General features: G+C 41.2%; 1 protein-coding gene across 1 annotated transcript; it reads right to left on the bottom strand.

Annotated features, from left to right (window-relative positions):
• Positions 1-42,118: 42,118 nt before the first annotated feature.
• On the bottom strand, positions 42,119-65,203 carry LOC138193793 (uncharacterized). The gene is given in 4 exon segments (XM_069142014.1): positions 42,119-42,875; positions 42,877-42,898; positions 64,108-64,238; positions 65,097-65,203. Coding segments are annotated over 4 exon segments (1,017 nt in total).
• Between the last annotated feature and the right edge of the window lie 6,886 nt (positions 65,204-72,089).

The following is a 72,089-nucleotide window of genomic DNA, read 5'->3' as shown; positions in this document are numbered from 1 at the left end:
ATGGAGGAGAACTGAGGAGGAGTGTGAGTGACTGAAAGAGGAGCTGTAGGCAAAGACATAATTCAATTTCTGGAGTTAGTTGCTCTAGAAAATAATGTTTTATAGATTTTTCAAATAATAGAGCACTGGATTATCCCAGAACCAGCTGGACTGCTTTGACTTTTTTGGAGACCGAGGCCTCGTGGAGCTGAGTGGATCCCTGGAGCAGGTGGACCGAGCTGAAATTGTTCAACTCCCTCTTGGACCTGTGTGGCTGCTGCTGAGGACCTCCCTGGCTTTGGTTGGGTGTAAGACAACTCTCCTTTTAAAGAAACTCTCCAGGCTTCTCCCTGTCCTTCCTTGCCTCACCCCTCCAGCTTTCACCCTCATCTTCCTGGACACTCGAACCCCACCTATAACGCATATATATACACACCTATACCAGACACAAACACTCTGAATCAAACTTATTTTTCAACAGAGACTGGAGTCCTAAATTAATCTTTCCTTTAAGAGACATTTGCTGTTGTCTGATCTGGACTCTGATTTTGATTCATGATTGTTATGCCTTCGTGGACATTTAAGGTATATTTTAGTTGTGTGATGTTTGTGCTTATTTAGAAATTATGACCATTTCATTTGATGACTGTTTTGTTTAAATATAATGAATATTTAATGATGAAAATTATGGTTTGTGTTATGTTTCCTTTCAGCCTTTTGTAGTGAGGTTTTAAAGCTATCTGGGCTATCTCCCTTAAGGAATTATACACCCGATTCTTAAATTGACAGGGTAGAAAATTTATTAGTTTCCTGTCTGGCGACCAACTATTATTCTGGAGATAAAACTACACTACACTACCGACCCAAGAAATAAATAAATATTTAATCTGCCTACCTTGTTTTAATTTCTTGTTTTCACATTAACTGCACAAATGTAAAAAAAAAAAAAAAAGACAAGGTCTGTGTACTTTACTTGGATGACCTTAGAAGGCGGTGATACAGCAGATTGTGATTTTGTGATGAGCTGCCAAAAGAAGGCAATGTCTATCTCAACACTGCAGCCTGTTAAATTAGAACATGTCTCCCTCTTCACATTCTTTTTCACACTTATATCCACAAAAGGAACCTTGGTTCTGCCCGCTTCTCTTTGATCTCCTCTGAATTACACGTGTGGGAGGAAGCTTGGCGATACCGCATATACAGGCATTGGTGATGTTAATATATTCTCTCAATCCTGCTAAATTCAAATAAATTGGATCTCCCTTTTTTAATGAACTGCACCATCTGAGAGGTGGTGTTGCATGGGGGCCTCTGGGGCAGCTGGTTGTTGCCACAAGAACCCTCAGATTGACCCTGGCTTGGCCTGCTGGAGAGGTCACAGACCCAATGGTAGATCCGGCTGAGGACAAAATCATTAACCATGAAATTGCCTTTATACTCAAACACACCCTAGGCAAGGATCCTTTCACTTATTGTGGCATGCATCTATCAATTTGCCTATGCAGCATTTTGCAGAGTTGCCAGGCAGTGGTCTGGTTGTCAATAAAATAAACATAGGCATCGGCTGACATTACTGCATAGTATAGTAAGCTGGTGTAATTTAAGAAGAACAAATATGCGACAAAATTACATCATAGCAGGCAAATAATTCATCTATGAGGTGAGTATTTTGTGTCTTCATCTACAAATAGCTTTTATTCTCTCTCCGTACAGAACTGCTCATTGTAATTAAAATGTTCTCTCCTCCATCCCCTTGATTCACACCATTCATTAATATTCTGGTACAAAGCAGGTTTCCCCAAAAGCCAGTGTCTATTATCTTGTTAACAAGATCAGTCTCCTGATCCTCTGCTGTTGGAATAATTTCTGGCTGAAGAATACTTTAAGTCAGTGAAAGATATGGAAGTGTTACCTCAAAATGGAATTTAACTGATAGGCAGTTGATGTTAATGAGATTTTACAGTAAGGAATCTATACAGAGGAAGTAAAGAAGGTGTTATATTTCTGCAAACTATAGAGCAGCGCAGTAAGGACTGAGTAAAATGTGCAGTGTTAACAGGTTCGATAGAGTTTTAATAGTGCTCAGCCTCCTAGGCTAGCATGTCATAGCTGATAGACAACAACTGGTACACTGCCAAAAGTTGCGGGTGGAACTCGAACTGTAGATTTTTATTTTTTGTGGGTCAAGTATGTTGACATAAAGACACTTCTGAAAGCAAATGTTTGGCCACAGAACGGTAAACACTATTTGTTTAAGAAATTAGGATTCTTGTATTGTAGGATTAATTTGGCACAGGGTAGGTACACATGGAGGTATAACCAGTTAGGTTGCTGAGGTGCTTGGCTGCTGGCATAGACAAGGGGAGAGTGGAATAAAAGAGCAGGGAGAGAAGAGTGGAAACAATAAACCAGCTATGTTAGAAGGAGAGAGGAAAGTACGGTGGCACTGAGATGCAAAACACAAAAACAAAAAGACAACACTGCCACAAAAATGAGCAGCTCTGAAGTGCAAAACACAAATACAAAAAAAAAAAAAAAAAAAATACACACAGCACTTCAAGACTGTAAGTTTTGGAATGACTAAATGTACTGTTCGATCCCTTGTGTCAACATCAAGCTACCTGAGCTCAGGATATGATTGGTTGGTAAAGTTTTACGAGCTAATATGAGCAATTTTAAAAACTGTCACTAACGCCAATGTGTGTGTCCTAGGGCATCACATATTTTTTTCAACGCCGTTGGCTTCAAAGGATGCACAAGATGCCATCATATGTCTTATGACATGTTGGACCTGACGGGTCAGCCTGACCTTTTAATACTGAATAGAATTCGGAGTAGCATCACTTTTAGCAAAAAATGCAAAGTGCTAATGACTTTGTGCTCATGTAATAATGGCAGCAAAGATGGTAACAGACTAACCTGCACTTGACCAATGTATAGATAGTTTGACATCAAACAGCCCCGTGATAACAGCCCTCTCTGCTTTCTTCACAGCCTTTTGACAAAAGCCAGATTTTAGAAAATCTTCAGTCCTGCAGTGTTTATTAGAAATAAGAGACAATCAAAATCCTATGTCATAACAGTTGCTGTTAATCAGTGTACATTGTTTCTCACCTGGGCCTGTTGCATTTATTACAGGTGCTCCAGTACCTTGAGATGTCCCACTATTGTCTGATGCTGTGGGTACATCATCTTCACCAGACATTGAATTGGAGATCCTGCAGTAGAAGGCAACACGTTGTACCTGCACAGTTTGTTCAGTGCCCACAAACTGCAGGTATCTTTTCTTAGATGCAGGTTTCTGTAGCGTGTTTGGTTGCTCTGAAATCACTTATGTTGTTATTTGGCCCTATATACAGTGGGTACGGAAAGTACTCAGACCCCTTTAAATTTTTCACTCTTTGTTTCATTGCAGCCATTTGCTAAAATCAAAAAAGTTCATTTTATTTCTCATTAATGTACACTCAGCACCCCATCTTGACAGAAAAAAACAGAAATGTAGAAATTTGTGCAAATTTATTAAAAAAGAAAAACTGAAATATCAGTTGGCCACATTGTATACCATACTAAAATAAGATTTACATCTTTTTTTTTTTTTATCTTTGTGAGTAAATTCATAAGGTTGCACTTGAAACATGGGAATATGTCCATAATTAAAATGCATAACACTATAAATATAAAATCCATTGGTGTACTTAAAATGTCCTCTCTGTGGCACTAGTGTGTATATGTTTGAAGTACTTCAGAGATTAATGAATGATATTTTTTTAAATATGCATTAATTGATTTTTGGTAATTTCTCATGGATTTGTAACATTATGGTTACACTGTGTAGTGTGCTAATTGGAGCAGATATAGTTATTAGCATATTATTAATAATTTCAGGTAGTTATTATATATTCATATCAAGGAACAATGACTAAACTGGAATTTTCATCTCAAAGAGGCATGTCCAATTTTTTATGACAATACCTGAGAGGTATTACCACTTAGTGAATGGTGAGGATGTGAATCCGACCACTGACCTCACGATGCAGCTGTTATTACAACAAATATGCACAAATAATCACAAACACGAAATGCTTAAAGATTAAGAGCATTTATTGGCATTAGCAACATAATTAATGATAAATAATATTATTGCTTTACAAATTCATTAATACCAGCAACATTAATCCAGAATCATATTACTCTCAAGCTTGTGGGACGTATGGTGTGTGTATGGTTGAGGTTTTGTATTTGAATGAAAAAAGGCAAAGCTGGCAGTTGTGTGTGGTTACAGTACGTCCCAAACGGCAGTTATAACCACATGGGTACTTCCAAAAAAGGTGGGCACAGCCAGTTGTATCCAATCAAGGTGGCCGGGCTATAATGGTGCTCTTAGCAACATCGAGACGGCGTGGAACAGTGCTGAAATAAATTCAATAGAAATATGGCTGAACTGTGGCACAAACTAAACTGTACTGATGACTGTCTGTGTTGTAAATGTAGATGTGGATTAGTGAGGGAAGAGACAAGTCTACAAAGACAAGCCTTTAGCAAACATGCGTGAAGCGTGGTAATTATACTTTTATCACACGTACAGACTTATGTCTATGAGTTGCGGCCCTGGTCTTTTAACTGATAAAAGTACAGATTACTGGCTTTTGATGTGGCAAAGAACCATACACATGAACTGGGCTCGTAGCAATACACACAGTTTAACACAATAACAACAGAATAACTATGGTAACACTAAACCACAAATACACTGGGACCCGGCAGTCCTTTTAAAGTACAAAAGATAAAAGATTGCTTTGGCGCAATGTGTGTGATTAAGTCCTTTTCAGGCATCTGTTGGAGGTTCTCCTCAGGTGGGATGGTAACTGCAATAACTGTACCAATACTTAGTCGGCCAAATGTCCTATCTGTTAAACTTCCTCATTCCCCTGGTATTTGAACAAGAAGTCTGAACACAATATTGTCAAACCGGAATGGGAGAAATGGTTAAATAAGATGAATAATGTTAAATTAAGTGAAAAACAATTTGTAGACCACCTCGTGGATTTGAATCAGCTCTAAAATTTGATGGGTTTCTTTTCACTCTGGCATTGTGATGGGAAGTATTGTGTTTCAAAATAGTCTTGTTCATTGGGCCCAAGGTTTTCCATTTTGGCCTTGCTGTTTTGCAGCTAACTGAAATTACGAAAGTTTTTAAAAATGGCCATCAGCTTTAGGAGTTTGTAATGAAAATTAAACTGTATAAAAGTGCTTTGCTGCCATTTACTTCTTACTTGACAGTCATTCAAATAAGAAAACATGTCCACCTTCTTTTTGTAAATCACATTTCATTTTGGTGACATGGGTATTAAAAACACAGTCAGTATTTTAACTGACTCACTCAGTTGACGCACTATATTGTAAAGTGATACAGTGGCTTTTACCTTGAATTCCCAGGCCTGTGCTGTGAAAGTAATGATAGACTGTTGTCTGCGGTCTGCCTCTCAGGGGAAACATCTTGGATAAACCTCTCATTGAACTCCATTAGTTGCAAATGCTCTCTGCTTAGTGTCAGCTCAGTTGTATATGGTTTGGTGATGTGCTTTATGTTTATACGTAACTGATGAGTGTAGTTTTATGTGACATCTCTTTCTATCAGATACAAGTCTGGCCTCTCAGGGAAATCAAACCCTGGAATTGTTGGGTTGATAGCTGCTAGTGGAATACTGGTAAACTAAAGTTAGCCAAGTATCAAAATATCCACCTGTAGTGTGACTAGGTGTCCCACTTCATGCTAGACTGCACAGCATTTTTATGTCTTGTCCCACATCCCAAATATTGAGACAATGTCCCACATTTTGATTGGCTCAAGTTACTGATGAAACTGATCTTATATTTTATACATCACGTAACTGAAAGCAAGCACACGCATGCACACACACAGGGAAACCAGGAAAGCACATTACTAAAAACATGTTCACCCAGTAGGAACCTATAGATGCATCCCAAAAAAAGCAAAAACTAAAACATTCCAAAAAAAGATATATATTTATCATTTTATCAAAAATGTACCAAACTTAGGTTGATTAGGAAAGAAAAATGTCATCAAGAGTTAGTGTTTCACCTGTTTGTATTAAATCAAATTTCACTTTCACACACACACACACACACACACACACACACACACACACTCACTGGTATCTGCAGCTACCAAGTAAGACCCTATCTATCTTTTAATGTTCAAAATTTCGTATTAGGAAACTTTGACATGTTGACAGGAGGAGATGGAGGCGGAGCCACAGACACCCAACTGTCCAAACATGTGCAGGGTGGATTAACCGGAGACTCTAAACTGCCTGTAATGTTATGTGGTGGGACTGGATAGGACCCAAATGCAGACATAGAATCAAGTTCAGGTACAGAACAGACTTTATTTTTTTTGGTGAAGGATGAGTCCGAGGCAGGCTGGCAAGCTGGATAGAGTGTGTGGTCTCCTGAGGTCCGACACAAGGCAGCAGGCTGGAGAGAGTGTGTGGTTTCCCGAGGTCCAACACAGGGCAGCAGGCTGGATAGAGGTAATCCAAGGCAAGACGACGGAACAGGACAGATGGCTGGCAGCATTGACGACAGGTTGCAGGTGAGTGGACAGCGCAGATAGTATGGACCGACAACCTAGGACTGCAGCACCAGGGCTGATATACTGGCAGGTGGCAATCAGCTGGATTGTCCACAGCTGTGCAGGCTGATCATGGGAGGTCTCTGGAGGCAGGCAGAGGAGGACACAGACCTTTGTGCACATGGGAAACAACAACAAACAGGGGAATGACAGAACACATCAGGAGAGGAGATCGGGGGAACCAAAAGGTTAACACACACAGGGATTAGACAGGGATCCTGACATGTAGGTGTGAATGTGAGCATGAAGGGTTGTATGTCTCTATTTTTCTCAGTGTTTACCACAATGTAAACACATTGTAATCCACAGTGAAGTGCTGTGAATCAGTTGTGTTATTCAAGTATTGGGAGAAACCATGGATTTCTAAAGAGCTGCCTCTGAAGCATTCTGTAGTAGAATGTTCATCTGATATTAAAGGAAGAGAATCTGATGATGTCAGAAGAGAATCTGATGATGTCACAGAAGAGAATCTGATAATGTCACAGCAGAACAGCAGAAGAACGGCCTCATAAATGTCAGAAAACATTTCCAACTGGTCTGAACAACATCTCACAACAGCAAGGTTCATTGTCAAGACAGTATGAAGAGCAACGCTGCAGAAACCTGCATCTAAGAAAAGATACCTGCAGTTTGTGGGCACTGAACAAACTGTGTAGATATGACATGCTGCCTTCTACTGCAGGATCTCCAATTCAATGTCTGGTGATGATGTACCCACAGCACCAGACAATAGTGGGACATCTCAAGATATTGGAGCACCTGTAATAAATGCAATGGGCCCAGGTGACACTGGTGACAATGTACACTGATTAACAGCAACGGTTATGACACAGGAGATTAACACCTTCTAGATTTGTTGTAAGTGCCCTTAATAAGAATTAAAATGCCGTTGTGTGTTTCTTTATCACTCCTTCCGAGTTTGTCCAAATATGGTCACTTCTTGCTCCAAACTAATCTGAGCTCGCAACATGGTGACAGCCGTAAAGTCAAATTTTAGGCATGCATATGCAGTGCTTCTCACAAAGAATTACTTGGGCAGGCCACCCAGGTACATTGACAACTGCCAAGAACATTTGGTGATCAATTTCAGCATTTTTTTATTTATACATTTTTTAACCTGACGCAATAGATGAACGAATGGACAGTCTCCCCTCGCTCCCTTCGCCTGTGTCTGCTCTGCACTGTCTGTGCAGCAGAGGTTGAGCTCTGCCCTGAGTGAGACACCGAGATCAGATGACAGAAACTGTGTCCTGCAACACGCCTCCAAAGACTCTCACACTGAGCTGGGAAGAAATGGGTGCTCATAAATTAGGTTAATAACATAAATGCAATATGTTAGAGTGGACCGCAACTGCAGGGCCAGAGCTGTAAAGAGGGTGTCTATTACTGAGTGAATGAGGGATTAAAGTTAAACCGCAAGTAACCTGAACGCTGCAACTTTACTGATTAAAGGCCCTCCAGTTTCACACAAGGTCGAGCCATGTACTAGGTCTTGACTTAGACATGCATTTCTTGCAGGAGGGGCAGTGGGTCCCGATCAAAAGGGAAACACAGGATTTTCCTGTTTAATCTTATACTAGAATGCTTTATTTGACACTTTTCAAACCAGTTCAGTAACACGAGTTGTGTGCACTGCATTAGACAAACACAAACACACACACACCAAGCTTATCCACCTGGTATGAGTGGAGCTGACATTCTGTTTTGCTTGTGTCTTCCATCGTCACTAGAGAGCTTTGTCCCTTGACTGTCAGCATTTAATACAAACTGGAGATTCTGCACACGTGTGAAAAAAATAAAAAGCAATTTGTAATTTTGACATAGATTGCATTGAATAGGAGTTAAATGGATACAAGAGTGTGTCATCTGCATAAAAATGCATTTGGGATGATTTTATCTCCTGTAATGTATGTATGTCTTGTACTTTTTGTTGAAGGTGAAAATACTTGTGAATTCATGGCCATGTTTAACAGTTCAATTGGACATTGTTATTGTGTGTGTATGTACTGTATATGTATATATCAAATTGGTGTTTCATGCACACAATTATGTGTATGTGTGAGTCTGTTCGTATATTTGGGCATCATTTGACTATATCGTATGTTGTAAACAGAAGGATTGATGGTGGAACCAGTGTATGTTTGTGCACGTCTTAGAGTTGTATACTTTACATGTTTCAAGGTTGTGTTTTTGGGGGGAAATAGGTCTGAAATATGATAGAAAATATAAAAGACATTTTAAAGGTCTCTCCATAGCGCGTCTAGAATATTCATTTAACATGTGTCCAGATTATCATGTTGCCCGACAAATGTCTTTTTATCCACAGCCAGCAAATGAGTGAGAAACCTATTGAAGCTGCACCATTAATGGTTTCAAGCTCTCCAAACAAATCTACCTGCACTTACGTGCATCAAAAACGCAATTACAGGAAACATTTTTCATTATTCCTGTCATTGAAGCAGCGAACCCACTGCAAACTGTGTTGTATTTATATCACCCAAGAAGGACTCTGATTAATGTGACACTAATCTTTCCTGCCGAAGCCAATGCATGTTAGAACAGTCGCCATTATTGTCCACTAACGGTGTTATCAGAAAATTCTGATTGGGAAACTTATTTAGTTAAATGTGTAAATGAGTGGGTTGGGGAAGAAAGCATTTGAGGAAAAGTGAAACAAAGGTAAAGCAGGAAAACGACATCGAGGCAATGTGTGGATTTATTTATCAGCCTGTTCCAGTAGCCTCCTTCCCTTCCCTAGCCACATCTCCCCTTTCTCCTCCTCTTCTTTGCTTTATGTACACAATCAATTATTCAACATGCAGTTTTCACAAGCTGTACCTCCCACTCTGCCAACTGCATGCCTTGTTGTGTGCTTAGATAAACACAAGCTTGTGTAGGCAGCAGATGGCACCAGAGCTATGGCCTGCTCCTCCATTCTAAGACTCAACAGGACATTTGCCAAGTTACTGTCTGCAAGGCCGCTGAGGGTTTATCTATCAGAGCACTCTTTTCCACTCTGCTTTAAGAAAAAAGATTATTCTTGTGACAAAAAGTTGCTTTTTTTAATTTAAATTTCCTCTTTTTCCTGTACTTCAAATTAGTTTGAATTTGTTTCAGTGAGACAATGTTTAGCTCTGTGAAAAGAATGTTATAGACAAACTCTTAGTTTCAGGTTTATTCTGACCGTTTGACTCGATCAGAATTTATGTTACCCACGCTAAATATCTGTGCTCATTTCCTTGATGTTTTGGCTTCACAATTCTTTCAGTTGGAAGAAGTGGTGACGCATCTTTGCATACAGTCTATACACTGATTTTAGCATATTGCTCAAGCTGTTATAGAAATAATTTGAAAGCATTGTAAAATCTGTGTTGCTGTATATGTCAATACCGTATCAGTTCTTGATAGAGGAATCCTCTTTTGTTTTTTTCTTCCTGACAGACAGCTCTTAAGGTGTCAGCTGCCCAACATTTAATGTGTCGGGTTAACGGGGCCTAACATGCCTGACGATACAGGAATCCATTGTCTTGCTCAAGGACCCTGTGCTGTCTGAAGTGTCCCCAAGTTCCAGCTCTGGATTTCACCCATCTGCACTGCTGGAATATTTTTATCAGACCTCTCGGCTGAAGCTGTCAGTTTCACAAAAGCTAATAACAAGTGACGGAGATCAACAGCTCTCATGCAGACAATCCAGACCGGAAAAAGAAAACAATGCCACATGGCATCATCGGATCTCACCCTCCTGTTTGCATCAGCCTGCAATCCTGCACTCCAGTCTGTTCAAATGAGAGGAAGTAAAAATAGCTGCGGGAAGATGAAAGAGGGCAGAATGTCGGTAAAAATGGAAAGCGAGAGACGTGCATCAAATCCCTGAAAATAGAAGGAGTGGAAATAATAATGATCACAGGCTCATTCTGCCTTGTAACACCATCTCCTATGGTGATGGCTAAAATATTTCAAGAGCAACAGCAGCACATTATCACCTACTTTAAATAGTCATATTATTGTGTGTATGATGTATGTGGGCTTGTGCATTGTGGGACTTTATGCTTTCACTCCGTGTTCTTTATTGTTTCTAGGAGGCTGTTTACAACATTAGGAACACTAATGATATACAGAATGAGACTGTGTCAAATGAGATCCTCTAAGGTAGCACTGCATCAGTGTCACATAAAATGACCTGCCTGTGTCAAAGATGCTGCAAAGTAAACAGCGAACCAATTAGCCATCCCAGGAATAATGGCCAGAGGCACTTTTCTTTGTTAAACCTCCCGTTACCAGCATCACAGCTATCAGTACAAGCCATGCTCTCTTTGTTCCTGATCAGTCTGAGAAAATAGCTCTTGGAATATATTGTCTTTGGTGTGTTACAGGAGGGAAATATTAAACAACAAGTGGCAAGGCAAGTAGATTAATTATGGGTATAATGATGTTCCTGTGTCTGTTATTAAAATTAAATCTACCTTCATGCTTTTGTTTCTGTGCATTGCCCACCTGATGGTGGATTGTTACACAGAACTATCTGGGAAGTCATCCTTGGACACTTTTTGGCTTATTTGGCAGGTGCCTGGATGAAGCGTCAGTGTATCACGAGCTAGTTAAAATCGGATCAATGGTGTTTTAAAACAAATACTTGATTCTTGTTGTCACCACACCTAAACCAACTCCTGTTGTTGCAAGTACATCTTAATAGGTTTGGCACAGACCATATTTTAAAGTGGACATAGCTTCTGGGTCCAGGCCAATGCGGAAGTGCCATTAAGTGCAATACCACCAAGGGCCGCTAGGGGTTGGATCCAAAAAGGCTCCCTAGCCTCCCACTTAACTCCTCTCAATTACAAAGTCAATAATTTTCAGTCGTCATAATGGTGTTATTCGCGAAAGTCATATCTTCTTCTTAGTTTTCTAGTAGTCCATCTGAAAATAATACCATAATTAATTGGATATTAGGCTTCAAAAGATGGTATTTTTGTGTACGTGTCTGTTTGATTAACAGGCCTGTGGTGGAGTCAGGTTTCCACCGTAGGTGGGCGGGCATATTCATCTCAGGTTCCCAATCAGATCGCGTCAGATCGATGGCTTGCGCCTCCGCAGCTCATCCAAATATGGTCACTTCCAGCTCCAAAATAGGAAGAAGGCGAGCCAAACTTAATGCTTCAGAACGACAGTTCATAAACCAACGGCTGACCTCACTGTTGGTTGCCGTTTGGTTCAGCCACAAGCGTGTAACTTAAAGCCTGACAAGATGGATTTTGCGTGATCTCCAGAATCGAGCCTCCTCACAGGGCAAGAACAGGTCATGTTCATAGCAGAGGCTGCCAAGTACCACTCTGACTGAATGGATGTAGCATTGTTGGGCTGTTGCATTAAATTAAGTGAGTGACTCTTTAGAACAGGTTCAATAACATAGGCTTTTACTGACCAATTGTTATTAGACTTTTATTTACTCTCTGATTTACAGCTTTGATAAGAGGGGAAGTACTTTTTTTTCACTCTCACTGTGGCCTTTTCTCCATTGACCTGAAAGTTGTTCGTTTTGGCCTCACAGTTGTGGCTGCTGCCCGGAGTGAGGCCTGAAATCCCGGACGAACTTCGGAGATGACGTCGGGGTTGCGGAGCTGGAGCTAAGCTGAAGGTGAAGAGGAGGAGATATAAGCCATCGGTACCAGCAATTTTGATGGGGAACGTGAGGCGTTGGCCAACAAGACGGACGAGCTCGGCGCGCTGGTAAAGACCCAGCGGGAATACCGGGAGTGTAGCATCATGTGTTTCACCGAGACATGGCTGCACTCACATTTCCTGGATCACAGTGCGGCCGTACCCGGCTTCAGGACTGTTCGGGCGGACAGAGACGTTGTGGAGAGCGGCAAGAAGAAGGGTGGAGGGATTGCAGTCTATGTGAACGAGAGGTGGTGCAATCCCGACCATGTGTGTGGGAAGGAACGTTTCTGTAGCCCGGACATTGAACTTCTAGCCGTGGGGATGCGCCCGTTTTATTTGCCGAGGGAGTTCTCGTCCGCCATTGTTATTGCTGTGTACGTTCCTCCATCAGCTGACGCAGAGGCAGCAGTGGACACCATCTACTCCACTGTGTCCAAACTTCAGACTAAGCATCCCGGTGCATTTTTGGCAGTTACTGGAGACTTTAACCACACCAGTCTGGATAAGTTACTGCCAACTTTGCACCAGTATGTTAACTGCCCCACCCGGAACAATAAAACTCTGAACTTACTGTATGCTAATGCCATGGATGCATACAGTGCTACTGCCCTTCACCCCCTTGGTAGGTCGGATCACAACCTGGTCCTGCTGACTCCCAAGTATGTTCCTCTGGTGCAGAGGCAGCCTGTAACTACCAGGACTGTGAGGAGGTGGACACAGGAGGCCAAAGACGCCCTGCAGGACTGCTTTGAGTCCACGGACTGGGATGTGCTGTGTGGACCACATGGGGAGGACATCAACAGCATGACGGACTGTATCACAGAATACATCAAATTCTGTGAACACACCACCGTACCATCCCGGACTGTACACTGCTTCCCCAACAACAAGCCGTGGATCACCAGTGACCTGAAGGTGCTTCTTAATAAGAAGAAAGCAGCCTTCAGATCTGGGGACAGGGAGGAGCTCAGGAGAGTGCAGCGCCACCTGAAGGAGAAGATGAGAGAGTGCAAGGACTCCTACAAGAGGAAGCTGGAGGCCAAACTCCAGCAGAACAACGTGAGGGAGGTGTGGACCGGTATGAAGGAGATTACTGGGCTCAAGGGGAGAGAGAGACAACCAGGGGGCTCCCTGGAGAGGTCCAATGAGCTAAACTGTTTCTTCAACAGGTTTAGTTCACTGCCCTCATCTGTCTCCTCCACACCTTACACCTCCCAAACACCTCTGCTGCCTCCCCCCTCTGCCCCCCCTGGTGAGCTGCATAGACACAGAGCCCTCAATCTCAAAGGGCTCTTCCTCCATCGACACCATGACCCCCCCCCCCCACCCCCCTCTCTGTGACGACTGGCCAGGTTAGGAGACAGCTGGAGAGACTACACCAGCGCAAGGCTGCAGGACCTGACGGCGTCAGCCCCGGGGTCCTGAAGACCTGGGCCTTCCAGCTGGCTGAGGTCCTACAACACCTCTTCAACCTGAGCCTGAAGCAGGAGGAAGTCCCGGTGCTGTGGAAGACGTCCTGCCTGGTTCCAGTCCCTAAGAAGACGACTTCATCCGGCCTCAACGACTACCGACCGGTTGCCTTCACATCTCATGTGATGAAGGTGCTGGAGAGGCTGGTCTTGGCACACCTCAGGCCGCTGGTGAAATCTTCTCTGGACCCTCTGCAATTTGCGTACCAGCCTCATGTGGGAGTGGATGACGCCCTCATCTACCTGCTGCAACGAGCTCAGTCTCACCTGGATGGAGCCGGTGACTCTGTGAGAATCACTTTCTTTGATTTCTCCAGTGCATTCAACACCATCCAACCACTGCTGCTGAGTGAGAAGCTGCGGGTGGTGGGGGTGGACGCGTCCACCGTCTCCTGGATCACTGACTACCTGACAGGCAGACCACAGTTTGTCCGTCTGGGCAGTGTGCTGTCTGATACGGTGGTCAGTGGTATTGGAGCTCCACAGGGAACTGTTCTGTCTCCCTTCCTTACACCACTGACTTCCAGTAAAACTCAGAGTGCTGCCATCTGCAGAAGTTCTCTGATGACTCTGCAGTGGTCAGGTGTATAAGGGATGGACGGGAGGACGAGTACAGGGCAGTAGTGGAGGACTTTGTGGAGTGGGCGGGAAGAAATCACCTGCTCCTGAACATGGCCAAGACCAGAGAGATGGTGGTCGACTTCAGGAGGAAGACGACGGCTCCACAACCGCTGAGAGTTCTGGGAGAGGAGGTGGACATGGTTGAGGAGTACAAGTACCTGGGTGTGTCCATCAACAACAGACTGAACTGGAAGACCAACATCAACGCTGTCTACAAGAAGGTGATGAGTCGACTCTTTTTCTTGAGGAAACTTCGATCCTTCAATGTGTGCAGCAAGATGTTGGAGATGTTCTACCAGTCTGTTGTGGCCAGTGCATTGTACTTCTCTGTGGTCTGCTGGGGGAGCAGCATTGGAGCCGGCGACACCAACAGACTTAACAAACTGGTTAAGAAGGCCGGCTCCATCATTGGCTACAAACTGGACAGCCTGGAAAAGGTGGTGGAGAGGAGGACGCTAAACAAACTATTATCCATATTGGATAATCCTGACCACCCTCTCCACCACCTGCTGCAGGGACAGCGGAGCACTTTCTCCAAAAGACTCCTCCAGCTCCGCTGTCACAAGGAGAGATACAGGAGATCATTCCTGCCGACCGCAATAAGTCTGTACAATAACTCACCTCTGGCAAAATCCATCACACAACAATAACACTGTTGTCTGTGTTTCTTGGTTGTTTTTATATAATATATAGATATATAGATATATACTGTACTGTATATACTGTGCATTTTATATTTAATATTTTTTTTTACTGCTATTTTATTGCTTTTTATTATTATACTAGTATCTTATTGCTTCCTGTATGCTGCTGTAGCGAAAAAAAATTCCCCTTGGGGATTAATAAAGTAACTACCTGACCTAACCTAACAGTTACTGACTGAACCTTGGTGATGCTTTTCCATGTGGACTGAAAATAGCCCAGTGTTTGTTTGATAAATGTGATGTAGCAGAAAGTGCAATATTTACCTTTGAAATGCATTGTCACTGAAATGTATCACTAAAAAGATCACAAGTTGAGTAGAAACTGTAAAACATTATTTGGATAAATGCATTCTTACTTTCCATGAATGGAGCTCAGACTAACAAAAAACGGTTTTATTTCAACCGAGGTGGTCAGTGTTCAACTAAAGTCTGTAATCTTAAAGAATACTAAGGTTCCATCATCTGCTGGTCAGTGACTTGTGAATTAAACACACCTTTAACATTCCTCATCATAGTCACAGCCTCTGGTCATTTACTGCTTACCTATTTATTAATAAAAAACAATTGATAAATAGGATGCAGATTTAATAAGACTCCTAACATTAGCCTGGATTGGCCTCGGAGACTGCATTCTCTTCCACCTCCTAACCAGGCTTTTTAATTTGCATGCAACACTGTTTTCAGGCTACACTCTCATTCTGTCTCTCTCTTTCTCGGCAGAGGGGATTCCCGGTTTAGGCATTCCCTCGCTCTCTTATCTCCCCTCTGCTGCTGATACAGTGTGACCAGGATTACGCTTTTAACCTAGTCCAAGATGGCTGCCTCCAGCTGCCAGTTCTCTCTCCTTCCCACCTCTCTCACTCCTTGTACTGTGTCTGGAAGGGCAGGAAAGGAAGAGAGACAGCCTTTTGAAAAATACATGACCCTGTAGAAAGAATGACACTCCACTCAGTGTTTCTCGACTGCACTCACCAAATCCGCTGCAAAATGACATTGACTAACATTCACTATGTGACAGCTGAACATGCTAATTAAGACAATCATTCCATCTGTCACTTTAGTTCAGGAAAAGTGCTGATGGATTTCAGAGGCACAATTTCAGACAGGAACCAAATCAAAGGTGCAGGGTTTTTACTATGAGCCTGAAAGAAAACGGGGCTGCTGCTGTACATCGTTCAGCGTGAGCTCCCTGTCTATACGCAGGTTCAGTTCAAACACACATCTACAGCTTGCAGACCAGACATTGTTCCAGCATTCAGAGGTCAAAGGGAGTCCTGCTAAAGCTCAGTGTAATCAATAATTTACTGCAGCCCCAGTACATCTGAAATGCCTTTTTTCATAATTTAACATTTCCCTGACTGGAGTAACCCAGATTCTCAGAATCCTTAGCAGCCTTTTCAACAGAGATGCAACATATAGGAGTATATACATTTTTCTAAAAAGACAATGCTAGGTGACTGGTAGGGGAAGCCTACATAAGGCTCAGGAGGGTAGAGAATTTAACTGGTAAATCATGAGTACAAAAGAAAAGCCACTGCTTTCCGCAGCATCTCATTTTAGTCAAAGGTACAAGCCTGCATACCTAGAAGCTGAAGAAAAACAATTCTGAAGTCAGTATGGAACCTTGTCGCCTGGGAATATTTCTGTAATAATAAATAAACTGCAATAACCAATGTCTTTTGAAGCAATTAATTAGGACCAGATAATGTTTTCTACTATTGTATCAAGGAAATTGTAAGGGAACCGATGATAGGTAGCACCACTGCTCCTGTTGAAGGTTACTAGTTCTACTCATAATGAAATAGAGGCAGCATACTAAAAGTCCATCTTATTCAATGACTTCTAAAGTCTTGACCTGATATTACAAATATTGATTAATATCACATGTTCCTTAGTGTAAGAAAAGCTTAATATACTAAATAAATATTGCTAATAATAATATTGTTCTATTACTGTAATATTTTTTCAGGATTCTGCAAAATAAAGTTGTAGCATTTTGAGTGGAGGAGGAAAAGATTAGACATCACCTTTGTGTTCGAGAGCTGTTACGCAAAGTAATACCGCTTTTCCTGCAGCCCTGAAGAATGAGAGAGCGCTGAGACCTTCATCCTGTCTCATTACAAGGTCAAATAATGGCTTTTTAAATGACCTTCCATTCACAGCTGCCTGTGGCTGCACTTCCCCATCACAAGCCAACTCAAACAAACAGTCAAATGTTCAGCTTTTGAAACAGAAGTGTTTCCACTGTGTTTCTTGCTCCTCTGTTCACATTATTTTAGCTGGTACTGCACATGCACTAACTAAGCATGGACATAGCACACAAACATGCCCACATGCACCCCCACACACAAGCAGATGGGGCATGTGAATGTGTGTTTGCATACTGTCTGAAAGTATCTACAAGATTATGCACGGGTTACCATGGTGACACATTGAACAAAAAACAACAACTCCAAAATCGACTTTATAGAACCAGATTTTAAGCAGGTTATCTATCATCTGTTAAGAATCAGAGTGTGAAAGTCATTTTCTGAAACCTGGTGTTTGTTGAGATCAAAGGGGCTGAAGGGGAGTGAAGTTAAGCAGGCTGTTTATGGCTTTAAAGAGAGGCAGCTTTCTGCAAGTCAAAGCTTAACACACCCAGTCTGCATGCTGACAGCTCTTGTCACTGTGGATCTCAGTGAAAAGCTGTGCATTTGTAAGTAGCCAGTTAAACTAATGCAGGGATAAGAGTACCTGTGGAAAGTATCTAATAGTACAACAGCACCAGAAAAACCCTACACATTAAAGGAATAAAGAGATGAAGTACTGCAGTGTGGGAGGTGGTAAGATACTATAGAGTAAATTATTTCATCTGTTTGACGTGTCAAAGTGAAACAATTTTTTTCCCCTGGACCAATCAGCAACTCGCCATGATGTCACCCACTGGTTTATGTTTACATGCAGTACAGGCATTCTGGCCATTCCCATCTTTGTCTTTTGGGACGTTGTACCCATAGACTGTATATAAAAATGAATGTAGCTTCCGGGTCTAAAAAATGAAGCCAATGCAAAAGTTCCTTAAAGATGCTGTAAAGCAAATTCCAAGATTTGCTTCTCAGTAACATTATATACGTGAAGTGAGTTGCTGAAAGCATGTGCAAAGCTTTTAAACTTTGTCGCACTGAAATGTGGAGATAGACCGTTAAACAGTTTCTCACCTGTCTCAGCTCAGGTTTTTTTTAGGCAGGGCTAAAACCTAACCTATCTATGTCACAAGGTTAGATCACAGACGGTTCATATAACCTTCTGCATGGCTCCTCCTCTCACACGGTGAAACGCCATAAAAGGCTGGATCTCATTTGCAGAAGAGGTCATCCCACTCGATTTCAGTTCTACTCCTGCTGTAGTCAGATTGTTATTGTACATCAGCTAGCTGCTGCAGGATGTCTCTCTCCACCTGCAAGTACATATTTCCTGGAAGCAAGAACCTCCAAAGCAGTACTGCATCGCTATTTAAATTCCCTACTGATGAAGGAAAAAGAGGTGGATTGATTTCATGAAGAGCCTGGCTAAAGGAGACCGTAGGATTAACACCAACAGCCACCTCTGCAGGGACCATTTCACGACGGATAGTTTCAACTTGGACCGGAGACGGACCGAGTTCACAGATGTACCGCTTCTCCTGCATCTTCAGCTCGCACCTGCACCGTCCACCGCCGCTGGACCGCGGCGCTGGACCAGACCGCGCCGCCAGCCGTGTCCGCCGGCCGTGTCCGCCGCCAGACCGCGCCGCTGGACCGCCGGCTGTGTCCGCAACTGGACCGCGCCGCCGTCTCCGCCACTACCATTGGCAGTCTCATCCGCCACTGCCGGCAGTCCACCACTTAGCGTAAGTTCTGTGTGCTTGTTATAATTATACTAGATAACTCGGTAACTCGGTTACTAGGTAACACAGTAACTCTGCTATATTTAGCCCGCGGTGCAAACCCCTAATGTGATTTTACTGTGTAGAATAACTTTATTTTGGTGAAATGGGAACTAATGTACTAATTAGCTTCTATTGAGCTCGTAGCCGAGCAGAGTTCAGAGGAAAATGCTCCGATAACCGCAGATTTTTTTTTATGCCTGTCCATCTAGCTACGATTAAGGAACTATAATATATGTAACTCTGTATTTTACATGTCAGGGTGACGGTAAACATGGACCAGAGGATATCTTGTCCTCCCGATTAATGAGGGTTGTTGTTTTTGTACTCCGGTGTAACGTTACAATCAGCAACCCTCTGGGCTACATGTACTGGTCCGGATAAACGAGCCCAACTACATGTGCAGGAGGCTGCAGAGAGCAGGTGGAGGTGGAGGTGGAGGGACATCAGTGAAAGAGAAAGATTGTCAGCTCGACCTGAGCAGGTTCAAAGTTTGAATTGACGTGATGTAATGAATTGATGTGATGTAATGAATTGACATGTGATGTGATGCAGCGTTGTTCATGTTGCAGTCGTTACAGAACTAAGGTAATTCCTCCACTCTTATTATCTCCACTATTGTAATTCAGGTGCGTTAGAAGTAGTTGGAGAGCTCTGTCTGCTGTCTCTGGTGTCCAGTTTTACTTCTGTGTTACAGCTCAGGGGGACAAGCTGGATTTCATTGCATCTGTATGTTTCACTCATTGGACAAATACATTCTAATTATATTCTGATTTTCCCAAAGCAGGCTGCTCCATCCACCGGAGAGACAGAGTGCCAGTGGGACATCATGCATAAAGTCACCGAGAGGTTGGATGTCAGACGGACCGCTCAGTGTGGAAAGAACTGCAGTGGGTAGTTAACAACCCATACTTCTGTGGTGTGATGAACTTAAAACTAATTTTCATTTCTACTTTACAGCATCTTTAAACTGCAATACCACCGGCTGCTGCTAAAGGTTCTCTCCAAAAAGCCTCCATAGACTCCAATTCAACTAGTCTCAAAATTCTGGCTCCGGCGAAATTACCAACTCAAGGCTTCATAACGGCCATTCACAAACCAACGGGTGACGTCACTACTGGTTGCCGCTTGATTGTACCGCGTTGAGATTTTGGTTTTGAGTGGCAGGCCAAGACCAAGAAAAGTGTCACTGGACGATGACTCCGCACTGGCCCCCACATGAACCCCAATGACCTCCTGGCACCTATGCTGTGTGCCTCTGAAAACAGACAAGGTGAGAGAGCCTTGACGATCCGGAGACAAAGACGAATATGCTGCGGCTTTTCTGATTTTCAGATATTCTAGATGAACAGACAAATCACTGCTAAATACGACAATATTTTACAAGGTTACAGCTCTTGTAGAAGCAGCATGAAGATTGCAAAAAAGGAGATTAGGAGAGAATTTAAACGGACAGACTTGTCTGTTCTGACAAGCATCTGAAGCATACAGGGATTTATAAGTTGAGCTTCGGAGGTATCTCAAATGTAAAGAGATTCCAATGGAAACTAAGGTTTCAGAAGGCAGATATGTTAAAAAAAAAAAAAAAAAAAAAAAAAAAAAAAAAAAAGATATCTATCTATCTATATGCATAAAGAACTTGATAAAAGACAACTGAGACAGTTTTGTAAAATATGGCTAAAAAATTTACCTTAAATAGATCCCAATTATATTGTCTTCATATTGTGGATTTAAAATCAACACAGTACATATACTATTTGTGGTCAGAACATCTTATGGGTGTAATTACATAAAGGGTTTAGGCTTTGCCAGGATTTTGTCCCTTAGTAGATTATTTCAAATGTTGATATAACGTTTTGTCACTGTTATGGACGATTTTGACAAATCACACAAGGTTAGCAGCGTGCCTAAAATACTGCCACCAGAAAGAAGCAATATCTTTAATAATATTTATTTGCAAGTCAAATCATCTTAATGGATTTTGTTCATTAATTTATCCGTGCTTTATATAATGGCAGAGTGACTTCTCTGATGTATTAGCCAGCCCTGAGTGGGCAGCTCAGATCCATTACCCATCTACTAATGCAGGTCTTTCTCTTTTTATGCAGTCATTTATCTCAGCCTTCTTCTTCCACTGTATAACTCAACAGCATCCACTGTAAAACTGCGGGCAGTGTAGATGAGGAAAAGAGTACACGCAGCAGATAATCTGACACAACAACAGAGGGATAGGCACATAATAAGGAACACAGAGCCATTTTACCAACTTTGCAATGTGGAAATTATTTTCCCTTCTGTCATTTACTAATCAGTACAAATGCCGTAATGAAATCTAAATGCACAAATGTACAAGAGCCCCCAAAATTAATATGCAATGTAAGTGATCATTTGTGAAATGGGTGTTGCCACTGTTTATGATATAATACTGACAAACTGGTCTTGTGAAGTAGGGATGCGTTTCTCAGCAATAATTTAAGAACACGTCACATGCCCAGATCAGATATTGAGTTTAATGTTTCACAAATTGCAGATGAATATACAGGAGTCTTCATGTTGCCATCTGCAACTTGCATGTTGCAAATTTGGCAAAACAGCGCCCAGCCTGTGGGTTGGATGAAGTCGCCCCTAATGCCCAGAAAGCTTTTTCTTAATATTTGAAGTTTTCATGGTTCGGCTATCTTTCCGTCAAATGTAATGTTTCTGACTACATTGTTTTGGCCCCAATATAGGATGATATTTTTTATGGCCTGAAAAGTTAAATGTTCTAATATTTTTTTAATGAAGAGGGCACCAATCATAACTTCTATATAAAAAGGGTTAGCCTCCAATTCGGAAAAGTGAAGCAAATGCACAGGTGCCTTAAAGTACAATACCACTGAGGGCCACTGGGGGCCTGCTTAAAAAAAAACTCCCATTTAAAAAGCATCAACGTTTCTCATAAAATTTAAAGTCAATACTTCTTCTTCCACAAGTCATTATGGTGCCATTAGCTAAATTCGAACTTCGAAAGGTGAAAATCCAGTAGCCGAGGAGGTGTGCCCATTGTGGGCGTATTCGGCCCATGGCAGGAAAGAACTCCATGATGACGGGTTCGAGGCGGTGATACAGCGGAGGGGGGCTTCCAATTCTTGATTTAACCGCCCCGTCTGACCATTTGATTGTAGGTGAAATCCAGAGGTGATGCTGACCGTGGCCCCTAGGGCGGAACCGAGTTCCGGGAGAGTCATCCACTGGGGGGCGAGCAGAGCGAAGACAGCAGTGGTGACAGGAACGGCTCCAACTGGCGTCCAGTCAATTTGGGGGTTATGTTCTGTGAGCCAGGGGTATCCGAGGACCAAGGGGGTCTTAGGTGATGGGAAAACATATAATTGAATGTCCTGGTGATAATTTCCTGACTTGAGCAGAGGCAGGTAACAGGTGCGGTGAGTGAACCGGGCCAGTGAACTGCCATTGAGTGCATTCACCAGGAGAGGACAATCCAAAACCTCAACGGGTATCCTGTGTTTATACACAAATGATGAGTCCAGGAAATTTTGCTCAGCTCCATAGTGTATTAACGCTGACAGGGACAGGGAACCAGAAGATAAACACAGGGTGGCTGGAAGAAGCAGCTGAGACGGGGGATGGTGTGTAGTTTGTGGTCCACTCGTCAGTATCCCCATGGCGACTGATGAGCTCCCTCTTTTGGCCGGAATAGGCAAGACGGAATCTGATGTCTGGGTTTACCACAGTAGAAGCAGTCTCCGGAACAGAAACGTCTCTCTCTTTCCTCTGAGGATCGGTGAGCCCAACCTAGTTGCATCGGCTCTTCATGGGAGGTGGCCGGAGTTGCGGTGACGAGGGACGGAGAAACACCAGAATCACTCTGTTGTGACAGGGCTGGAAACCGGAAGCGTGGGCTGGAGAGCGTCGGAGAAGGTGGAGTGGGGGACCTGTAGTTATTTTCCCTCCAACGTTCTCTAATCCGATTATCTAATCGAATAAACAGGGAAATCAATTCATCTAGGGAATTTGGTTCATCCCGTACCGCAAGTTCATCCTTTACATAATCCAAAACACTCTTCTGGAACACACCTCTGAGGGCTGTTTTGTCCCATCCCGACTCCACTGCCAGAATCCGTAAATCCACCCAGAACTCGGCCACACTGGTGGAACCCTGGTAAAGATGGAGTAGACACTTCACCGCATCGCAAGCATGACTAGGATGATCAAAAACCTTTCATAGTCCTTGAATAAAACTTGCGTAGGTAATTGATCAATCTTGTCAGAGCTGGGCCCGTAGCAACCCCAGAACATAAGCCCTTCTGGTACTGTCCGATGCATAGGTGCGAGGCTGCTGGTTGAACACCTGAGTGCACTGGAGTAGGAACCCTCTGCATTTTCCTCGTGCTCCATAGAAGGGTTCCAGTGTTAGAATGTAGGCCTCTCAAGCAGGAGGAGCCGGCTCAGGAGAAAGAGACTGAACTGCTGGACGGCTGGCGGAGAGGTCCTGCATCATCCAGCAAAGGTCTGCCACCTTAGACTGGAGGGACCGCTGGGTGTCTATCAGCTCCTGGAGCAGGTGATGGTGTTGCTAGAAAGGCCGCCTGGGCACACGAGTGCCCTCTGCAGGTGATCCAGAGGGGGTTGTCGCTTTGGCTGCTGGGTCCACAATGGTCAGTCCGTTCTGTCACGATATGTGGTGGGAGTGGACCCAAGTGCGGCACGGACAACAGCAAAAACTTCAGGTAAGGATATTTATTTCCCAAACATAGGTTATCAGACAGCCTGGACTGTATGGTCCTCTAGACCGGAACAGCACGTCAGGCAGGATCAATTGAGTGGCGCCCGTGGTCCAACACAGTATAGCAGGCAGGATCAACTGTGTGATACCCGTGGCCCGACACAGGATAGCATGCAGGATCGACTGTGTGACGCCCGTGGCCCGACACAGGACAACAACTGGATCGACTGTGTGGCACCCGAGGTCCGACACAGGACAGCAAGCAGAATCACAAGATCACAGGCAAACAGGCACGCTGGTAGGAACTGTGGCAGGCGGAAGACAGACAGGGGGTCAGAACCGGAATTGCAAATGTGCAAACAACTTACGGAACCACAGCAGTAAAAAAAAAAGAATGCTTGAGGCACCTCTTTACAATTCCATGGTTTCTCCCAATACTTGAATAACAACTGATTCACTGCACTTCACTGTGGATTATAATGTGTTTACATTGTGGTAAACACTTAGACAAGTAGAGACATACAACCCTTCATGCTCACATTCACACCTACAGGCAGTTTAGAGTCTCCAGTTAATCCACCCTGCACGTGTTTGGACAGTTGGATGTCTGTGGCTCCGCCTCCATCTCCTCCTGTCAACAACATGTCAAAGTTTCCTTGTGAAATTCTGAACCTTAATAGATGAGTAGACTCGTGCCTTACACGGTAGCTGCAGATATCAATGACTATGTGTGAAAGTGAAATTGGATTTAATACAAACAGGTGAAACACATTCACTCTTAATAAAGTGCAAAAGCCCAGATGTAAGGAGGTTCACCTCTGTTATCTCCCTCAATTCAGGTAATGAAGTCAACTGGCTATTGTTAATCAATCCTTTTTTTAAGTTGTACAACTTGATTCTACAAGGCAGATAAATGGTAAATGGTCTGTACTTATATAGTGCTTTATCACCTTTTGGTCTCAAAGCACTTTAACATGGTTTTCCCATTCACCCATTCACACACTAATAAGACAGATCAGGATGCAAGGTGCTGCCATCAGGAGCATATTCACACACCGATGATACACCATCGGGAGCCACTTAGGGTTCAGTGTCTTGCTCAAGAGCACTTAGGCATGTGGACAGGAGGAGCTGGGGATTGAACCACCAACCTTCTGATTAGTGTGCAACCCACTCTACCATCTGAGCCACAGCCTCCCATAAGTACATGATCTCCAAGTACATAACAATGTAAATAAGTGGCAAAGATCAGATCATTTGGAGTTAATCTTTGTCAGTGGTTTGGAAATATGTACACAGTGCACATTATACATATATATCCAGGCAGGGCGCCTGGATATAAATCACATAATTATCATGAGCACATATAAAAACAATAAAAACTTCAAATTGATGCTCTATTTGACAAAACATTTACTAAAACAAACCGACACAAAGCAAAAGGAATATTAATAAGCAATTTATCTACTTGCAGATTGCTTCCTAGATAGAGAAATGTAGCTTGTCATAAATTTATATTCCACAATCAATGTGAAATATTTTCCTCTCAGATCTATCATGCAAAAACCTCCACAAACACAGAATAGCTTTCCAAGATGGTCTTACAATAAGCGACACTGTTCCTAACATCTGAAATTTACATTGAATATACTCGTTTCACTTTTTTAACATAAGTGTTCATCAAAGGCGTCCAACTACTGGAATAGAAAACAGTGAAGGGAGCGCTATGAGATTTCTGGCGTCTTGTGCACAGGGGTGAGTGTATGCCAAGCCCTCAAGCTCCTTCTGATTGGATGAGAAGTTACATAAAACATTTAGTTTGCAGTGAGTTCCCTTTGAGTGGTGCAGTTGGTGCACATGTATATATTGTCCTATATACAGCACAATCAGTTTTTACTCAGTGATGTGAGGTTCACGGTTATTTTACTAACGTGATTCCCATTATTTATGGATTTTCAAATAAAATTTAGTTCAATTCAATTTGACTTTCAAAGCTATTTCAAGCCACTTAACTTAGCATTTCAAAAATGAGCTGACAACATTATAGAAAGTAACGCAACAATTCAAGAAATGTCCACGAGCTACAGCTAAGAGGACAAAAAAAAAAACTCCCCTTTAGCAGGAAGACAAACTCAGAATCTTCATGGTCACCTATTTACATGGATAACTAACGTGACCAGGTGTCCCACTGCACAGCATTATTATGCCTTATCCTGCATACTAAGACGATGTCTCACATTTTGATGGGCTCTAATGCTGACAGATCTTTTATACATCACATAATTGCACGTTACTAAAAACGTATTCATCGACTAAGAACCAATTAAAAGCAAGCCAATTAAAGCAAAAACAAAAAAATCTAACTATATTCATCATTTTATGAAAAATGTACCAACATTAGTTTGATTGGGAAATAAATACTTTATTAATACTCACTCTACTCATATTTTAAGGTTCAGAATTTCACACAAGAAAACTTTGAGGTGTTGTAAACAGAAGGAGATGGAGGCAGAGCCACAGACACCCAACTGTCCATGTAAACACATTAATTCGAGTGAAGTGCACAAAATCAATTGTGTTATTCAAGTATTGGGAGAAACCCAGGAATTGTAAAGAGCTGCCTCTGAAGCATTCTGTAGTGGAATATTCATCTGAGATTAATGGAAGAGAATCTGATGATGTCACAGCAGAGTAGTGTCACAGCAGACCAGTAGAAGTACAGCTTCATAAGTGTCAGAAAACATTTATAACTGGTCTGAACAACATCTCACAACAGCAAGATTCATTGTCGAGACAGCATGACGAGCAACACTGCAGAAACCTGCATCTAAGAAAAGATACCTGCAGTTTGTGGGCACTGAACAAACTGTGCAGGTACGACGTGCTGCCTTCTACTGCAGGATCTCCAATTCAATGTCTGGTGAATATGATGTACCCACAGCACCAGACAATAGTGGGATATCTCAAGATACTGGAGCCCCTGTAATAAATGCAATGGGCCCGGATGAGAAAAAATGACACTGATTAACAGCAACAGTTATGACACCGAATTTTGATTGTCTCGTATTTCTAATAACACTGCAGGAAAGAATATTTTCTAAAATCTGGCTTTTGTCTTAAGGGTATGAAGAAAGCAGAGAAGGCTGTTATCGTGTCATTCAAACTATTTATATGTTGACGTGGATCCAGTGAATGTTAGTCTGTCACCATCTTTGCAACTATCAGAAAGAAAAGGAAGTTCAGCAGCTGGGACACTACTTCTAACTGGGTGAAGACGGTAGAAGTTGAGTTTTTTTTACTCTTTTTGCCTGAGTTATGTCTCATTCACGTTGTGAAGCGACACAGTAAGTGAGTCTCACTATGAATGCGTGGTGCAAAAAGAGATGTGCCAAACTGAGGACACATTGAAACCGAAAGGTGAATTCCAGAGATAAAAGGAAACCTAACCGGCAACTTTCAAAGTCTATTGCTTGTTAATTTTGAATTGGCTAGACACACACACAAATTTAAAATTACCTCTCAGCATTTGTAACATGTCCAAAAAAACATACTCATTGCCACATTTGGTTTGTTGAGATCTGGTCACTCTACTGTGACTTGTCACTTGGTACCATTGTAATGTAATGAAATTTTACCGTGTCCAATTGTGGGTTGTATGAAGCCTTCATGTTGCTAGGCTAGCAAGTTTTTTAAGTCTGTTTATCGCAAGTTTCTGAAAGCTTGTGTTTTGTTGCCATGTAAGAAATAAATACATTATAACTTAAAAAGAAAAAAAATGTTTTATCTACTGCAGAAATAAGGCACAAAGAAAATATTTCAAACAGCCTGGGAAACAGCTGTCAGAGATGAGCTCAAAAAAGATGGATAAAATACCCAAATATGGGCTCAATGTATTATTGTATTTCCATTAAGGACTTTCTTCTTGGATTTATATTCTCAAATTTTCACAGCAGGATGAGAGTAAAACTAGACCTCATCTTCAAAAAGTATTTTTATTAAAACAGATTTTACAAGCACACACTCTCTGAATCACAGAAAATAATTTCCTCAATGACCTCCGTGTTCAAAATCAAAACATCATACACTAATGCTTTATACTCATACATTTCATTTTTCTCATCTGCAAGATGGCCATTGCAGCTGATTGCACCTGCTGGCCTGAAATAAATACGTACAAAGCTGAAAAGCCAATATTCTGCACTGAATCTATCAAAACTTCATCCATATCAACATTTCGGCACCATCTTTCTACACTTTGAATAATGCAATGGAAATTCATTTCACATTCACAAAGAAACATTGAATCATGACTAATTTTAAATATTTCAACAACAAATGAATCAACGCAGTTTGATTCATTTTGGTGCCCAATTATTTTCCCCTCAGTGTTTCAGTCATTATTGCCACCAATAAAGGCCGTGATTAATAAGACTGACTGAAATTTCTGAATACTTTTTTTTTTTATCAGATTCATTTAAAATAATAGTCTAAAGGCAATGCTGTTTTTTCCTCACCAAAAACCTTTAAAAAGGAATGCAGCCACAGCTGGCTCAGACGATTGAATTCCTTCTTTTCACTTCATCATGAAATATAGTTACAACAATAGTTAGATAGTACCATTTATGTTTGAATTTACTACACGTTACTTTTCATGCAATTATTTGTAAATTATTGTCAGCAAACCACCAGTATACATAGTTAACAATCAATTAAATTAATTTATTAGAAAATGAATACAAAATATTGAATGCCAATATGGACCAAAATCTCTGAGGGATATTTCCAGCACCTTGTTGAATCTATGGCACGAAGAATTAATGCAGTTCTAAAGGCAAAAAGGAGGTCCAACCCGGTACTAGCAAGGTATACCTAATAAAGTGGCTGATGAGTGTATATATAATAACCTGTGTGCTACATAGAGTCTCTGTAACTTTCCAGCAGACCTGATGCACATTTTATTTGTGAGTGGGAAGCTTGCTTAGCTATGTCTTGTGAAGAGGGAAACAAAACATTCTCACAGTAGAAGATCTCCCAGTTCTATGTTTTGATGTCATGTCTATGTCATGTGCATATAAATGTGTGATTTACATGTGGGGTCAGACTCAACATGTACACCCTGTGTAGACTTTCCTTTCAGATGAAATAGATTGACTCTGTAATTCCTTGATGTGTGATTATTTGATATATTGATTCTTTAATATTATTTGATAATTCTTATTGATATTCCTATACTATCTTGTTTCATAAAATTAACAAAATACAGTTAATTGTTCATTGTTTAGCAGTTAATTTCTCACTGTAAATACACAAAACTTCCACAACAGTTGTCAAAACATAAATTCAAGTTTTTTTAATCTATAATCCCTTCTGACAAAAGATGAATAAATTAAAATGTCATTCAGAAGACAGAAATTGACAACTCTTGCTTTAGGCAGTGTACATTTCTGTTCCAGTGATTTGAGGGAAACTTCAAAACCAGTGGATCAGTGGTTCTCTTGGAGACAGATTTCTTTTTTGCTCTGCTGTGCCTCCAAGGGGAGCTTTGCTCAATGAATGAATCCTGACTGGTCTGCTGCCTGTGATGAAAATATTAGTAATCAAGTTGGCAATATGGTGAGTATTGACCACAAGTGTCCCCATGGTGTGTGTTATGAAAAAAAACTCTGTGTTGATACCATTTGATTAAACAGCCCACAGTTTTTTGTTTCACTTGCCATAGTGAAGAGATCTTTATTTACTTATGCTCAGGGCGACAGAAAACCGAGCCACGGCCCTTTTCAGGAAAACATTGAAGAAAGAAACTGATATGGTATTGTCGTTAGGCATGTATCCTGAGCCAACAGCTCATAACTAAATTACTTGTATTAACCCACCTCCATATTCATTAAAATGTCACTGCATATATTACGTCCTGTAACTTTTGGTCTATAATCACGTCTGATTTGGTGAGGAACGAACTGAGGAGAGTTAAGGCGAGGAGGGCAACAGGCCCAGATCGCAGCAGCTCCAGGCTGCTCAGGGACTACCTCAGACCCCTGGTGAGCACTTCACTGGACCCCCTGCAGTTTGCTTACAGAGCAGGCATCAGTTTGGAGGACACGGTCATCTGCCTGCTGCCCCATATCCCTCTCTCACCTGGAGAACACTGTGAGGGTCAAGTTCTTTGACTTCTCCAGTGTGTTCAACACCATACAGCCATCACTGCTAGGAGGGAAGCTGGAGGGAGCTGGAGTCAATGGCCACCTGACCGCATGGACAATCAACTACCTCACCAACAGACCAGTTGTGAAGCTTCACAACTGGGTGTCTGATGTGGTGGTCAGCAGCACAAGGGCACGGTGCTCTCCTCTTTTCTGTTCTCCCTGAACACGTCAGACTTCGGGTACAACACTGACTGCTGGCACACCCAGAAATTCTGTGATGATACAGCCATCGTTGGACGCGTATCAGAAGGGAACGATCTGGAAGTCTTCGCTGACTTCGTCGACTGGTGTGATCTCAATCACCTCCGGATTAATGCCAGTAAGACAATGGAGATGGTGATTGATTTCCGCAGGAAGGCAACCCCAACTACACCGGTGAACATCCAGGGATTGGACATTGACATTGTGGACACATACAAACTCCTGGGTGTTCACCTCAACAATAAACTGGACTGATCAGACAACACGAATGTTCTCTTCAAGAAGGGCCAGAGTCGACTCCATCTGCTGAGAAGACTGAGGTCCTTCGGAGCCTGCAGGACTCTGCTGAGGACATTCTACGACTCTGTGGTGGCGTCTGCCATCTTTCATGCAGTGGTCTGCTGCGGCTGTGCAGGCACAGAGAGGGACAGGAGGAGACTGAACAAGCTGGTCCAAAGGGCCAGCTCTGTCCTGGGCAGTCCTCTGGACTCCATAGAGGAGGTGGGTGACTACACCTCTCACCCCCTCCATGTATTTGTATATAGTTTGTGTGTTTATTTATTCATGGGACTTACTTTTTCCTCAAAAATACTTTTGTCTACCTTATTTTTTTGTATACGTATTTGTAATTTTTTCTTATGTGCACCTTTGTTTTCCTAACTGTGTTTCTATGCTGCAGTGAAGACTAAATTTCCCCACTGTGGGATTAATGAAGTCTAAAGTCTAAAGGATGAGCATTTTGCTTTTCTTTCAGTTTAGGTGCTGTGAAAAAGCATTTAGGCACTATACCTACCTTTTATAACAGTAGCGCAAATCCAGCTCTCTGTGGAAGTAGGTGACAAGGTGCTCTACTCGGTCCACTGTGATGCTCTCTGGAACTGCTGCTGCACAACGGCACTCCGTCTCCACTGCTGAACAGAGCGCTGGTCACCTTTTTATCGAAAGTTTATTAATATTAAATCAGGTTGCGTGTCCAAATTGCACCAAATTTACCAAAGCAAAACCTTGCGTCCCCAGCAATACACCCACTAAGTTTAAAGTAGATGGGGCAAACGGTTGTGAAGATATGCAATGGACAAACATACGTACATAAAAGCAGAGATTCCTGAAACCGAAAGTATACGTTATGATATGGAGGTGTTTAAACAGACCCAGACACGGTAGAATCGTTTTGCTTCTCGAACCAGGGTGTTTTTTATTTCTTCCAGGCAGAAGACACACAGTAGGAAGAGACAAACAATGTTCAGGTCCATAAGAGGTCCACGAGAAGTCTCTTCTCTCTTCTCCAATCCTGAGCTGGAAGCTGGCTCCACCGCAGTCCCAGCTGACAGACAGGTAGGCAGGCAGAAGAATGCACCGAAGGGGCGTGGTTCCGTTGTGTGGAATCTCGAGGTCCGATACAGCGAGTGGCAGGCTGGTGTAGCTTGTGTGGTATCCTGAGGTCCAACACAAGAACGGCTGTCAGGCTCACCTGGCGTGGAATCCCGTGGTCCGACACCAGGGGACAGGCTGGATCTTTGTGTGGATTTTCCTGTGGTCCGACACAAGATAGCAGGCTGGATCAACTGTGTGGATCTCCGTGGTCCGACACAGGAACAGCGAGGGCAGGGTCGACTGTGTGATTCCTGAGGATCAACACAGGATTGCCAAAGCATCTACAGATGATCTCCATGGAACGAACTGGATGCTTTCTTCGTACAGGTGCGAACCCGCGGCTTCGACACTGGATGGCAGGTAAGCTTGAAAACAGACAGGGAGTCAGAACCGGAACTTCACTGAGTGAAACGAACAAACTTACGGGGACGGAATACCAGGTAGGTAAACGGACAGACTGACGCTTGGCAGGTGGAAGACCGGGGTATTTATATCTGCAGGAGGTGATCACGGGAATGAAGCACAGCTGTGCTGACAGAGAGGGGCGCGGCAGTGGGCGGAATTCGGAGGAGGGTACTGCTGGGGAACACAAAACAAAACACAAGCACATGGCAGACCACAACAAATAGTCAGGGGGATGACAGCACACATGAGGGAAGGTGTTTGAAGGAAAACAGAGGAAAACACACTAGGAATAGACAGGAATCCTCAAAATATAAAGTCAGATAGTGTGGACATTTCCTGGTGGAGCACCCAACATGACTGACAGAAAATTCTGATATGTTTAATTTAGATTCAAACATTATTGTGTTTGGTTGTGGGTAGATTAGAGCAGATTACAGGCAGTGGTGGAAGTACACTTACTCAAGTAGTGTACACAATAATATAATATAGTGTACAGTGTATAATTCAAAAGGCAATTAATGAGATTAATAATATAAATTTCAACAAACAAATTGTTGTTATTATAGGTTCAGCTAATATACATTTACTGATTTACAAGCATTCCTGCAGAATATGAAGTTTTGTTTTTTTTAATTAGCTCGATCTTAACCAGCATTAAAGCATCAGTGATTACAATTTAGTAATATGTAATACACATTTTTCAGATTTTTCTTCATAAGTGTTACTTTAGCTTTTGGTACTTTATCTACATTTAGATACTTATACTTATGTAGTATGTTTACACAACATTAGTGTCCCAATAGTTGGTTGGTCTTTACAAATTTAGGATGTGCCGTCTTCACTTTATCACACACTATATCTTTATCTGCTCATCGCTCTTGAGTATTTTCCTACAGATTTGTTCTCTAAAGAGATCTATTATAGTAACAAATATTCACAAAGGCAAATACTTTTTTGTACATACAGTGTGCAGTAGATGAGCATGATCACTATAGTAATCTAGATCCTAAAAAAAAAAATCCAAAAGCTACAATTGGATTAACAAACTGTCACAGACAAACTGCAAGATCATGACATTTTCACAGAGGAAATAAGAAGACAACTAATAGAGATTCTAACAGAGATAGATGAGTACTGGAACTGCTGAGCTCCAGCATTCATGTGGAGACATCCTCCACTCTGTTCCAACAATGAAATCAAAGTCAAGAAGATAAATGATGGAGAAAGCACCATGGGAGACTCAGCCATTGATCCAACAGAGAAACAAATCTGTCTTCCTTTCTGTCTACAGGGATCAGAATAATATAGCACGAATCACCTGCGGCTGCATCTGTTACTGTGTCAGGTTTCTGTAAGCCTGCTGCCTTTCATTTGTTCACATTGTTCCTTACATCTGTGATAAGTCATGGACACTTTGATAGTGCTGAAATATTATGCTTACTCTTTGTTTTTGGTGGTGTGGCCCTAATGTGTTCTTGGCTAACCTGCTATTTGGTGATTGTAAGATCTATTTTAGGTTAAACTCAAAGTTATAATATTTCATTCATTCATTAACCTCCCGATCTTAACCCAAGGTTGACTGGGAGACATGATATCTCCAGTGCGTCTTGGGTCGACCTGAGGTCTCATCCCAGTTGGCTGTTTCTGGTAAACCTTTAATGGGAGGTAGCCAGCAGGCATTCTAATAAGGTGGTCGAACCACCTGAACTGGCTTCACTCAATGCGAAGGAGTCGGGACTCTTTCCTCCAGGATGGTTAAACTCCTCTATCTTGGTTCCGTCCAACTATTGCTCACAGCTTGGTTCTTCATTGTGTTAATAGTCTGGAAACCCTGTTTGTTTTAAGGTTTGCTCAGCCACTCTAGAGGGCCGACCAATCAGCGACCAGGGGCGTGGCAATGGGCCTTATTCACCAATATCTTCTTAAGATTTTTTTGTTAAATTTGTTCTAAAAAATTTCCAAAGAAAAAAGCCGACGTCAGATTCGCGACGTGTTCGTAAACCCCAGATTATTTCGCACGTGTTCTTATATCAATGAATCCTGCCCCATGTCTGATTTCAGATGCTCCTGGACATCCTGGAGCGAACAGCCCACGCACTAACACAGACAGCCTTAACACTGATTACAATCCCAGAAACAGTTCAAGAAATTAATAAAACATTTGTGAAACTAAAAATACACTGAAACGTCTTTTTTTTTTGTGTGTGTTGTGTTTCCTTCTTGAGAATAATTTTAATATATAAAGAAACACACTGTGAAAGTCCAATTAATTTTAATTTACTAACAAGCTCTTCCCTGCTGTCAAACCTGGAAGGCAAAGCTACTGTGCAGTTGTCAGGGTGTTAGTGTAATGATTATTCAAAACCATGATGCTTTGTAAAGTAATGAACATAAGTATTAGAATTTAAAATATAAAAAAATATAATTGTAGATTAATGACTATAAAATCATACAAGTGTAGAATTCAAGAAAACAAAAAAACTATCATTTGGTACAAACAAATCAGCACTCAGATGCGTGCTCAAGTGCTCTTGAGTGTGCGTAGATTTTGCTCTTAGCTAAGAAAAAATCCCTAACAAGAAAACATTGGTGAATGCCAGAATCTTCGTAAAATCTGCTTAAGTGGGGTTTAAGAAAAAATGTCTTATGAATGTTTGGTGAATGAGGCCCATTGATAGTAAAAGTAAGTCTAGTCTAAAGACTATCCAAAAGTTCTGAGACTGCTTCTGATACACGTGAATGGTGATTAGGACTATGATGTGCACAGAGCTGGGGGAAGCTATAACTTTTGTGAGTAAGTATTCCAAGTTTTGCTGCTTGATCATCATCATCAGCACTTGAGTTACAAACAATTTTGTGAGCGCTTTTCCGGTTGCGACTGCAATTTCTTCATGTTTTTGTAACCACTGGTGTGCGGGCATTTGGGATTTCAACATGGACACGACCAGAGGGTGCACATTAATATTTGGGTAAAATTTAGGAAATCAATAACTGAGACCCTTGAAATGCTTTAGAAAGCCTAAGGCAATGTAGCTATGAGCTGAGGTGTTTTAAGTGATATTTGTGTTTTAAGAAGGGCAAAATGTCACGATCCAAAACTGAAAACATACATCAGATCAGGACCACAACCATGTGGATTTGTCCCCCAGGATCAGCCTGTCAACACTGAGGTCTACTGTGATGTTCTGAGGCATCTGAGGAAAACCATTCATAGCAAATGATCTGAACTGTGGCATGATGGCACTTGGGTTCTCCAACATGACAACATGCCCACTCACAGCGTGTTGATGACAGGTAAGTTTCTCATCCATAAAAACACAATTGCCTCCCTACCACCTGTACTCAATGGATTTGGCTCCCCGAGACTTCTATCTGTTCCCCAATAATCTGACTGTGAGGATTCCTGTCTGTCCCTAGTGTGTTTTCCTCTGTTTTATCCCCGATCGCCTCTCCTCATGTGTGCTGTCATTCCCCTCTGTTTGTTATTGTCTGCCATGTGCTTCTGTTTGTTTTTGTTTCATCCTGCAGTGCCCTCCTCCGAGCTCCGCCCACTGTCACATCTCTCTCCATCAGCACAGTTTTGCCTCATCTCCGCTGATCACCCGTGCTAATACAAATACCCCGGTCAGCTCATCGTCAGTCCATCTGTTTACCTACCTGGTATTCTGTCCCGTAAGTCTGTTCATTTCACTCAGTGAAGTTCCGGTTCTGACTCCTGTTTGTTTCTGAGCTTACCTGTAGTCCAGTGTCGAAGTCACGGGTTGTCACCTGCACGAAGAAAGCGTCCAGTTCGTTCCGCGGAGATCAGCTGTTTTGACGCTTTGGCAATCCTGTGTCGAGCCCCGGGTGTCACACAGTCGATCCTGCCTTGCCGTCCAGTGTCGAGCCTCAGGTATCACCTGTACGAAGAAGTCTTCCAGTTCGTTCCTCGGAGATCAGCTGAGAAGTCTCGGCAATCCTGTGTCGAGCCTCGGGTGTCACACAGTCGATCCTGCCCTGCTGTTCAAGTGTTGGACCATGGAGATCTATACATTGTTCCAGCCCGCTGTCCTGTGTGGGACCACGGAGATCCACACAGCGATCCAGCCTGTCTGCTGCTCTTGTGGTGGACCTCGAGATTCCCTACAAGCTACGTCAGCCTGCCGTTCGCTGTGGAGGACCTCGAGATTCCCCACAGCAAAGCCACACCCACTCTGCATACTGCCTGCCTGCCTGTCTACCTGTCTGCCGGCCGTGATCCGCGGCGGAGCCAGCTTCCGGCTCAGGAGGAGAAAGAGAGAAGAGACTATTCTCTCAATTCTCTAAATACTGGTTTGGAATGTTAGACTGGAATTATGTCTCTGTGAATGAACACTAAAACAATGAATGTGAAACAATATGTCTTACACACTCGATGGAAAAGCCAAGAATGTTCTTCACATCTTCAGACTAAGTGATATATGATTTTCAGTATGCGAAACTGAAAAGATTCCACCATACTGTAAGAGTGAGGAAGAAGAGGGGATGCAAAATGCTATATTTACACCAGGCATATTAGAATACAGCAATTCAAAGCCTATCATTTGTATTGTCTAAATTGTCGACATAAAGGATACACAATGGGGAAATGAAAGAGGAGAGACAAAAGGAAAATAAAAATAAAAAGACAGCATACAGCACAAGGCGATTGTTGGTACTGATAAAGAGAGAGGGGTGTGAGCGGGCCTCACTTTAATTAAAGTAGCCATTGATTTTCCTGAAGCTAAGAGATTGTCACATGTAAGCAGAAACAACATACAGTATATTGGATAATGGCATGTATTTAAATAGCTCTCATTAAATGTGCATAGACAACGTGTGTATCTTGGGAAATGTAATGATTGAATTTGGATGTACTTGTTTACTTCCAGCAAGAGTTCACAGGTGTGTCCTTTGAAATCAACATCTCTAATTTTTGTACCTGAAACATTTACTCTGTAATGAAAAGAAGTAATTTCTGTGGAAGCTGAGCCACATTTTAAGTCCTCAAAATCCTACCTGGCAAATTCATGGAAGCAGAATAACAAGCAGAATAGCTGTATAGAGAAGAGTAGCGGAAGAGGTAGAGGAAGACAGTTGTGCTGAGGACAAGGTCAAATGCCAAAACTTAAAAATAATGGCATAATATGATAACTTTATTGTCTGTGCCTTGTTGTCTTATCGCTCTTGAGTCCTGAGCGTGTTTGCTAACGGTAGACAATATTTAGAAAGTGCTCTCCAATATGTACAAACAATACCATTCATATGCTCTTCACTATGTACATTAGTAAGTAAGCAAAAACATCCTAATTCAAACATATGGACAACACATCACTGTTCATGTGACATTTGCCACATCAGTTGACAGTTTGTCTCAATGTGTGAGAGCTGGATGTGCTCACCAAATATCATCACCAACGTTCTGCAATTGTAAATATATTTGTTATTGTTTTGACAACAAACCAAACTTTGACTATTGTAAGAGTCATAAATATTCAATTTGATAAATCTTATACTTACGGCTGGTTCAGGTGACCGTGAATTATCCCATATTTATGCTGCTATAGGCCAAGGCAGATCTTTTTGCATGTATATGCCATTATTACATGATGCTTCAACATTTCTTTAACACTAATATCTTAAGCTGGTTGTTTAATTTTTGTTTATTATATTTTAACTTCCTGTCTGTTCTGGTTTATGTATTTCTTGTAATTGTGAAGTGGTAGGTAGGTAGGTAGGTATGTACTTTATGAATCCCCGAGGGGAAATTTTTTCGCTACAGCAGCATACATACAGAAGCAATAAGACAATAATAGAAACAATAGAATAAAATAATAGAATAGAATAATATCACAATAGAAAACAATAAAATAAAATAGCAGTAAATATCAGTAAAAAATATAAATATAAAATATAAAATGCACAGTATATACAGTACATTATATATATATATATATATATATATATATATATATATATATATATATTATATACAACAAACCAAGAAACAGTCAACATATATATATATATATATATATATATATATATATATATATATATATATATATATATAATATACAAACAAACCAAGAAACACAGTCAACAGTGTTATTGTACTGTGATGGATTTTGCCAGAGGTGAGTTATTGTACAGTCTTATTGCAGTGGGCAGGAATGATCTCCTGTATCTGTCCTTGTGACAGCGGAGCTGGAGGAATCTTTTAGAGAAAGTGCTCCGCTGTCCCTGCAGCAGGTGGTGGAGAGGGTGGACAGGATTATCCAATATGGATAATAGTTTGTTCAGCGTCCTCCTCTCCACCACCTTTTCCAGGCTGTCCAGTTTGCAGCCAATGATGGAGCCGGCCTTCTTAACCAGTTTATTAAGTCTGTTGGTGTCACCGGCTCCAATGCTGCTCCCCCAGCAGACCCCAGCGAAGTAAAAAGCACTGGCCACAACAGACTGGTAGAACATCTCCAACATCTCGCTGCACACATTGAAGGATCGAAGTTTCCTCAAGAAAAAGAGTCGACTCATCACCTTCTTGTAGACAGCGTTGATGTTGGTCTTCCAGTTCATTCTGTTGTCGATGGACACACCCAGGTATTTGTACTCCTCCACCATGTCCACCTCCTCTCCCAGAACTCTCAGTGGTTGTGGAGCCGTCGCCTTCCTCCTGAAGTCGACCACCATCTCTCTGGTCTTGGCCACGTTCAGGAGCAGGTGATTTCTACCCGCCCACTCCACAAAGTCCTCCACTACTGCCCTGTACTCATCCTCCCGTCCATCCCTTATACATCCTACCACTGCAGAGTCATCAGAGAACTTCTGCAAATGGCAGGACTCTGAGTTGTACTGGAAGTCAGTTGTGTACAAGGTGAACAGAAAGGGAGACAGAACAGTCCCCTGTGGAGCTCCAGTACCACTGACCACCGTATCAGACAGCACACTGCCCAGACGGACAAACTGTGGTCTGCCTGTCAGGTAGTCATTGATCCAGGAGACGGTGGGCGCGTCCACCCCCACCACCCGCAGCTTCTCACTCAGTAGCAGTGGTTGGATGGTGTTGAATGCACTGGAGAAATCAAAGAAAGTGATTCTCACAGATTCACCGGTTCCATCCAGGTGAGACTGAGCTCGTTGCAGCAGGTAGATGATGGCGTCGTCCACTCCCACATGAGGCTGGTACGCAAATTGCAGAGGGTCCAGAGAAGATTTCACCAGCGGCCTGAGGTGGGCCAAGACCAGCCTCTCCAGCACCTTCATCACATGAGATGTGAGGGCAACCGGTCGGTAGTCGTTGAGGCCAGATGGAGTCTTCTTCTTGGGGACAGGAACCAGACAGGATGTCTCCCACAGCACTGGGACCTCCTCCTGCTTCAGGCTCAGGTTGAAGAGGTGTTGTAGGACCTCAGCCAGCTGGACGGCGCAGGTCTTCAGGACCACGGGGCTGATGCCGTCAGGTCCTGCAGCCTTGCGCTGGTGGATTCTCTCCAGCTGTCTCCTAACCTGGCCAGTCGTCACAGAGAGGGGGGTGAGGGGTGTGTGTGTGTGTGTGTGTGTGTGGGGGGGGGGGGGGGTCGAGGTGTCGATGGAGGAAGAGCCCTTTGAGATTGAGGGCTCTATGCAGTTCACCAGGGGGCGCAGATGGGGGAGGGAGGGAGGCAGCAGGGGTGTTTGGGAGGTGTGAGGTGTGGAGGAGACAGATGAGGGTGGTGAACTAAACCTGTTGAAGAAACAGTTTAGTTCATTTGACCTCACCAGGGAGCCCCCTGGTTGTCTCTCTCTCCCCTTGAACCCAGTAATCTCCTTCATACATATGACACCTTCAGGTCACTGGTGATCCAGGGCTTATTGTTGGGGAAGCATTTTACAGTCCGGGATGGTAAGGTGGTGTGTTCACAGAATTTGATGTATTCTGTGATACAGTCCGTCATGCTGTTGATGTCCTCCCCATGTGGTCCAAACAGCACATTCCAGTCCGTGGACTCAAAGCAGTCCTGCAGGGCATCTTTAGCCTCCTGTGTCCACCTCCTCACAGTCCTGGTGATCACAGGCTGCCTCTGCACCAGGGGGACATACTTTGGTGTCAGCAGGACCAGGTTGTGGTCTGATCTACCAAGGGGGGGAAGGGCAGTAGTACTGTATGCATCCATGGCATTAGCATACAGTAAGTCCAGAGTTTTATTGTTCCGTGTGGGGCAGTTCACATACTGGTGCAAAGTTGGCAGTACTTTATCCAGACTGGTGTGGTTAAAGTCTCCAGTAACTGCCAAAAATGCACCGGGATGCTTAGTCGGTAGTTTAGCCACAGTGGAGTGGATGGTGTCCACTGCTGCCTCTGCGTCAGCTGATGGAGGAATGTAAACAGCGATAACAATGGCGGGCGTGAACTCCCTCGGTAAATAAAATGGGCGCATCCCCACGGCTAGCAGTTCAATGTCCGGGCTACAAAAACGTTCCTTCACACACACGTGGTCGGGATTGCACCACCTCTCGTTCACATAGACTGCAATCCCGGGACCATGTTGCTTGCTGTTTCTGCAATTTAAATTTGTCATCCATCCATCCATCCTGCAGCCATCCATTCTGCATCCATCCATCCTCCCTGCCTCCCTCACTCCCTCCCTCCCATCCATCTGATCAGATCAACCAGATCTAATTGTGCTGCGTAATTTACCCAGTATCTTGTGGGTTGTCTGATTGGAGGCGTCGAGAAAACCTCAAAGTAGAGTTACTCCCTGCAAAGAGGGTAGGATCTGCTATGTTGTCCTTTCGATTTATACCAGGTGTACCTAACGTTTTTTCCTCAGAGAGTTCCTGCGATTTACTAGTTGGAGACCTGTGATCTATACTTACAAATTATGACTGTCATGGGTTTTTTCAGGGGTGGCAGGGCCACACAGGTGCCACTCTAAAACATTATGGGTATCTGGTAATGACCCCAGCACCCTAATGGTGTCTTTGGGTTGTGCCTAACAGGATCCTTTGGTTACATCAACAGTTTCCACCTCTGGGCCCCCTTCTCTAGTCAGACTCCAGGGAAGAAACACAGGTTTCTCTTCTGCAGGTCAGGTGATGCTTTTTCTTTGAAGCTGATTAGTAGGAGCGTTTCAGATCACTATTAATGGGAACACCCCCCAGCGGCATATGACACATATCAAAGCACTGGCAGCCTTTGTGGATTCTTGATGCACTCATCAGGTTACACGACTGACCTATTTCCCTTCATTAATACAAGTAAACTTTAAAGAGCAGTTATATTTTTTTGAGATCCAAGATCAGCACATCCTGGCTACGACCTTGTTTCTCTACATGGTGTATCTGGTGTATTTGAATTAGACTCCAAAGTATTTTGACATAATGCAGGATACATAGTCTCTATCGACTGTTTAATAATCATTCTGACAGTATGAGTTCAGTAGCTGTCCATCCATCAAGTGAAACTTGGATTCCAGGTAAATTTTCTCTTTTCTTTTTAAGTTGTGCTTGTGCTACTCGGTTTTATTTCCAACACATCAAGGAGGGCACAAGAAGGTAAGCAAATATAGGAAGAGTCTCTTTTGCCATCTGTCTTTCTTTGTCCTGTTTTTCTGTCTCTGGGTACACAGGAAAGCATGCATGTAAATATCAGCAACTAGCTGAGTGGAATTAATTTATCTGGCTTCCCTTCACTCTGGATCTGGACAGACAGACATCCACTGGTTCAGCCAATAAAGCGATTGGTTCTGCTGCAGCCTGAGGACAACAGGCAGAGGTATATCTGCTTCCAACAGACAGCTGGACAGAGACTACAGTCTATTAACACCAGAAGCTCAAGCTGACGAATCACAATCAATTGTATTTTGAAGTGAAACCTAAAATGTATAAATGACCATTACAGCAACATCACTTACAGTCCACTCAGAAAAAAACAATCCAAACTTCAGACCTCCACAGCCAATACAATCTTAGAAATGTGGAGACATCAAGATAACAGCATTACTATAGTGCCCATATTACAAGCGTAAAACTTAATTTATTTAAATTCTGGACATCTTTACATTACATTACATTTCATTTAGCTGACGCTTTTATCCAAAGTGACTTACAATAAGTGCATTTCAAACATGAGGGTACAGATCCAGAACAACAGGAATCAAGAAAGTACAATTTTCGTCAAGAAAGCCAAACTACAAAGTGCTATAAGTAAGTGCCACTTTAAGCACTACTAAAGTGCTACTTATTGAAGGTAAAGTCGGAAGAGGTGTGTTTTTAGTTTGCGGCGGAAGATGTATACACTTTCTGCTGTCCTGATGTCATTGGGGAGCTCATTCCACCATTTAGGAGCCAGGACAGCAAACAGTCGTGATTTTGGAGAGTGTTTAGCTCGCAGTGAGGGAGCAACAAGCCGATTGGCAGATGCAGAGCAGAGTGAGCGGGCTGGGATGTAGGGTTTGACCATGTCCTGGATGTAGACTGGACCCGATCTGTTCACATCACGGTACGCAAGTACCAATGTTTTGAAACGGATGCCGGCAGCTACTGGTAACCAGTGATGGGAGCGGAGGAGCGCAGTAGTGTGAGTGAATTTCAGGAGGTTAAAGACCAGTCGAGCTGTGGCATTCTGGATGAGCTGCAGAGGTCGGATGGCGCTAACAGGTAGACCTGCCAGGAGGGAGTTACAGTAGTCCAGACGTGAGATGACCAGAGCCTGGACCAGAACCTGCGCCGCCTTCTGAGTGAGAAGAGGACGTATTCTCCTGATGTTGTGCAGCATGTATCTACAGGACCGTGTTGTTGCAGTAATGTTGGCAGTAAGAGAGAGTTGACTGTCGAGTGTCACACCGAGGTTCTTAGCAGTCAGGGTTGGGGCTAACACAGAGTTGTCAAAGGTAATAGTCAGGTCGTGGGTGGGAGAGTCTTTCCCTGGAAGGAAGAGCAGTGCAGTCTTGTCGAGGTTAATTTTCAGGTGGTATGCAAACATCCACTGAGACAGTGAGACAGGCAGAAATTCGTGCGGCTACCCGTGTTTCAGATTGGTCAGAGTTAAGTGTCCATTAACAGTAGTTTATCTAAAATGGCATTACAGTGCAGTCATGTATAGCTAATAATCCAACTATGCAGACTAGTTCATATGTAGTCCATAACTTTAGGTGGCTCTGATGAAAATAAACTACAGCCAGATGAGCTGAAGTGCATTGTCAGCAAACCAGTAATATGAAAGAAAAATTGGTTACCAGGAATTAGATGAACATCTGCATACATAAATATTATGAACACTCACAGATGAAGTGAATAATGTTAATTATGCTGTAACTGTGCTGAGTGTATATATTAAATGACTGGTAAACAGTCAACTATTGTACTTAACATGTTGAATGTGGAAGACAAGGCCTGGCCATAACTCTTTTGCCCTTAACAGAGACTCTCCATGATGGGAAGGCTTTTGGAAATCTTCCAGTGAGCAGTAGCGAGCACCTACTGACAGAAGTACGATGAGGGACAAACCACTAACTGGTGACAGGGTGTTGGGGGATATGCTATCATAAATGCTAGAATAAGTGTAACCTGCAATGGATCAACTGTAACTCTAACTGTAACTCTCTAGCATGTCTGCTGCAGCGTTGATATTTCCAGTCATTTATGACTTTATGACTTTAATGACTCTCCTGGACATCATTAATCAAATGTTTGAGCCTTGACAAGTGAAGAGTCGTGACCATAAAGCAATCATGTAATTTTAGTGTACTGTCATTCAGAGCAAGACACACACACACACACACACACACACACACACACACACACACACACACACACACATACACAGAGAGAGAGAGAGAGAGAGCGAGAGAGAGAGAGACAGACAGACAGAGGGCGAGAGGGAGAGAGAGAGTGAAATTCAGCATTTTACATGTTCAATTATTGACATAATATAAAGTGGACACCTGGTCACACTAAATGGAAGAAGGAAGGAAGAGGGAGGGACAGAGATGGACAGAGGGATAGAAAGAGGTGTGTTACTCTGTCATTACCCAAACTCTAAAATCAGAAAAATATCTGAAAGTCATAAAGAACTGATGGGATGAAGAAACACTTGACTGCATTTGAATCCTTATTATGGACACTAATTACAGACCAAGAATGTGTTAATATCCTGTCATAACTGTTGCTGTTAATTGGTGTATGACAGCTGTTTCTCACCTGGGCCCATTGCATTTATTACAGGGGCTCCAGTATCTTGAGATGTCCCACTATTGTCTGATGCTGTGGGTACATCATCTTCACCAGACATTGAATTGAAGATCCTGCAGTAGAAGGCAGCACATTGTATCTACACAGTTTGTTCAGTGCCCACAAACTGCAGGTATCTTTTCTTAGATGCAGGTTTCTGCAGCGTGTTTGGTTGTGTTGTTCTTCATGCTGTCTTGACAATGAATTGAGGGAGAAATTGTAATGCAGACAGTATTCTTTAAACATTCTTCCATTTGAAATATATCTGAATATACTAATTTGATTACAATGCAAAGTTGCGTGTGAATAAAGTGACCAAACACCACCTGTCATGTCAACTCATTGATGTTTTCTCCTTTGTAAATAATTATTGTCTACCAGATGTTGTGAAATCAGTAACATCTGTGGGAAAACCATACCCCACCTATTCTCGTCCTACCACTCTTTGATGTTATCAACCTTTTGGTCTGCATGTAGATATTGTCTCCCCCAACCTCTTGCTTTCTGTATAACATGCTCTGGGTTGGCTCACCTTCTCAGACATCACACTCTCTGTTGGTAAATGCTTACTTTTATACCGGTATAAATATCATCAATTAAAACACCAACTACAGCAAACTTTGGTCAGGTTTCTTCAACAGAACCTTGCTGTTGTGAAATGTTGTTCAGACCAGTTGTAAATGTTTTCTGACACTCATGAAGCCATACTTTTACTGTTATGATGTGACACTACTCTTATGTGACATCATCAGATTCTCTTCCTTTAATCTCAGATGAACATTCTACTACAGAATGCTTCAGAGGCAGCTCTTTACATTTCCATGGTTTCTCTGAATACTTGAATAATACATATTGCATATATAATAACTGATTTTGTGCACTTCACTCTGATTACAATGTGTTTACATTGTGTTTGGACAGTTGGGTGTCTGTGGCTCATAATACCTTGTAAAATTGAGTTGGATCACAAGTACAACTTAAAAAAAAAGGATTGATTAACAATAGCCAGTTGACACTATGTAATGGTTACAAGCACCAATATCACACCTACAATTTCAAATTTCAAACGCAATATGCGGAGTCAGTCCTGACCTCCCGAGGGCCCTCTTACCTGATCTGTCAGCCATGTAAAAGGTAACATGGGACTATTTTGTGGGGCATTCTGGAACATGGACTTCATTACCTGAATTGAGGGAGATGCCAGTAGCATCTGTGCTTTTGCACTTTATTAAGAGTGAATGTGTTCCATCTGTTTGTATTAAATCCAATTTCACTTTCACACAAAGTCATTGATATCTGCAGCTACCGTGTAAGGCACGAGTCTACTCATCTATTAAAGTTCAGAATTTCACACAAGGAAACTTTGACATGTTGTTGACAGGAGGAGATGGAGGCGGAGCCACAGACACCCAACTGTCCAAACACGTGCAGGGTGGATTAACTGGAGACTCTAAACTGCCTGTAGGTGTGAATGTGAGCATGAAGGATTGTATGTCTCTACTTGTCTCAGTGTTTACCACAATGTAAACACATTGTAATCTACAGTGAAGTGCACTGAATCAGTTGTGTTATTCAAGTATTGGGAGAAACCATGGAATTGTAACTGCTTCTGAAGCATTATGTAGTAGAATGTTCATCTGCGATTAAAGGAAAATAATCAGATGATGTCACAGAAGAGAATCTGATGATGTCACAAAAGGGGGGGGGCACATACATATCATTTATTCAACCACAGAGGTTTGAAAAATAGTGAATAAATTAGTAAAGATATCACTCTGAGGACTCTTATCTGTCTTCAAAACATGATTATTATAAAGCTCTAGTTCCTGTCTTTTCTGTGGCATGTTTCATAGTCATGCAGTGATACATTCACGAGAAATTCAAACAGGTTAGTGCGTGTGAGGATGGACGCAGATTGTATTTTATGGTAGTTTGATGTAACTTTAAAATTATTTTGATTGGAAACATTTCCTCGCACAGACAAGAAACTGGTGCTTAAAAACCTTAAGAGATGCTTTTTATTTGATATAATTCTGTCCTGTGTCAGACCACACTTTGACAGATAGTGAACATGTAGAGAGTCAGATAAAGAAGTAAAGTCAAATAAACCTTCACTGGTTTTCTTCTTTCTTTCTGTAAAAAAACAACAACAACATTCCTTTTAAAGCGCTAAAAGTAGGAAAAACAAAGGATTATCTGCCCATATGTGATCCCTTGCTTCTGCTCCGGGCTGGAATCATCGCTCTGGACACATCACGTGACCCTATCGGCCTATAAAATAAAAGGCAGACCTCGACTGAAATTAAGTGCAATTACACATGCCAATATGACCAATACAGCAATTCAATATACATAAAAGATTTGCGCTGCATCTTGCAGTGATAAATATTTCTTGCACAGCTCAACTGACCGAAACGGGAGTTTATTTGGACACACATTCATCGGGTTCTAATACATAATCTAAAATAGAGGTAGTTAAAACATATGAAATGTGAAGAAAAAAAAATTAAATGCACATTATATGCAACTTATATACAAGTAAAAGTAGAATAATATTACATTTAACTAAACTAAACAACAGTGCAACGTCTTATTGATTTCGGATGGATTTCGCCAGAGGTGAGTTATTGTTAGTCTTATTGCAGTGGGCAGAAATGATCTCGAGTATCTGAGCTCATGCTCATTGTCTCCCTCAAAAAAAATGTTGCATACCAAAGCATCGCTAAGTTAAACGCAGTATCTCTGTGTGCCTCTCAGATAGGAGCACTTCTCATGAAGTACTGCAGAGCTGTCCCTTAAATGTCCACAGGCTCCGCTTCCGCCCATCAGAAGGGGAGTTAAGTGTGAGGAAATCTTCTAGTAAGGACACTCAGATTTAATTTGACCTCTTTGGATTTCATTAAGTGATCCTCTCAAGATATCACAAGATGCGAGGATCATTTTAATATGGTGAGATATTCTAACATGCAATAGAGCTTTAGGAGATTTTTTTCACTTCATGTACCTGTTCATTAGGACAGGAGTGTATCTTTGTAAATCGAGGTCCAATTTGTCCAAACGGTTGAAACTCAAAGTGTCATCCAAAGAACTAATTTACACCAAAAATGTAGTAAAGTACAGACACGTGTTATCAGTTTGGCTTTCAAAAGGTAGAGAGATACAGTTGGAACAGTCAACTAGAGCTAGACAATTGACCTTTCAGGTGAAATTATTTTGTCACATAATTTTTCGAGGGTAGTTTGTTCTATGTCGAAGTCACTTTGTTGACTTATCCTTTCACCTCGTCCCCCTCCTCTCTACATCGGCAACTTCTGTCTGGTCTCCTTACAGTCCTGACAAGTCTTTCAAATTGAAGCATTGTTTGTCCACACCCTCCAGACTGACACATGGAAATGTTTTTGAATGTTGTTAATGTTTGCAATTTTATCTAGAATTTTGTCATCCATAGTGTCCAAACTACTATTTACAATATTGTTCTTGTCTGTATATAATAATCTGTCCTGGAATGGGGACTCTTCATCTGTTGCTCTTCCTAAACTTCCTTTGTTTTGTTTTTTTGCCTAGTTGATCCTTGAATACATGCATAAGTAAGCAGGTCACTGATGTCCCTCAGCAACCTAATATATGCAATAACCACAGACTATACAAAACGTGAATAGGTCTCAAAAGAGAAGCCAATGTGGAAGTGCCTTAAAGTGCAATACCAATGAGAGCTGGCTCCTTTAGACTCCCATTGAAAAAGCATCAACTTCTCTCATTAAATATCAAGTCAACAATTTTCCAAGTCATTATAGTGCAATTAGCTAAATTCACTCCATCTGATCAGTGTTCTGGTAGTCCAAATATAAATAATTCCATCATTAATTAGATATTAAGTTTCAAAGATAAGTATGTTTGGGATTGTACCTGGTTTGATTGACATGCGTGGGGTGAAGTGAGGTTGCTGGTAGGCTATAGGTGGGCGGGCATAAAGTCCTCAGGTTCTCAGTCAGATCTTTAAATCAGATCCTGCCTCTTGTATGGTATGGTTACCTCTGGGTCCCAAAATATCAAGACGACAATGCCGATAGACCAGACTTTAGACCAGAGGTCTTCAACAGGGGGTCCACGACCCCCAGGGGGTGCGCGGAGGTACTGCAGGGGGATGTGACATTTTTGATTGGTTAGACAATGTCATATTTTTTTATATTTTTTTCCCCTCAATTTTTTACCTAACCCAGACACAATGATACATGTTGTTTGTGTCACAGACTTTCATAAAAGTTGGATATGACCTGTTGTCATGGTTACAATAATAACTGCGTGGTGAAAAGTTACTAAAGTTTCCCTGTCATGTTAAAAGAGAAATTAAAATCCACTCCAACCTTCTCCCTACACGCTAGATGTCAGATGACTATAGTTATGTCATCTGACATCTTTTGCTCCCCATTGACGACAGTTGAAATGATTCTAGGTGCCAGATGACGTTATTATCTGATCATTAGCAAATCTCGTTTAAAAAATGTACTGAAAAGACTGATGCACTTGTTTTTTCATGACATCATGTTATGACTGGCAGTTGCAAGAACTCAGCTGCATGTCCTTTTGATAGTTTTACCAGATGCAGGCTTCTTCACTTTTAAACACTGTTGATGGTTGCGTGCTTGCAGACTAAAGACCAGACAGCTAGGTCATGATTATATTCAGCCCTTCAGACTGAGAAAAAAGTGCTGATAGATACTGTCCTTTGTTTATGAGGGCAGTCAGACAAACTGGCAGACAGGCAGGCAGAAGTGTTTGAAAATGCATTGGAAAGCTGGGGTCTTACCAGCTGGGAGTGTGTTGCTGGAGGACAGCTCACCAGCCCACGGTGGAATTCACTATAAAGTAGAACATTACAGGGCAGGCTCAATGTATTTCAATCAGCTCTCGATTCAGTGTCTGTGTGTCTGAGTGTGTGAACGCAGGTACTTATAGGCATGTGTGTGAGTGTGAATCCGCCTGTTTGTGTGTGTGTGTGTGTGTTCATCCACATCTCTGCATCTGTAGGTTTGTGTGTCTCTCTCTTTCAGTGCTGCACAAAAACATGATGCAATCCTGACTTTACACATTTCTTGTCTGCCACCTCAGAACACTTTGGTTGAAATAAACAACGTTGTTAAAGCGTGCGACTGTGTGTATGTGTGTGTGTCTGAGCTGACATTGTTTGCAGATATTAATGGAAGTTGCCCAGTTTTTGAAAGATATATTTAGGCTCAAAGGGCACTTGAGTTTAGGAAATCAAGGAAGTAAAGAAGAGCTGCTGCAGTTTTTCTTTTTCTCACAGTTTAAACTGAGTACTTAATGAGTTTGGAAGGCTACAATCAAAACGGAACCTTCTGTAATTCCTTGCAGGTGACTAATTATTTTATCATAAAACCTCACTGCTTTCTGTTTAATGTGCCTGCGATGTATTTTTTATTGAGAACATGTATACATTTCTTAACTGTCGCTCGCTTCGAGTTTCAGTGGTTGAATGTGGCCTTACAATTGGATTCTGTCCTATTCTACCTGCAACTCACCCGACCTGATCATGCCAGCTTCGTCCTCAGGTTTGCCATGTTGGGCGCCTGATTTAAAAGACCAGAACAAGATTCTAATCAAATAGAATTGAGGCTAAGACGAACGGTATTTGTCCAGCTGCTAACTGTCTTCCTCCCAAGGCCCTCCCCACTACCTTTCCATCAGCACCCTTATTAGCCTGAATTACGAGTACTTAATGAAAACACTTTGGTTAACAACAGCTTACTTCTTATTTGTGACAGTTAACAATTGCTTAACATTATTCAAGCTGCAAATAAACTTTTGCTGCGAAGGAATTGTTCATTTCAGAGTCTAGACTAACCAACAAGAGCCTACGTCTATGGACCTGACCCATGCACACATAATCTGTACTTTTACATCACTGAGGCAATGAAGAGGCAATGGACACTTTAAGACACCCTTATAAAAGTTAAATGAGGTCAGGGAACTTTTATTTTAAATTGCAGGTTAAAACTTTATTTTATACTTGCAAAAGTAAAACTTTTCAACAGTGAGAATTATTATAAATTTGTGACAAAATAATTTCATCTGATACCACATAACCAAACGGCCTCACCAAGGCTACATCACACGTTGACATAATAAGTCTTTTGTTCTTTTTTTTTTTTTAAATAGGTGCTATTATTTTACTGATATCATTTCTGTTTTTATGTGTATTAAATGCCCACAATAATGAGTGAGATATGTAGTCTTACAGTGATAGTAATTTGTTTGTCAACTACTTTGATTTGCAAAAGCCAGTTTCAAATGCTGTGACCCTAACAGCTCAATGGACTAAAAACCTCAGAAAATAAAGGCATCTCGACAAAACAGAAAATATGTCCACCAATCTGACAACACATACATGTCATTTTGAAGAAATGTTTGTTCACTCAGCACCATTTTTAATGTGATGTCCAATTTGCAAAAGTGTTTTCTTCCTCCAGCTACAGTATTAATTCTGGGAAAAGTTTTGTTATGTACTATGCCTTTTCATGATTAGTTTAGACAGATTATAAAAAAAGAATTGCTCTGTTTTGTCATTTTGTGCCTAAAGTCATTTGATTCACCCTGTGTCCATATACATACAGTGGTGTGAAAAATTGTTTGCCCCCTTCCTGATTTCCAATTTTTTTTGCATGTCTGTCACACTTAAATGTTTCAGATCATCAAACAACTTTAAACATTAGTCAAAGATAACACAAGTAAACACAAAATGCAGTTTTTAAATGAAGGTTTTTATTATTAAGGGAGAAAAAAAAAATCAAAACCCACATGGCCCTGAGTGAAAAAGTATTTGCCCCCTAAACCTAATAACTGGTTGGGCCACCCTTTAGCAGCAACAACTGCAATTAAGCATTTGCGATAACTTGCAATGAGTCTTTTACAGCGCTGTGGAGGAATTTTGGCCCACTCATCTTTGCAGAGTTGTTGTAATTCAGCTACATTGGAGGGTTTTCCAGCACCAACCGCCTTTTTAAGGTCATGCCACAGATATACATATATATATATATATATACATATATACACACTAAAAGATACACACTAAAAGATTGGCTCAACTTAGCTTGGCAGTGGTGACGACTACTGCCAGTACTGCTGTTCAGTGATTCATTCTCCCTACAAGAGCTTGCATGTGGGATTGATGGCCCAAGAGAGATTTCTGTCACGTTCATAAAAAGCTGTTCCACGCTTCAGGCAGAGTAATGCCACCCTGCTCCCACTTTGGTGTCACCAACAAACCACCAGTGTCATTGCAAATTAGGGATTTGAATGTCCTGAGGATGGATGACCTGGAGAATAATTATGGCTAATAGAAAAGTAAGTATGATAGGGAAATGAGAGCTGGGGAGGATTGTAGTTTTTATTTTATTTTTCAATTACCCAGGGATATTTAGGAGCAAAAAGGGGAGAAGATCGAGAGAAGAGACAGACATGAGGGGATATTATGTCGCCGAAATGCCAAGCATATGGGAAGATGCAATCTCCTGGAGCAATTCCATTTTGTCCTTGATTTAGCAGCAGCACATGAAGGCTGCAGAGTGGCTGCATTAACACATGCTCTACTTTAATGAGAAGGACAGATGGTGGGCCATTGTTTGGGGTTTTATCTCAACTGCTGAAACTTGCTTCCATGACTATATGCAACAAAGAAGGAATACTGGCCACAGAAGAATGGAGGGCAGAGTGGAGACCCAGCGAGGGATGAGGATGAAAATGTGAGAAATAGCATTTTGCAGAAAAGAGGTGAGTGGCAGAAGTGAAGGTTAAAGTTGGAGCAAATGACTTAGAATTGCCCATCTTTTTTTCTTCGTTTTGCAGTCTTACATTTTTTTTAATTAATATTGTATTAATACAGGGGGACATTCATGTTGAATCAGATGTGAATATTCTTAAATTTATATTCTGAGCGATGTTTAGGCCCTGTAATTTAACCAAATTAAATGTGAGTGATCGGCAAAACTGTTATCTTTACGTCTGTTAAAACATGCCGTTTCGGAAGACATGATACATGAGATAGGGCTATGATTCAAAACCATAAGTACATAATGTACAAGGTAGGAACGGGATATATACTGTCACTATCACAGTTGCAGAAAGTCATGGGTCGGCTTGTACCTTGTCATGCAGCATTGATTGTTGCACACTGTATATATTTTTGCTCAAAATGTTGTAATGATTTTGACCTAAAACCGTACTAGTCTGATTACATTTGTATTTCTCTGTTGTGTTAAATAATACATATTTTGTAGTGTTGACTGTTGACACTGTGAAAGACTTCACATTAAAACAACTCAAGGTAAAAGTGGATATCACTCTTCATGTGATTAGTGTTTTAACTCCCTCTAGAGTTCAGCTTTTACTCCTGAAAAGGATTAAAAGATCAACTAGAAAATACTTACTTTCATTCTGCTTAAGAGTGTATTCTGATGGTCTTGCATGTACACTCAAAAACATGCTCGCAGAGAGCACCGAGAGATTCCAAAAAACAGAATTGGCTGTGTGAAGTCTGCAGGAGAGGAGCTGAACAAATGGAAGACGAAATACGGAGGAAAGACGCAGCCACAACACAGAAAGCAAAGTAAGACAACATATCTCAGGAAACATTACACACTGCTCTGCTGCCGATAGAAGAGGAAAACTTCATTCACATACATGTTGACATTGTTTTGTGTAACTCCTCATTTCCCCTAATCTCTACAAGGGAGGTGAAGAGTGAAACCTTAGTATGACCCATAGAGCCACAACAGCCATATGAATCTAAATGTGCCAGGTTGAAATAAACCAGAATAATCCCTACAAACATAAAACTCATTTGAGTCTTAGTTGGTTATATTCATCAACTACAACACTGGAAAAAACAAATGGTAACATTCTAATATGTTTCTCCGAGTGCCTTTTACTCATGTTTGACTGTTGGTTTGTGAGACAAAAAATAAATTCTGATTTATTCTGTTGACTGGCACATCTTTTGACAGCCTCCAACCTAACGTACATGTTCTCTGTTTCTTGTCAGACTTTAAAGCTGCATTCTTTTTTTTTCTTTTAGTATTCAATAAAACCTGAATCACTATTATTATATTTGACAGTGTTTCTATAGAAATGTTTAGTAGCACAATTTTAATTAATCAAATGAATGTTCATGTCTTTTGTCTTTATATAAAATTTTTGATTTTGAAATACAGTATGTGGTTTGTTAAGCTAATGCAAGCAACCAAGTTGTAAATTTTTTAAGAAGTAGACTTATTCGTCCTAGAGTACTTTCATATGAGTGTCAATTAAAAATTTCCTGTAAGTGCAGCACAACAATGTACTGAGCAGGGGGACACAATGAATACGTATGCCAAGTTACATCACCTGATCAACCCGAGTTACAGACCCTTTTGTAACATGTATCTGCAAACTTGCAATGTCACTATGGACTTGAGCAAGTGTGATCAGGCGTCCCACATTATGTGCAGTCCGCACAGCATTTTTATGCCTTGTCCCACATGTCACATATTGAGACAATGTCCCACATTTTGATTGGCTCCAATTACTGATGAAATTGATAGCTTATCTTTTATACATCATGGAACTGAAAGTACACAGACACGAGCAGGGGAAAAAAGCACATCACTAAAAACATGTTCATCCAGTAGGAAACAATAGATTCATACCAATGAAAGCAAAAACAAGCAATTACAAAAATATATGACTATATTTATAGTTTTATCAAAAATGTACCAAAATTAGGATAATTAGGTGTTCCACCTGTTTGTATTAAATCCAATTTAATTTTCACACACTCAGACAATGATATCTGCACCTACCATGTAAGGCCAAAGTCTACTCATCTATTAAGGTTCTGAATTTCACACAAGGAAAAAGCAGGAAGAGATGGAGCCACAGACACCCAACAGTCCAAACACGTACAGGGTGGATTAACTGGAGACTAAACTGCCTGTAGGTGTGAATGTGAGCATGAAGGATTGTATGTCTCTACTTGTTTTTACCACAATGTAAACGCATTGTAATCCACAGTGAAGTGCACTGAATCGTTTGTGTTAATCAGGTATTGGGAGAAACCATGGAATTCTCAAGAGTAGTAGAATGTTAATCTGAAATTAAGGGAAGAGAATCTGACGATGTCACAGAAAAGAATCTGATGATCTCACAGAAGAGTAAGGTCACAGCAGAACAGTAGAAGAACAGCTTCACAAGTGTCAGAAAACATTTACAACTGGTCTGAACAACATCTCACAACAGCAAGGTTCATTGTCAAGACAGCATGAAGAGCAACGCAACCAAACACGCTGCAGAAACCTGCATCTAAGAAAAGATGCCTGCAGTTTGTGGGCACTGAACAAACTGTGCAGGTACAACATGCTGCCTTCTACTGCAGGATCTTCGATTCAATGTCCAGTGAAGATGATGTACCCACAGCATCAGACAATAGTGGGACATCTCAAGATACTGGAGCACCTGTAATAAATGCAATGGACCCAGGTGAGAAACAATGTACACTGATTAACAGCAACAGTTAAAACACATGAGATTAACACATTTACTGTGAGACTTCACCTTCATTTTATTCTTACTGTATTTACTTCACGTGGGAGTTTTGGATGTTGTATTCACATAAAATACATGTTTAATCCTTCACATGCTAACAGCCTGACCTGTAACCTTTACAGTTCATTTTAGATTATCAGCATTGGTAATATGTCCCACTTTGTCCCACACAAACAGACTCTTTGCCCATCACTTGGTTTGTTCAGATCTGGTCGCTCCAACTTGAGTAGAGAGTGCACATACAATTTTGTAAAAAAATGTTGGTGATTCAAAAAAAAGTTGCTGGGAGCAAAATCCGGTGAGTACTGGTGGTGGGAGCTATGATTGTGAAGTTGCAAACCAGAAACCTGTAGGTTTGGAATGTATTGTTGGTGGGTGCGTTGTCATGTCGGAGAAAAGTGCCATCCCACCTCAATGCAGCTCTCTTGTGCCAAATGTTTTCCTTCAAAATGTCACAGTTGAACTCTGTGTTTGACGGTCTGACCCTGGTGGGTGACTTCACGATGCTCAACCCTGTGAATATCAAAGCAAAACACACCAGGTTGCTCTTCTAATCTCAAACATCTCTTTCAGTTTTGGACAGTGATGTTCTGCCCTCTTGAAACTTATACAGTATGTCACTCAAAACACCTCGACATGGCTCCTTGTAATATGCTGTCGGGAGACTCATTTCAGGAGTCTCCTTTGCAGATTTTCTGAGTTTGACACAAATTTGGATAAACTCTCTTTGCACAACTTCAGGGTGACATTGTACTTGCCAATGATGTGTGTTACAGTGGTGTAACTGAGTTGCTCAAGCTATTAATTAACCAACATAACTTGAAATACTTACAGTACCACGTTCCCACTGCTCTATTCCCATTACTGTGCTGCGCTCAGGAACTGTCTTTGAACTTCACACTTTGTATAATTGACAAGAAATAGTTTGGTTGCTGAAATATATAATATTTTCTAGCCTTGTTAACCGGTATTATTGACTGTATATTCCAAAACAAATCAAGCAATATAACAAGAAAACAAAGAAAATGTTTGCATCCGTGATTCGTGCAATCTGTAGCAAAACCAAAGAGCTGCCTTTCTCTTTAAATGTGAGCTTTTAGCATGTATGGGAGTGTCTGCTCATATTACAAATGGACTCTCAAAGTGCCCTTTTCAGGACAACTCTATATTGGTCTTTAGACCAGAGTGGTTGCTTTTATGAATCACAGTAGCCCGGCCTCATCTGAAGGTCAGTCATACAGCAGCTGATTCCGACACGAGGTCCACACAACACAGAGCCTTATCATTATTCATTGCCAAGCCGCAGTGATGCTAAAACCCTAACATTTATTATGGCTGCCCTTGACGCTCCAAATGGCCGCCATAAAGTCATTGAGCATAATAAAAATGACACGCAGGAACAACAGACAGCTGCAACTTTCTGGGCTCAAAGCACAGGAGCAAAAGTGCATTTACATTTGGGGCATATGGGAGACTCTTCTGCAGAGAAGCACTTAACGAATGAGGATGTTTTGGTTCAGCAACACAGAATCAAAGCTTTGACCCTCTGGTTACTGTCCAACGACTGGGCCAGCAGACGACTGTACTCAGTATGACTTAGCAAACAAATACGAACAAGAGCACACACACTCGGTAAAGGATTTCCCTCTAATATCCTCTCCTTCCACTTACAGTAACAGTGTGTAGTGAGTAATGAGCCCAATTACTTCTGGTTAAAAAACTGCTGAAGAAAGATTAAGTAAAAAATAATCTATCAACCTTCCACCGAGAAGCAGTAATGAAAGCCTCAGCCAAGACCTCTGCTCTATTTCATGGAAGTGGAACTACAACAGCAGTTTTCTCTTTCACTGAAGAGAATATTGATGAGGTTAATTTCTGAATGTTTGGCCACAGTAATCTGGAGTCCATGATGCTATCAGCTGTGACATTTCATTATCTTCACTGTAATGTCTTTCACTCTGCTATGTTAGAGATATTCTCTTCTTTTAAAATTGCATCACACAGTAGACGACCAAGTAAAAATACCTTAATTATAGTTTATTTTCCAGAATTGTGTCAGAATAACGCAGCTGAAGCTGAAGGTTATGCTGACAGTAAGAAATCTTGTCTTCTAACTTGCTGTGTGTGCCAGAACAGTGAATTTTGAAGACTGTCTACGCATTGCAGTACATTCTGCTGCCTGTGATTAGCTTTTGCTCACATTTGAGCAGACATCTGAACAGCTGTAATGCTCTCCCCTCATGTTAGTTACAATAATCATGGTGACTGCTCCAAATGTGTTGGCATCCTTGTTTTCAGAGCGCTTGATAGATTTATCAATCCTCAGGTCTGAGGAATGGAGTCGATGGTGACCAATCTGACTGACTGAGTTAAACAAGGCCAATATTGGAACCCTCTCCCCATCATTATAATTTGTGGAGTCCTAAATTGTAGCCATTAATGGTGTTTCTAGCAAACAATGGGTTTGAGGCATGGTGTGACGTTCTTTTTGTTTTATTTGTGGTAATTAAGTCAGCTGAAAACTCTTGAGAAGTCCAAGGATGCAAATGCTCACAGGGAATCATTACCTTCTCTCTCACATAACATGAATGCAGCATAAAGTCAGAATATATCAGCCTGTGCTGCATTGATTTTGACCATTCTATGGAAGGTAGAAGGGTTATTACGTACGAGCAGGAGATCGGGGATTTTGTCCAACACTGAACTTTTTTTTTTATAGTTTAACACCTTGAGCTCGACTGCCAAATACAATTGGTCTATATCGTAGATTAGGCCTGCTCCTACATTTACTGCAACTTGTATCCCCAGAGAGCATACAATACTCATTAAATTCAAAACTAGGGCACATATGACAACAGTTGCAAGCAGCCCTTGAAAGGTAAGTGTGATTCCTGAGGGGTCCATAAAGTTAACAGCAGTGAGAGAGACGAGGGAGCATTCTTCTCTCCTGGCCTTTCACAGCTTACATTTATACACATTTGCAGCTTTGAAGAGTAATATACAGGGAGATTCACTCGCGGAGCAGGACTGCTTTTTACGTGATAGATGCACTTGTCACAAGTAAAATAATGTTGCTTGCAAAGCTATTGATTTTTGCTTCTGCAGCCTTGGTCCCACAAGCCCATTTTCTCTAAAATCAGGGCGGTGGAACAAAACCCATAGAAACCCAAACTCCACAGTCCCACAGGAAAACATGCACAATAATAAAGGGTTGCAAACAAACCAAAAGCAACACTTCCACATAGCACAAGGACACTGTAGGCATAGAGGGCAGTGTGCAAACGCACACTGGAGAGATTTTTATTTCGGTGGCTGGAAAACAGCTTCTCCAGTCTGTATTGTGCTCAGCCACATTGTGACAAAGCATTTTCCATTTCCCGTTGTAATAATGTAGGAGCTCTTGTAATGATACAAAGCAGAAAAGGAGACCCCAAGGTGAGCCCAGGAAAGCCCATGTATCATAGCCAAGCTGCTATCTTCACACCCATTTACGAGCCATCAGGCCCAAGTAAAAATAAATTGCTGCACTTCACAGTTCAGTGGAGGGAAACAGGCCTTTTGTATGAAGCAAAAACTAAAGCTGGTGACCCACAGTAATGCTGCATACTCTGGAAAGAAAGCCCACACACGCAGATGTATATATGCACAAAATGTAACATGTACCCGAAGGCACGCATTAGTTAAAATGGTACCACAATTTAACCATGTAACTGCTGAGGAAACCAGAAAGAAGCCTGTATCTAGTCAACTTTAAAAGCTCAGAACTTTTCATTCAAAAAGTGAAAAAGCTCTGGAAAAGCTACTTAAAATAATCCCAGTACAGTAAGCAGTGGCCACCCATATGTTCGACTGGGACAGATGGAGGTTCAGGAGACTCAGTTCGGAGAATTCCCAACTTGACTCAACGTTGGGTGAAAGAAACACCTCTGCAGCATCCTGCAAATCTGCTGTTCCTGATGGCTCACATCTGTATCTGTATACAGTACTTGTGTTCAGCCTCTCTTATGCTAGAACAATTAATGTGTTTTATGTGGTGTATATGTTCGTGCATGTACTGTCTATGTACAACACGCTTCTGTAAATGCTTTGAATAGTGCAGAAAATATTAGAGTAAAAGTCCATTGTATGATGTATTCTGTTTTCACTAACATTAAAATCCTCCCTTGTTATTGTTTTGCGTGCTCCAAATATTGCAATTACCTTTTAAATTTGTATTTTTTCCGGGTGACTTGGTGTCAGTTTTACTATTTCAGACCCACAGTTCCAACTCAATTTAAACAAAACATTTTCAAAATGAAATTAAGGTTGAATAAATGAATGAGAATTTAGGAAAATAATAGGGCAGAAAAATATGTTTGACAACTCTTTTTCTCATCAATACAATAAAGTAATAAAACAATAGTCTCAGTTAAAATGCTGCAGTTTATTTTTCCGTAGGTACGGAATTCTAAAGATTTGTTGCGCTCACAAAAAACACAGATTGTTCAGATTTGCTGTACCTATATGGAACAATACAGTCACCTCAGTCAGCTGCCCTTGGTTTTGTGAAGGCGCTGTCAATTAGTTTACAAAGTGGCTTGAAAGAGAAGGTGCAGGATTTTAAACCGAAGGGACATGTCAGTGTACTGTATAAACTTTCCAAACTAAATTTATGTTTTCACTATAAAAGGTCAGATACTAACAGGGATATGACCTTGATGATAATAACTGGATGTTTTTTTTTTTTTTAAGTTTCTCAAGTGTCTGTCTATCAGCTTTAATTTGGAATCTCTAGTTTGCAACCAACTCGTTACAGATAAAATGTGAGAATCATTACATGGACTTAGAACACGCTCTGTGTCCGTTCATTCTGGAACAGCTGGTGATAAAATCATACTGTGGGTGGTGTTTTTTTTTAGGATGTTGTTTACTTTCTAATTCAGTCACCGCCTCCCATTCTGTTTATGATTATTCCGAGTATTTTTTACATGTTTAGTCTAAGATGTATTTTTACAAAGAATTCTAAATTTCTCATTTATATTTGCTGTAATACATGTGTCATTCATTCCAGTCGTGAGGTAATAGTACAGCTTAAATTGAATCCCATTGATGATATTTGAAGGTTGAGCCCACATAGGGCCTGATTTACTAAAGGTTTGCATCTGTAAAATCACGTGCAAACTCCACACCACCCGCAACAAAATGTCCAAGCTGATCTACTAATGACGTGCAGTGAGGATTGAGTCTCAATACACGGTGTCCATTTTGCGTGTTTGGGAGGGGAAATGCAAATACATACATTTAGCACCCGCAATGATATTTATGAAACCTGTAAGTAGAAATAGGAGAAGTGATTGCGTGTGTATTGTAGTATGACTGAAGGGTGCGTATTAATCAGATGCGCACATCAGAAGAGACGGTTGCTCTTATTGTTGAGAAGGAGACGCAGAGGAAACTAAAGAATGTGTAGAGAACGTGGCTTTACGCCCGTGGAAACATTTTTGATGTCAGAGGCAGAAATTATTCAGACATATAGTCTGTCCAGCGATTACATTTCTGAGTTATTGAATGAACTGAATGATGATTGACAGCCAACAACACGGAAGAGCCACAAAGTACTTGCAATTAAAAAAAACTTCTTACGACTCAGCATTGTCCTGCCTTTGGGTCATTCCTGCATATCGCTGCTTGAATATTCCAGTCCCGCTAGTCAGGTGTGCTGTCCAAGGTCCTGAATGTGCCCCGCAGAATTCGAAAGTAGCTTCATAAGGTTCACGAGCACTTGCGAGTCACTGAATGAAACTAAGTCACCTGCTCATCACAGAAAGAGCTAGACCTGCTGATCATAGTTTGTTGGAGGCATACCATCTTTTATTTGCCGACGTTTTATTATTAATGAAAAAAGGCTTATTGTTTAGCCTTTTTTTTTATCCTTTTTGTTTTCTCCACAGAATTGACTTTCTTGCTTATAATCTCCTATATAGTGTTTTATTTTTGATATATTTTCTATCTTAATTTCAGTGGAATCAGATTTCCTTTTGCTTTTGCGGTCGTTCTGTTTTCCATTGCTCAAATCACTTTAACACAGTCAAACCCCTCATTTAAATACAGCGATTTGCACCTGATATCAGTGAGGCAATTACTTTTAGTAAATCACCCGCAAAACGGGTGCAAAATAAATGTGCAAACTTTTGGAAGGAACACGCAATTTAGTACCCTTTATTTGAGATCTCAGTAAATCAGGTCCATAGTGTTGAGCCTTGCAGCTACATCTTCTGACCAAGGAGCAGCCCTGCGCAAATATACAGTAGAATTGAAACATACTTAATACAACATTTAATTTAGTGTTGGAGCAGCACTAAATAAAGTTTACTTCTTGAAGAAATATAAATTTAGATAAGAAACATTTTCAAAGTGAAAAACAAAGACAGTGAAATCTAAAACTAAAAAATAAATTATGAGACCTTAATTTATTTAAGTGCTCCACATATATGGATTCATCACACAATCCTACCAATCAATCACATTAAAACCAAACAAAACAGAGATTAGATTTACATCCAATTATGTGTTTTCAAAGCATCAAGCCTTGGGAGAGGACAGTGTACAATGTGAGGTTGAATTCAGTCCAACTCAAACACAGGGCCGACTGGATTTACCATGTATGGTAGCATAGCAACAGTTGCTAGGGTAGCCAGTTTACTGTCCAATGCTGTATAATGGTGAGTGGAAACCCGGCTGCTTATTATCCACTTATTTGATCACTGAAACCAATTACGATCATTTTAAAGTGTACACACCTGGTTAGCTCCTCTAACGTCCTATTATGAATGCATGCACTGAAGTTGTGTGCATGCTGCGTGAATAGCTTCATTACACAGAAAAAAGACGCTGCTTTAATTATTCTTTTAAATAGTTTAATTACATTTAGCCCTGCGGGTTTTTTTTGTGTTTTTTTTACTTTCCATTATACCCACTCTTCGCCGTTGTGGTCTCAGCACTAATACAATGGATGCCCACGCTGCTCAGACCTCACATGATGATTCTGTCATGGCTAAAGATGGTAAGGCATAAAGATAAGCTATCAGGTAATGATGCGTTTATGCTCCATTCGAATTTCAAGTGGTGCCATGTTCTACTACAGCTTGCCCTAAACAGGGCGTCCGAGCTCGGGTCCCAACAGTAGCCAATTTTCCGTCTCTCTGTCTGTGTGGAAACGCCGGAGAGAGGAGCAATCTTAACATATTCTAAAGCCAATCAAATTTGATGGAATTTTATTTCATTGCCATTTTCTTCAGTTGTACACATCATGAAAAGGCTTTAATCTTTATTACAACACCAGCGGATGTTTCTCAGCAGCCATAAGTGAAATGACATAAGAGGAAAATACCTCCTCCTCCCATTCAAAGGTCTGTGGGAGTCCCGGGTTGTGTTCCCTTTCCCATTTTCTCTGTGGGTTCCTCTGTGCTGGACCATTACCCAAATCTATCTCCTCAACATAGCATGTCAGCCTCACAGACAGCGGGCGCATGCATCTGAAAGCAGCATGTTTTTAAAGCCTTCACCGTGGGGCAGAAGGGCTTAATACACGCCGCCGGAGAGAGAGGCTGCGGGGTTCACACAGCCAAGGAAGGAGATGCTGTGGACAAAGTGTCTGATACAAATGCTGTATTTGGAAGACAGACATTTATTTTACAAACCACTATCCTGCTTTTAGTAATCCTATTTTTAAACTTGCCATTAAGTGAAACAAGGTACTGTACCAAATGCTTTTCAAGACATCTGCATCTTCATATCCTCAAATATCTGTAGTCTATATTTAGAAAGACCAAAGCTGCCAAGAGAACAAACAGATGCTGCTGAAGCGACAGCGATGTCAGCACCAGAGCAAAACGCTAGTTTTGTTTGCGTGTACAAACGATCCTCCTTAAGTCACACAGAGAAAAAAGGCAAACAGATGAGAGAGTAAAATAGGGCAAGAAAAGAAAGCACGTCAAGGCAAACTCATAAGCGAGTCAGCAACTTAAACTGCCATTTGTTTTATGAAAAAGAGTCACGACGAGTTGACAGCGCAATCAAAGCACAGTGCCATCGATGGAGAATGCAGCTATTACTGTGTGCGCTGAACCAAGCCAAATTGGTTATTTCAGTGGCACAGTTTCAGAAGCAGGCGAAGGAAGTGCAATAAAGTATCTTAAACCAAAAACTCCAAGCGCCCTCACACACCCACAGTCTGCTCCACTTCCCTTATGAGTAATTATTTTTTTGTGGAGCCAAGAATGGCTGTGGTATTAAACATGCTCATGCTTATACCACTGCTCCCTTCCATTTAGTTTTGTGATTTACATTGTGAAATGAAAAAAAGACAAATCATTTTTATCGTTTTTGCACTCGAACATAGTCTTCTGTAACTCTAACATAACGGATTGCCAGTTACATACATGATTTTTTTCCCTCTCACTGTAGCTCTTGTTTCCTCATTTTTGTGCTGCAATTGTCACTATTTTTTATATAAACACAGTAACTTATACGTAAGTTAAGTGTGCGTCTCCTCTTTGCCTCGAACAGTTGTTCACCTTAGGAGATCTTTTATGGGTTTAGATGCTTCAGATATTTATCTTCACCAGGATCTAGTAAACTTTAGGGGGGAATTCTTTGAGAACATAGTAATTCTAAGATTAGTTTTTTCCTTCTTTTGATTTTTGTCACTAGGAGTAACTTGTACTCAGAAGCTTGATGAATACGGCCCCAGATCTATAAATCAGATCCACAGCTTGCTCCTCCCTAGCTACGCCCCCTCGTCCAATTATGATCACTTCCGGCTTCAAGAGATGCCGATGTCCAAAATGCCACCACAATGCTACAAAACGGCAGTTCAAAAATCAACGGGCGTTTTGTGCTGTATGAAAAATTTGCTTAGCCTTTAAATAGCAAAAGTATCTTCTGTATAACCATTATATTCATTAAATTCACTAAACTCCAAATCAAATGCTGATGTTTGATCCAGAAAAATTCTGGTTCAGGTCCATGTGTGAATTACCTGACAATGTCCACACCTCATGGAGACATGATGTGTTAAAAATACAGAAACAATGTATTTTTTTTATTTTTTTTAATTGAATGGATTGAAATGGACACAATACTTACACACTCACTTTAATTGTAGCAATGACAAGCAACCCTAATTTTGCATTACAAAAAAATCAATGGTATTACACACACTAACGTATTATTGTTATGTGGCGGGTGTTTTTCCAGGACCCAAATGCAAGCTCACAGACTCGAGGTATCAAGTTCCAAAATACAGTCTTTATTGTAAAAAACAAACAAAAAACAACAAACCAAAAGGTGGCACCGATCGTGTCCACTTGCATCCAGTCGGGAGGGCAACTCGACCGACAGCTCCAGGGAGACACGGCTGACAGGGCAGCCGGCAGACCAGCGGCAGGGACGGCATCAACAATCCTCCGAGCCGGGAGGGCACCTCCACCGACTGGTGACTTTGACCGGGAATATCCGCAGGAGGCACAGAGGCCGGAGGAACGGGAACAGGACTGACAGAGAGCAGACGGAGGACGGACGGGTGACTAAACAAAAATGAACCGACAGCCAGAGTTGTGCAGGGGCAGGTTACATATAGTCTGGGGAGGTGATCAGGGAGATGCAGTACACCTGCAGGTGGTGATCAGGGGTGAGTGGCTGCATCTGCTGGGACCGGTGAGGGGCGTGGCCACGGGAGGTGAGGGGCGTGGCCACAGACAAAGACGGGACACAGGAGGAGAGGTGATTGGGGGAAAAACGGAGGAAAAAACTGGACTCCTGACAATTATACTGACACCATCTCCCTTTTCACGTCATATTTCCACAGAGTTTGCCAGTCATTGCTGCCACATGTCACTCATCCTACAGGTCACAGAGGTCAGGAGCTATGATTGATGTTCTCCGCTGGAAGAGAGTGACAGTTAATGTAAGTAGGGGACCCAAGGGTTAAGTGCACGAACAAGAGGAGGCGAGGAAGCGAAGGACACAACTTCAAGCTCGCTGCTTCCTGATGCTCTGGCAGGTCTGGAGTATGAACAGGAACCTTCTTTTGACAAGATGGTGTAGATAACTCACCAGGTGAAGGAGGAATGACAAGGCCATAGGAGGGAGAAATGTCATTCATACACCTGCACTGTATTATACTCTCCCATACATGACGCCTCAGTTCAGCTATTCCTCATTACTATTGATTTCGTCATTTAAGTAGAAAAAGCTGGTCTGTCATTGGCACCTAGATTGGACTTTTGTGCAAGAGGTACTGGTAAAACAGGCCGATGGCTGATATGTTAAGAGATTTTTGGGTGGATTCTTTGCATTGCTGTGTTCCTGTTTAGTTGAGATTTGCCTGTGCTGGCTGTGCTTCCCCTCACCTTGTGTTTAGCAGGAAGGACAGGCAGGGAGCGGGAGTTGCACAGCCTGGTGTTGGCAGTCCCCCTGCTTTTTCCTTAGCAGGGTGCATAGATGGGGAGTAGACCATCCTGGATGTCCTGTTACAGAAGACTGAACATGGCAAAGGGTGCAGTTTTCAGGCTTCACTCCCCGAGGCTGCAGAGCTCCATTAGATGAGAAAACCTTCATGAAATAAAGCAGTGGTTAAATATTGAAACTATAGACTTTAGAGGAGGCGGTGTGGAGTTGTAATTCCACCGTTAAAGGTACAGCCCCAATCACTGAGTATGTACATGTCATAAATGTCATTGGCATCTATATTTGCTCACTACAGTCTAACATGTACTCTATGATGTCCCTCAAGGAAATAAATACAACCATGACCGCCTTATCCTCCACAATGACCATATGGATGTAATGTATAATCTTCTATCAGTGAATATTTTAAAGGTGTAATATTCAAAATATGATCAAAAGTTTGAAAAACATACATGTATTCTAAACCTTTAAATCCTATAGAAAAGGGTAGATTATTCTAGTCTCTGTTAAGTCTCTAAGTCCTTAAAATAATGGTCATTAAAAGAGGCACATTTTGATCTTATTTTTCATATTTAGTAAAAAGAATATTATTGGTCTACCATATATATACCATTGGTAGATTAAAGTGTCTAAAAAATAATGAAAATGCATTCACATCTGTTCTCTGAGAAGAAGCAGCACAGAGATAAGTCAGTGTAACTAAAGGTCAAGAACAGGTCAAATTGACCTTGACACGAGATCGACATGACACATGCTAGATGGAAAATTACATTAAAATAATTTATTAAATAAATATGGTATGACATGAAAAGGGACACCATTTTGTGGGTGTCAGTTGATTTTAAATGGGATGATCTCTTTTGTCATATCAGCAGACACGGACACTGATAAGGTTTTAAAAGAGCTATGCATATCACAGTAAAGCAGATACAATAAAAAGGATATTTGGTGAAACCTTGTTCAGAGAACCTTTCCATGGAAATTTGCTCTCCGTCTTTGCTTTATCCTTTTTTTTCTTTTTTTTTATGCAGCAAAGATGTTTTTGCATTGAACTCCACCAGCCTGCCAGTATTTGTCCTCTTTTGTCTAAAGAAAACGTTGCCACCTACTAGATAATCGATGCATTTGAAGAATCTGCACAGATTTCATACGGTTCAAGGTAGTTTTTGGATGTGACATGGAAACGACAACTAATGTGTAATGGGATCTATTGTTTAATGGGATCCTGACATCGGTCGCCTCAGTGATCGGTGGATGATCCACTTTAATTCTACGACGAAAAATGTTATGATTCTTAACATGGTAATTTTACATCTACTCAGGAGCAGTGACTCAACAGGGATTTTGATAACAAGAACTGAGTTCACAGCACACCTGTGAGTGTCATGTAGTACTCAACTTGGAACCTCTCATGTAGCTGTCAAACTGCTTTTATCATGGGGATTCATGTGTGCTGGCTCCTCAGATGTGGCAACTGCATACATCTCTTGTAGAGGTAATTGGATGGAATGTTGTAAGACAGATATCAGCTGTAATGAGAAGGCTCTTTATTCTCTATTATGCCAGAAGGATGTGATGACGTGGCCCCTGCTGGATAAAAAAGGAGGAAAACAATACGGTATGGTTTCGTAGGACAGGATTCATAACACGTTAGCATGCATGTCACAAAAGTGCATATGCAAGCACATTAGGTAGGCCTACTCACTGGCAGGAAAGCAGATCTCTTTCTCCCTCTCGCTTTCATTATCACTTCTTTCCTCAGTGAAGCAATTAACAGGTAGCACTTGAGCTACAGGAGTCACGGCTAATTTAAGCTTCATTTGCGATGCTCCTTCAGTGCAAATCGGCAGAGTGCTGGGGCTGCATTATTCAAACATTCCCTCTCCGCCCAGATGTCGGGATGGAGGTGAGACCACACAGTGAGGCCAATGAGAGAGTACCTTAAAATGCAATACCGCAAAGGGCCGCTAGGGGTGAGGCTCCAAAAAGCCTCTGGCTCCATTGATTGCCCTTCCACTTCTCGTGAAATACAAAGATTTCAGGTTTATCTACTCTGACACATGTCTGAAATTCTGATCAAAACTTAGTTCCTCCTCACGGCGGGAAAAAAATCAATTAGGACATTAGAGCCATCCATTATTGGTTCAAAATTTAAATCTGTTGTTGATTGTTATGATCGTGGTGTGTACTATATCTAAATCATCTTTTTGTAATAATGCATTAAGTAGCTTTGCAAAGATTTGCTTAGTTTGCTAAGACTGATTAATTTTGTTCCTCTGGGCCAATGATCATTTGGTTCATGCAATACAAAGTTGGATCAATAAATTCCAAGACTGCTCCTGTCTCCACAAACGATACACAGCAACATGATGTGCACAGAGCAGGTGGAAGCTATAACCATAATGAGTAAGTGTTACAAACTTAATGTCTTGAGTGAAAATAGCACCCGAGTTACAGCAATTATGAAAACAATTATTTGGACCTTCCAATTGAAATTCAGGCAATTCCCACCTGCTACGTCCAATTCAACTTGCAACCAAATGTTTTTGACTTGCAACCAAAGAGGTCTGATTCTGAACCAGAGCTTTTTGTGAAACAGTAAAGAAGCTGGTTTCAAAAGCAAAATTATCAACAGTGACCAAAATCAACAAAACTTTATGGGAGGATTTGTTTTAAATCTAAATGGTTTATATAATAATGTTGTTCTCACAATGTCTACCATGAAAAAGGTCTTAAGGCACCATCTTTGAATTATCTATCCAATTCTCCTGGATACAAATCATTTTCACCCGATATAATAAAGGAGATGTCTGTGTAGGGCAACAGGCAATCAGTAAGTCTGTTCTCTTTTGTTTCCGCTTGCTTCTTTCTTAGACTGAATTTAAAAGTGGACATATCTTCCAGGTCTGAAAAGTGAGGCCAATGAGAGAGTACCTTAAAATGCAATACCGCAAAGGGCCGCTAGGGGTGAGGCTCCAAAAAGCCTCTGGCTCCATTGATTGCCCTTCCACTTCTCGTGAAATACAAAGATTTCAGGTTTATCTACTCTGAATTTAAAATATAAGTTTTGGATGTTGAAAAAAAAAAAGAGAAAGAAAAGAAAATTCAGAAGAGCGCATTTTGCGACATTCGTTCTGCTCCCGGGAGATATTATGCTCTCAACACATTTCCAAATAGCTGCAGGACAAAATTGTTTCATATTTAAGGTCATGCCTTTGAACATTTACTATTTTACTGGAAGGCCAGAAACAATGTGATTTATTTCAGAGCTGTCACCATAACAAACCAGGGACGGGGACAAGTATTTCAAAACCTTGACCATTAAAATTAACTGACCCTTTAATTGAGCGTCAGCCTTAAGAGCAGCACTGTATCTCGATAGAACTTTTAGAGTTATGTAACAAAAAAATGCTGTACAGTTCTGGTAACTGATCATCTTATTCTCTTTACCAGAATGTTTTCTTTTTTACTTCAAGTGAGGAAATCTTTTTGGTAACAGACTGATGGAATTATTTAGCTAAAGCACCATTTTAGTTTAGTTTCGCCAATCAGCACAGAACTCAAATGTAGTGCTGAGGCTGAGGGCAATGTAATTTGTCAGTATATTGTAATCTATTGGAATATACCATGATCCCGAAGTGCTGTTTTGTTATTGCTAATCTATCCATAGTTTTTTCCATTTAACTCAACAGTATAAAATAACATCCTGATGGTGGCGCGATGGTGGCATCAGGGCATTACCATAAATGTGAGTACCATTTTTTTCATGGCAATCAATTAAAGCTGATGAGATATTTTACTTTGAAATATATAAACGTCAATCACATGGTGACACTAAATGAAAAGTCAAAACAAAAGTGAGCATGATTTATTCTAAGGGCACAAAACATTTTGTACGAGTTCAACTAAATGATGTCTGAATGGAGAAGCGAAAGCTAGAAGAAAAGTCAAGAGATCATGAAAGTCAGTAGAATTTATCCTACTAAGATTTCGAAGAGTTCTCTATCAATCCATCTTGTAGATGTTTTATTGAAAACTTGTAGTTGCTGGTGGAGTGAGGGAAAGCATCATCGACCAAAGTTGTTTGGTTTACCTTCTGGGGACCATTAATAAAACAAAACATATTTAATGTACTGACCTTTTAATAGTTCAGATATTATAATCTGGACTGAAATGGGGATCAATATCGCCAACCTTACAAACACGCAAAAAAAATAATCAAAAAAGTTCACATTGCTTATGTTCTGAAACTATATTAATAGGTCTTAAGGGGGTTTGGGTGTTCTTTAGAACATCGTACACTTATGATGCTTGTGTTGTTTTATATCTAGCTCACTTCCAGTTGGTTTGACGGTATATATAATACAACCCAACCCCTAAAAAAGATTAGAAAAGAGATTAAAAGGTACATATCGATGATAAATGCCAATTAACTTATAACTTGGTATGAAATTTGAATTAACTTGATCACACTATCTGTTCAGATTGTCTCTCACCTCCATTTAAAACCATCACCTGTTAACTGCAGTTACAAGTAGCACATGCTAAAGAAAAAAAAAGTAGGATCAAGGCCAAGGTACAGTGACAGTGTCAGAGGCGATAAAAAAAAAAGCAACAGTTGAAAAAAAACACAAATTTACATGCAAGCTTCCTCCCAAGGCATGAAGCAATCATAAATTAAATCAATCACCACCAATCATGTTGATTCACTCAATGGCTGAGTGATGATAGAGAGTAATTAGATCAGTTTCTTGGGAAGCATTACTGTTCCTTAGAGACAGCAAAGACACATGCCTTGCCCCCACGGCTTTTTCCTCTCTCAAAGTTTACCTCGAAGATGTTGGCGACTTGCATGCTTGCCAAACAAAAACAGACAAAATGTAGAGATCCATAAACATGTGAATTTTGGGAAACTAGTGTGTGCTCCTTGTGGTGAATTTGTATTGATTCCTGCTTTTTAATGAAAATGTAAACCCAAAGAGCTATTTTCTGAACTTTATTAATTTGCCATGATATAATAATTTCCATCAAATGTAAAATGTTTGATGCCACAATTTAACCAGTGGTAGAAGAACAATCAAGACATTTCACTTTAAATATAGCAAAAACACACTATACAAATACTCCAAAATACACACTCAACAAAATATGATAACACTTTTTGATTATTGATATTGAATGGGAACCCTGAACTGTTGAGAATCTAAAATCCTATATCAACTCCATCAACTGGTCTCTTCCCAAACGTTTACATAGTGACATGCAAATGCACAGCATACATTTGCATAAGTGCCTGAGGTATTCCGTTGAAGCAACCATTGGTGGCTCCAAAATTTTTACCCTCTTGTTTTTCTTTTGTTTTCACCATGCAACTGTTGTACGTAACTCACTAACTTCAATGGTGTTTTACAATGCTACAAATTTTATCCATTGACAAAAAAACAACAACTAAAAAGCCAGTATTAAAACAGAAATACAGATAGTCGTTGCTGTGGAGATATTGCAACATCTTGTCAGGTTGCCTTGGTGTAATCTGTCGAGTTTCATAATGTTGTTGCAAAAGGACTTACAAAAAGCACTTTACCCAATTCCCTTAATATTGTCACTTTTGTGCCGGAGCTCTGGCCTCTTAATTCGAGCTATGAAATGTCTTTTTTTGTTGTTGTTAAAAGTAATCCTTATCATGTCGGTGAATGTGTTTAAGGCTTTGGAAGAGTAGCAAGGCACCTGGGTGCTATCAGGATAAAAGGGCACGGGCGATTGTCCCAGTGGCTGCCCCTTCATGCAAACCATTGTATTACACACAGAGAGTATTACAATGGCCTGGAGATGAACTCCCCTGTGCACCCAAGCAGCTTCTGTCTTTTACAGTCCATGTAGTAATCCTTTATATATTTTGTTCCTTGTTTTAATTGTGTTGGTGCACAGAGACATGGTGAAAGTAGATCATGTCAGGCCGGATTAGCATGATTCATTTGAAATTTTGATTCAGCTAATTAGATTGTATGTTGCCCTTTATTTCTTATAAACTGCTGACATCATTTCACCTGGGAACCATTGAAGATGAGTAGTGGTAGGATGGAAGGGATAAAAAGCAGGCAGAGGACATGGAGAGAACACAGAAAACAATGCACAAATAAACACATCACCGCTGTCCTCTTAGTTTTTTGTGTGTGTTGGTATTGATTGATGATCCTGATGTGGCTGCAGAATTTGATTAAATCTGCCATTAAGCAAAATCCTTTTAACTTTGAAACTGACCCCATTTTAATGCAACTTTAATGCAAGTCCATCTGAAAGTGAGACTACTGGGGTTGTATCTACAGCATGACGTGGTTTGATCTAACAAGTAACTACTGGTGAATGCTTGCTAATAAAACCAGTACTATTATGAGATCTAAATGTTCAAGAGTTAGCAGTGCTTTTTTCCCCCTGGCCTTTGATTTCACATTGGTACTTTTAATTTAATGGCAAATTATTACCACCAATGGAAAATCAAGGAAATGTATTGTCTCGTGCATTTGTGTTTTCATTAAAATTCAGAGACCTAATCCTCAAAACCCATAGGTCCCAACAACCCCCTCGAAGTGCGCTGCTACCCACCACAATTCTCAACCAATGGGACATACTGTATCACGTTGCGTTTGGTGCTGATGGGCCATTGTTGTCTGATCAAATTTTTTTATGTGACAGAAGCAAGCATATTATTTGCATTAGAGGAAAATAAAATCATAAAAAGTAAAGCATAGGGCAGATATTTGAGTGTCTAAGGGTTCAACTCGGGTTCAGTCGGGTCCAGTCCGTATGGGGCAGGTTTGGGTCTCACTTTTGGGCCAGTGCAGACCAACTCTTCAAAACGTTGTTTGCTTGCTACTTAATATTATACATATAATATGAGATGAAATACAAGCCAATAGTGCTGACCAATCATCCAA

The sequence above is a fragment of the Embiotoca jacksoni genome, unplaced genomic scaffold, assembly GCF_022577435.1.
Source record: "Embiotoca jacksoni isolate LCO1_2020_lvr unplaced genomic scaffold, fEmbJac1.0.p SCAF_95, whole genome shotgun sequence".
Classification (NCBI taxonomy): Eukaryota; Metazoa; Chordata; class Actinopteri; family Embiotocidae; genus Embiotoca; species Embiotoca jacksoni.
The sequence above is the reverse complement of the archived record's forward strand: the minus strand, read 5'-3'. Positions and strand labels throughout refer to the sequence as shown.